Raw genomic sequence first — 72,089 nt, 5'->3', positions numbered from 1 at the left:
GTTGGGGTTCAGTCCAAAAATTTCCAAACCTAGCCAAAAATAATTGGTTACTTTGGTGGGGGTTCAGAAACAAGTTGCCTTGGTCTACTTTTGCCAAATAATTTGTTGCTCAAATTATAAATGTCCAAAAAGAGGTGGAACTACGAGATATAGAAATTACCAGCTGCATCCTTGTTGTAAAGGACATGTACTACATTAGAGAGGTCGTTGGTTCAGCTCATGCTTGCATAAAAATAATAAAAAATTCTGTTTGAATTACAATTTGTTGGTTTATCAGTTCTTCTAAAGTCGGGACCTAATTTCTTGAAGTACCTACATTTATATCCAAAAAAACAAAACAAAAATCGGGTCTACAATCACTATAGTTCAGTCTATCGTGTTGGACTAAAAAACATAAACGATTTTTTTCTTCATCACACAGATAAATGAAGTACATGCACATACATACAAAACCATAACCCACATGCAAACTTTCATTCCTAAAATATGGTTTGGAGCACATCACTTCTAACATTATCCTCGAGCACTCTAGCCCCAACTTAAGTTGGGTATGCAAATACTGATTTTGCAAGGCTATCGATAGGATCCTGTAATTATAGTAGTTTATATCTTTAAAAAAATATCTATTGGGATTGGGATTCAGTCCAAAAGTTTCCAAACCTAGCAATAAATTGGTTACTTTGGTGGGGTCCGAAAACGGGTTGTTTTGGTCTACTTTGGCCAAATAATTAGGTTGCTCAAATTATAAATGTACAAAAAGAGGTGGAACTATGAAATTTAGGAATTACAAGTTACATCGTAGTTGTAAAGGATATCAAATGCAGGAAAAAAAAGTCAAATTTTGTTTGAATTCCTTTTTTTTGTCCGTTCTTCTGAAGTCGGAACAAGATTTCTTAGAGTACCGAAGTTTATTGATTTTACTGGGTCTAGAAAAACAAAAAAATGATTTGATAAAATAAGAAGAAAAAATCATCTTATAGATAAACTGAGAAGAACATATAGTAGCACTTAATACCCCAAAACCACAACCCACATGCACACTTCCATTCCTAAACATATGGTTTAGCGCATATTCGCTTATAAAATAATCCTCGACCATTCTAGCCCCAACTTGTTGTCAGACAGATGGAAACAAAACCATGCTTGAAAACTTCTATAGAACATGAAAACGTCCAAAAAGAAACATATACCTTTAATCTTTTATTGCAAAATATGACTTATTTCCACCTGTCCACAAATATGATTAAACATGTTACTTTTGATGCTACAATTTATATTTGTATGCAACACATATTCCAACATGTGTGATTTTTTCATATTTTCGAGAATTTTATGATTGAATTTACTTTTCTAGAGCTGGTGAAGAGGTAAAGTCTTCCGCATATAATTTAGGGGGTTGACAAAGCCGATTGTTTTCCAGCAGTTAAGTGAACCGAGACAATAGTTTTAAGAGAGTAAAGTAGACCTATTCCAAGAACTAACCACTCTTTATAGTACGATTTAAAACAAGGGCCAATATATTATCATTTCTCCAATGGAGAGAAAAATCCCGTTACAAAATTGATGTCATCAAGCTCGATTGAGAACTACCTCAATTGACTGCAATGGCAATGGATTTGCCACAAAAAATACTTTTACTTGTCTAATGCTATTTTTGTTTTCGTTTTGAAGAATTGGTCTAATGCTGTGTTGTCGCCTTGTTCCACCTGTCCATGAAGCGGCCCATCCTGGCCAGTGCAACATCCAGCGTGTCCAAGCTCATGTTGGCGAAGCACACCCTGAACCACCCGGGCTCCGAGCAATGGCACGACGACCCCGGCGAGATGTTGAGCTTCACCTCGTGAAGCATCAGGTCCCACAGCCTCAGCTCATCGGCGACGGTTGCCTCGCCGCCCCCGCCGAGAAGCAGCCGCCGCATGTCCATCCACACGAACAGCCCAGCATTTCCCTGCAGGCACGGCACGCCGGCGCGTGCCAGCCCGGCAACCATATGGTCGTGCCGCACCCTGAGGCGCTCTCGGTTGGTGCGGATGTACTCCTCGGCGAACGCGTCGTCGGAGAGCATGGCGGCGAGCGTCTTCTGCGTCTGCGACGACACTAGCGTGAAGCTGGACATGCGGCGCGCGGTGGTGACCACGGCGTCGTTGTACGAGTACACCACGCCGACGCGGAACCCGGGGAGCCCCAGGTCCTTGGAGAGGCTGTACACGATGTGCACGCGCTCGGCAACGTCAGGCCGCGACTCGACGAGCTCGGCCACGCTGACAAGGTCCGGCGCGGCGAAGACGGAGCCGGAGTAGATCTCGTCGGAGATGAGGTGGATGTTCTTGCGCACCACGAAGTCGAGCACGTCCTCCAGCACCGACCTCTCCATGGTCGTGCCGAGCGGGTTGGACGGGTTCGTGAGCAGGACGCCGGCGGCGCGCATCCCCGCCGCCGCGGCCTCCTCGTACGCCGCCTCGAGCGCGGCGACCGTGACCTGGAACCCGTTGGCGCTGTGGCAGTGCACCGGCACGATGTTCACGCCAGTCCTCCAACGCAAGTCCCGATCAAACCTGCACGGCGCCATGCATGTCAGGACAAGCGCACGGCCAATGGAACAGTAGAGAGTAGGTGTGTGCTTGATGGATGCGTGGTTGCTTACCCTGGGTAGTACGGAGTGGGGATCAGCAGCGCGTCTCCGGGGTTGGCGAGGATAAACGTGAGAAGCTCGTTGGCGGCCGTCGCGCCGGCGGTGAGCACGATGCGGTCAGGGTCAAACCTCGCCTTGCCGCCCCTTATCTTCTCCATGAAGCTCGCCATCGCCTGCAAGCAAGACGGTCAGTCCACGGCGTTCGACACAAGCAAGGAAAACAACCGAAAGCAGAGCACACTCTCTTGCGTAAGCGCGTGTATTCTGCAGCGTACCTTTCTGAAGGTTTTGAGGCCGTGGTAGTCCTGGAACAGGGCGTTGTCCCTGAAGCTGGCCACGCCGGAGCCGGCAGCGGCGCCGCCCCACCCGGCCGCCTCAGGGTGCTCCTTCAGGAACCCCTCCAGGAGGTCGAAGGAGACCTGGTTCTCCGCAAGGCCCATCTGGATGACGCCGCTCGGGTTGGAGACGGCGTCGTAGGGGTCGTCGTCGTAGGCTCTCCACCCGGCGAAGTAGGGGGAGTCCTCGCCGTGGGAGCCGGAGGTCGCTACGTGCGACAGGGCAGGCGAAGCAGCGGGCAACAACTTGCCAACCATGATGGCCTCGACCCTTCCGCAAGAAATGGAACAGGACTCTTTCGAGGTTGAAAGACTGCAATGCAGTGCAATGGCAAGGAGAGAGAGCTAAAGGATGTGAAGGTGTTTGCAAGGCAGAGCAGGTATGGTGATCTGATCCTGCTTCCTCTGTCCTTGGGGTATATATAGGCAAATATCAGGAATTCAGGATATATATACCTGTGTGAAACCGCTGAAAATGTCAAAGTTGTGATGGATGGTAGGCTACCCTTAGCTTCAAAACAAAACAAAACAAAAAATCTAAAATAAGAAAGGGAAAAATTCCAATTGTCTTAAGACACTTAGCTAAACGGGGCTATGTATGAGCAGCAATTTTCCATGAGTGGCCTGGAGAATTGCTACAGTAAGTACAAGCAATCTTCCTTCTCATTCTCTCCCGTTCACACACCTGCCTGCCCTATGTGTTATTGCTAATTAAAAATAACTAGTTGTCTAAAATACACTTCAAAACCCAAATGTACCAAAAAATATGTTTCATTCAGGCTTCATTTCTAAATCTAAAATTGCACAAGAACAAAAAAAAAACTGCAATTTTGGCCTTACAAATGTGAAACCACCAAACTGCACATTTTTTACCCGAAATTACACCAAAACAATTAGGTGCCGTTTGCAAGGCAGAGCAGGTATGGTGATCTGATCCTGCTTCCTCTGCCCTTGGGGTATATATAGGAAAATATCAGGATATATATACCTGTGTGAAATCGCTGAAAATGTCAAAGTCTTTTTTTTAGAGCAACCACATATTTCATTAATCGAAAACTAAGTTACATGAAGCAACAAATGTGGAAACTAAAAGAAAAACCGGGATAAAATGATTACCCTTAATTTGCAGATAAAATCCTAAAAGATCGAAAAATACAAAACGATCCCTAGGGTTTCCTGCAACCACCGTAGCCAGCGGCCGCCGTCCAATTCCAACGCCGCCAAGACGAATCAAGAAGAGACGCCGAGCCTCCAACGTTGCAAGATCCAAAAAAAAAAGCACCATCGCCAACAAGGCTTTGTGAGTCGATGGACAGGTCTGCTGCAAGCAGCGAGCCACATGTCACTGTGGCACGTCGACCGGGAGACGTCCCCGTGCTGTCTTGGACCAAGATACGTCACCTGCCATCGACGTAGTCGGAGAAGAACGGCATATCCACCACCTCTGGACCAACATCTTCGCTCCAGAAGAACCACCTCGCCCCGGCCCCAGCGCCGTCCTGGACAACGACAAACGCGAGTGAAAATGTCAAAGTTGTGGTGGATGGTGGAGTGGTTAGCCTTACATTCTTTTTGTTCTTCTCTAAAATAAGAAAGGGGAGGTTACTGTTGTGTTAAGACACTTTGCATCCGGCCGACTTATGCATGAGAAGTACTACGTATTTGACATAAGTGTACAACAGTGGCCTCAAAAATTTGCTACAGCACAATCAGTTGCTCTTTTACCTTCCTACCGCTCTAGAGGTGTAAATAGGTCGGATAGGTTTTTTTTTTTTTGCTTTTACCATGTATATCATATTTTCTCAACGGATCATAAGCAGATCTGATAATAACCGGTCGCGGATTCAAATACGGATATATGAAACCATGTATTTGGAACGAAAATGAAGCGGATTTGGAACGGAAACAAAATTAATCGGATGTGTGTAGGTCGGCAAGCCATACAATAAAAAATAATTGATAATACGAGTTTACCAAAACTCACATACAAAATAATTTAATACGATAGAATGAATAAACATAACATAACCAGGTTCATATGGATGCTATAACACAAACACAAGTGTTAGGATAACACCAACACATGCTTCAATAGTCATGTATCCTAATAAGCCTAGAGTGTATATTTCTTTTACACCCCTATATTGTTCACACGTACCACCTCAATGTCTAGCATCAACTAAGAATAATTAATAAAATCAAAATGCCTTTTACATACTTATGAAGCCAAATAGAACTAAAAAGTATTCTTACTTTGGTATTGATTTCTAGATACAAAAATTGCACAAGAACAAATCTGTGCAATCTTAGAGTGACAGATGTGGAAAGTGAGGCACTCTCTATTTCTAAAACCCAATTGTAAACATAACAATTGTAGAGTGTATATTTCTTTTACAAAACATGCAAAACGCCAAATTGCACATTTTATATCGAAAATGACACAAAAGGTGAAAATAAGTTTAAAAAGTTCAAATACACATTTGCATAATCTACGTATTTAAAAAAAATATGCAACTACCCAATTATGATTCAGTTTTCATGAACAATTGAAATTTATTCACTTTTTTTGTGTTTTTGTTTGAAGTTCATCAAGATCGATCATGCGAAATCAGTAGCATATGTTCAATCTTTCCAAATTCCATTGTGTCATACCTTCGTCTCGCCATCCCGCACAACTCCCGTGTTGCAAGTTTTCTCTATCAGTGCTTGTAGGCTAAGTGGTTTTGAGTTATTTGCAAACATGGTGTTGTCCACAAAAATATGAAGCAAGGTCAACATGCTAGGAATAGGTGAGCCAAACCTTTCCAAGCAAGTACCAAATACTTTCCAAGCAAGTACCAAACATGGAGCTTTCACTTCTTCTCATGCAATGCGGACAACCAAACACGGTATCATGCAATACATAGGCTTAATGCACCTATTAAAAATGCATTTTAAATTTATGCTAAAATGTCAAAATGTTATGAAAAAATCCTGGTGTACATCAGGACATTCTATATTCAATCACAAAAGTTTGTGGAAAAAAGATGAAAACATATCTCGTGAAAAGATTTTTTGGATCACCAAAAAATCTATTTCTTAGACAGCTCATAAAAGATGGCATTTCTTTGCGAAACTTACTGTGTGAACATATTATGTTATGATGTACATCCTGATTTTTTTTCAAAATTTCTGGACATTTTAAAATATAAATTTTTAGATAACAGCCTAGGAGCCAAAGTGGATTTACCAGCATCCTTGCACTGTCTCATCAACGGCTCTGACATCTCTCTCTCTCTCTCTTGTCTGTTTGTAACAAGCTTGAGATTTGCTGGAGACTCGAGGTAGCTAGCCAGGCCGCTGTGTGGACGCTGCGGCGTACAACTGTTCGCCATGGGGACCCCATGACCGTGGGGGATTGAAGTTGCCGGTGGTTTCGCCCCCAACTAAATATTCAGGGGAATATTTGCCGGCTCCAAACTGAGCTGCCTGGCCACCAAGACTTTCTGCATCTGACCTTAGCAATTAAATTAGGCAGAGAGCTCAGTGACAAGTTTGACCCCTAATTTGCTGCGATTAGTTAAACAAACATGGCTGATCAACAACTACTCGACCCCGTGACGACGTACGCGGCGACTTTGTCTCAGCTGGCCCGTACACAGCTGTTCGCGGAGGTTCAAGGCTGCTCGGCCTGATATCTCAGCGCATCCATAAACAACGGCCCCGGCTGCCGCTGATCACTGGTTAGTGGTTACAGAGGCGCCATTTGATTATACAACTCATGATCCACGAAAGGACTATGAAATGTGATACTAGAAAGGGTTGCTCGATGAATCATATCGATGGATCGGGAGTTGCGGCACCATCCGCCGCCGTCGTGATATATTATCTCTCCGTCCCACCAAAGTTATTTGAGATTTGTCAAAACTTAAATGTATCTCTATGCTATTTAACTTTTATGGAATGAAAGGAGTACAATTTTGTGTTGCCTTTTGGATTTGTGAGCACATAGCTTGCTAGCTTTCACTAAGAATAGTATTAGTATCTGAAACTTCAGTTCTGATCTTACTTTAAGGCGTTTGCTTCGGTACAACCCCCTCCTTCCTAAATTCAAATAAACTAAAACACAAAGGCGGCTGAGATCACTCAATACCCCTTCACAGTGGCGGAGCCATGTACAATCTGTGTAGTCGGCTGACTACACAGTTTTTGAGACATACAAGCAAAAATAGTGCAGAAAATAATAAAAATTACATAAAAATACATGTATTTAACTATATAACTTTAAACTGACTACACAAGTTTGAAGTTCTGGCTCCGCCACTGCCCCTTCGTAATAAAGGTTATGATGATTTTTTAAAATACTAAACGGGTATACTTAGCCCTGTACAAAACCCGTATAATTAAGGGGTGCCGGCTGTGATTGACCTCTCCTTCGCCTCCACCACCTAGACGCGTGGAGCTTAATCTCCCTGTTATAAAAGCGACAAGCAAATAACGAAGAACGATAAAAGTAAACGCAGCGGAGACACAAGATTTAACGTGGAAAACCCCTTCTAACACAGAAGGGGAAAAAACCATGGGCGCCAGCCAGCAAAACTTCACTATATCGGAAAGTGATTACAAACGCCATGGGTTATCTTATAATCTGATAAAACCTAGCCGGCGGCTTACAAGATGTATATATAGGCGGTGTCAACGATCCGTACCGTACCACAGAAGCCTACCCGGCGACGGGCCTCGCTCCGCTCGTCAGAAGTTAGCCTCTCTTTAGTATATGAATTTGGATCACAAAATAACACGCCCTGCCACCAATCTCACCGTTCGCCTCTCTCTCTCTCTCTCGCTGCTGCTGCTGCACTCATCTTCCGCGTACTCGTCTCACCTTTGTTGCCGCTCGCGCTGCGACCCTCAACAGTGGCGTCCTCCGCCTCTCTCGCCTCCACCTAATCCGTGAGCTTAGTCACGACCACCTAGCGGGGATATTCTTCTGCCGCATCAAGTCCTCGCCCCGGCCTCCAGGCTCGCGCTGAAGGTCGTCGGCTCCGCGACAATGACCCTTCCCTGTCTTCCATGTCCTCGCTGAGTCCCACGTCCATCTCCTCGCTCGCCCACCGCTTCATACCTACCCTCTGCACATGCCTCGGCGCCGGACGTTACGTGTGCTTTCTCATGGACTACTGCTCCGGGGCGACCTGCACTGGGTGCTCGGAAGCGCCCTAGAGACCGCCTGCCCGTCGCCGCCTTAAAAGCATCTCCAGCCGCGTCCCCCAAAGCGTCCCCCAAAGCGTCCCCCAAACCGCGCCGGATTGAGCGTTTGGGGGACGTGTTTCGTTCGTGCCGCCTTTGGGGGACGTCGCTCCCCAGTCGCGTCCCCCAAACAAAAATTCGGAAATTTTAAACTTAACGAGATTCGACTAACATTCGTCCAAACTTACATAGATTCGAACGAAATTTGACTAAATTTAAACTAAACCTAATCTAGAACCACTTGCGGCGGCCGGAGGCGTCGTAGTACTGCTCGGAAGTTGTACATGTCGTCGGTGACGACCTCCCGCTTGACGCGCTCGCCGACGGGCTCGTCCTTCACCGCGCCGCTTGGTCCCGCCTCGCCGTCGTCGGTGAGGTCCACCGGCCGGCTTGCCGGAGTCGCGGATGGACAAGGCGATCGCCGCGTCGAGTTCGCCCCTCCGGGCGTCCTTGTCGTTCATGGACGCCAAGAACGCCGCCCGCAGACCTGGGCAGTTCTCGGGGTCGTCGGCTGCGGCGATGAGCCGCTGCCGCCGCTCATACTCCGCCAGCAGCGCCGCCTGCGACGCTTCCTCCGGCTCCTCCTTCACCTCCGGCTTCGGGATGAGGAGGGCGCCGCCGCGCCTCCCTTGCTGCCGCCACGCCTCGTGTTGACGGGTGTCGCCGGCTCCTCCTTCACCTCCAGTTTGGGAACGGTGTACGGCGCCGACCGGTAAGACGAGGACGGCGTCGATCGCGCCGGTCCTGAGGAAGAAGAGTGCGAGGAGGACGAGTACGTCGTCCTCCTCGGCTGCCATTGAGGAGACGGCGGCGGCGGCGACGACGACATCTCCAGCCTTGGAGCGCCGTTGCGGATGCCGCGGATGACGTTCTCGAGGGTGCGCCCCGGAACGCCCCAGAACAGGGCGCGGCCATCCTTGTTCCAGCTATTGGGGCCGCCGACGAGCCCCTCCATGCTGTGCATCTCGATGTCGTACTTCGCCTTGAAGTACGTCGTCCACCAGGCGTCGTTGTTGTCGACCGCCCACGTCGGATCCAACCGCTCCTGGGCGGTGAGTTGAGCCCGACGGGCCTTGACGGCGTCCCACCATTGGTCCGTGCGCGGCTTCGGCTTCGGCGGCGGCGGAACGCCAATGCCGTTCACGGCCATCTTCCAGCCGCCGCTGCTTGGCAGCCGCATGTCCGGCGGGGCTGGATACCGGGCGTGGTACAGCGCCCACGCCTCCGCCACGGTGAGGCTACCGCGGCCGAAGCCGTTCGCCGCGGCGATCTTGCGGGAGGACCAGCTCGACATTTTTGGAGAGACGAGGAGAAGATCTGGGAGGGGGGAGGCGGCGGCGACGAGAAACTGCAGGGCGTCTTTAAACAGCGACGGCAGCGGGTGGTTGCACGCAATAACGCCGGCGCGGACGGCCACGCGGCCATGCACGACGAGACGCGTCCCTGCGTCGCCTGGGAAAACAGGGACGCCATTAACGTCGCTTGACCAAAGGTAGGTGACGGGGTTTTAGGCGCCCGAGCCGCTGACGCGTCGGGCCCGCTTCGGTTCGCCTCGCTTTTCGTTGTGTCCGGCGTGCCCGGTGCGTCCCCTGTGGAACGGGGACGGGCTCGGAGCGCCAAACACCGTATGGGGGCGCGTCGGACAAAAATGGGCTTTAGGGGACGCGGCTGGAACGAATTTTTTATCCAGCGTGCCCCAAATCCATTTAAGGGAGGCGGCTGAAGATGCTCTAAGATTCTAAGCTGCTGAGGTGTTTCCCGCTCTCAAGCCGGAGAAAGTCTTGCTCCGGGGCAACGGGCACATCGTGCTCTCTGTTTTTGTTGCGCAGCGTTAGGTGGAATAGTACTAGTTAGCTCAATCATAAAGATCGATCAAGGCGCTATTTAGCTGCTTGGTGTATATGTTGGCTGGTACGTACGTGCCTCTCTCGCCGGCAAGCGAAGCTTCGACATTGTTCATCGTCGGAAAGTACTCAACGGTGTCTTAGGGCCGGGCCAGCAGCCTGCCGTCCGCCGCCAACAGGTGCGGCAACGGAGCCGACTGCGCGCTCATATGCTGTGTGACACTGCGGCTGGTATATGTATACACATACGTGGGTACACCGGTACTAGGTTTGGATTTGGGCTTAAAAGCCAGTCCAGTTTTTGTGGGAAACAAGAGACCATTCAGCACCTTTTCATTGAATGTCCTTTAACTAAACTCTTATGGCGAACGGTTAATTTTACTTTTGATCTTCCACCTCCGACCAATATTACTAATATGTTTGGTAATTGGTTAAATGGAGTAGATAGACAATCTAAGGCTTTTATCTGGATTGAAATTTCTGCTTTATGTTGGTCTATTTGGAGGGTCAGAAATGATATAATTTTTAATAAAAAAACCTCCTTTCATTTCTTGCAGGTTATCCATATGGTCTCCCATTGGATCCAGCTTTGGGTCCTACTCTCGCCGGAGGGGCCGCGGGATGCTATGGCTACTGGATGCACACGGCTCCTGATGGTCGCTCAGGATATCTTGTGACAGATTGGTTGACGACATACTAGAAGACTATGTTAATGTGTAGTCATAGTATGTGTATTTTTCGATGGTTGATTTTTCTATCAATTCTCGGTGATGCATGAGTTGTAAACAATACTTTTTTGGATTTTTTTTAATAAAAGATCGTGTGCATCGTCATGATGCGGAAGTCGGGGTATATCCCCATTTCGAAAAAAAAAGTTTAAGTTTAGGAGGAGGGGGTTGTACTGAAGCAAACCTCTACTTTTAATAGCACTTGTAGTCCCCACAAAATACTAATCGAGTTTGACAACCCATGAGCAACAAACAAGCCGTGCAAACACCGCTGCAAATGACACCAGGATGGAGAAACGGGCTGGCTTTCCGTTTTCCCAATCAGCTATGCGGAAGAAACGGAAAACCACGGAACTTCTGTCAACGGTTTTGGTGAAATGACATAATTTTAGTTTTCGCGCGTTGATCGTTGAAAAGAACGTTCGCGAACAAGTGATAAGATTTGTGGCTAATCTATCGTCAGGTCGTCAGCAACAACCGCATCACGCCTTGGTAGCAACAGAAAATGGGGCAGACTTTCCCAAAGTCTGCACACTCCCTTACAAAAAGCCAAAACCGGACAATAGCCACAAATGGGCACTTTTGAGAGCGATGATAAACAATTGTAACTAGTTCGCAACGAATTAATTATTGGTGCAAATGTGAAAGTTCCAATGAGATATGGAATTTCTCGTTATGCATTATTGTCTTGTTGGTTTAATTCATGGTGTTTAAAATATTATAGTCTTGTGTATTAGAGCAATTCCAATAGTATAGCCAACTGCTGACTATAATAAGATGTCATATTATTTGTAGTCATCATATAGCTAACATGTACTCCCTCCGTTCTTTTTTAATTGACTCAGTTTTAGTACAACTTTGTACTAAATTTGAGTCAATTAAAAAGGAACGGAGGGAGTATAATAGTTGGCTATAAGAATGATGCACTTTTACTAACATATGACCCACTTTTCACTCTCACAAAGTGCCTAGGAGCACGTGCAAGAGCTGGCTATTGCATAGTAGCCCACCTCCCTTCTCTCTCCTCTTCTCTCTCCTCCAACTCATCTAAAATATATTATTTAATATCTTATAGTCAGCTGACTGAACTCTATTGTACTTGCTCTTAGGCTAATCACAATGGGCGGTATCATACATATGATACCATGATAACAGCTCTATACTGCATTCTCTTGTTAGAATGCTGCTTATGATATCTCTATTATGGGTAGTATTAGCTAGACTTCATGAGTAATTCTGGTGCCCTCACACAAAAAAATAGTATAACTCTCATTTGCAATTATTAAATACCTTCGGTTCTATATTTATCACGAGAGGCTCATACAACATGGGGTTCAATTTCATTTTTTTACATTGGTCCCATGGAGGTGCGTAGCTAGACAACGGAAGGTTTTCTTTTGAATGGGATCCCATTTTCTCAAGTACGTTGTGTGGCGACAGTAAGAACGATATGTATCTACCGAAGGGAACCTTACCTGGGTTTCAATAGTGGATGTCCTTATTGTCATCGCCCGCCAACAAACTCATATGGACACAATTGGTCATGTGGCATTGTCAGGTCAGAACTGTGCATGTGAGCATTGGTTCCAAATCCCAACATTCGGGCTGAAGATATTAACAGATGTCATGTTCCACGACTTTCGTGCATGAGGTTTATGCATATACGTTGTCGAGTGGTTTAGGACACGACGTATAGAGGAGTATGAGCATATAATGAATTAAAGTGGTGTTGATGGTACATCGTGGTTGAGTTTTGGCGGTGCTACTTTAGTACATGGACTAGAGCTCCGAGGTATAAAAAAAAAACCTTGCTCTGACTTTCGTCGGTCATATACCTGACAATGGAGGGGTTTCGACATCGTTACATTGTTGAAGGTTTTGCATGGATTAACTGCAGCTCTTTTGGGTGAAAACTCATAAACTAGTCTTTGGCTGGATCCGGCCAGGCAACATTTGTGTGCCATTAGTAAAAAAAACTTTTTATGTTTTTTAATATATTCTCTTTATCGAGAAAAAAACTATTTGTGTTGCAATCTTGCACATTTTATATGCAGTACATATGTAATGTAGGAGATTGACATGGCCATATATATTACTCATTTAGCAAAGCTTTATCATAATTGGAGGAGCAAAAAAATAAAGTAAGGTGTGCCCATCCTCCAACTTTTCCCTGCGTCCGCCACTGCCCATTACCTTCATGAATGCTTTTTTTTAGAACCTCTTGCGCTCGTGTGTTGTCAGGCAGTGGTTGATGTCAATGATAATTATTGTATACACTAAATCTTGAATTTTTTATTTTTTATTAATAAAAAACAGGCATCATCTGAGATTGCACCCTGAAGGTCAGAGTTAGCATTGAACGAGCAGGAAGAAAAGCACCACATGTTTTCTACTGTATTATCACTTATTCCGAACTTAGCTTATTTTATGAAAAAAAAGAAATCTTGTTTCTTAATCCTTGCAGATCTCTCTTTCAGCGCCATTGTTTGTTTTTTTGTAACTCGAGACGTGGATTTCGCTAGTACCAGACAACATACATCATCTCTGGAGATCTCTACAGTTAGCCCCCGCGCGCAGGAACCGTTCCTGCCATAGAAGAAGAATCAAATCAAGCATGACATCCATTAGGTGAGGCTCTGATTGGCTCCTAGATCCCAACTTTTCGCAAGATCAAACCTAATCAAAGTCTCCCTGGATTACAATCTCATCAACTACCTATTTTATTTCTTTACAAGATATGGGAGATTGTTGGTTAGCCGCCGGCACCAAATTGGTTACCCTATAGGGTATAAACATAAGCTTAAGCAAACACATACAATCATCCCCATGTCACTCATAATCATAGTTTGAGCTGTAAAACATTAACACCGAGTAGTCACCGACTCGCTCACTGCGACATTTGGCGACACGTACTTATACCTTTTTTGTCAGCTAAACTCGAAGTAGTATCGTCTAGCTGTTATGATAGGCCAATCCGCAACAAACAATCTACAAATAGCTAGCTAGCCTGCCAAGCAGATCCTGATCTTAACCGATCGATATACAAGGATGCATGTGTGAAGCAGAATATACTAGCTGGCGAGTGGGTGTTGTTGTTCGTCCACATTCCTAGGTACACACTGCGTACAGACTGACAGAGAGTACGCCTCTCTTCCCAGTCCAACAAGAGCATATACCGCTGCTGCACGATAACAGGCAGCGACCAAACATCCGAATGATTCCACGCGATTTTGGGGTCCGTCCAGTTTTGGAGTCCGCTAGCTAGCAATCATCGCTTTTTATATCTTCAGCTGATAAGAAGAAGAAGATACGAGTATTAATTAAATCTATCAGTTGCAGCACTACATCAGTCCACTTCTTCGTATGAGCTTCCAAGCCTTCCATGGCCACAAACTCGTCAACACCTGTGCATGTGCACGGTGAAGTACTGATTGAGAGAGGGCATCTAGGAGAAACAAGACAAACTATGCCTTTTCAGCAAGGGAGCTTCCAAGCTGAAAGGAATTAGGCCATGGTTTTTTTTTTTCCAGAGCAAAGACGCGATGTACTATATTTTTACAGAAGGCAGAGGTTTGAATATAAGAAAACTACCGCTCGAAACGAGCAAGGAGTGTAGCAAAACTTATCAGCAAGTCCAAATACAACTACCACCTACACACAACTACACGCAAAAGATCTTATTGTAAACTGAGTGTCTCGAGCGACGGCGGCAGCCTCCGAGACCAACGACCTCCCACTGAACTACGGTGCGTATGGCTGCCAAGTTGAAGTTCTCGCCTGGCTCAAGCGCACGCTCCATGGCGTTGACGTTAATCTCTTGTGGTGCCATGGAGGCATGCATGTGCTGCCGCTCATTGATGCTGATTGAGCACCACACGAGCTAGCGATGGATATATAGAAAGCCCATCGTGTAGCTCTTGAACTATATGCTTGTGTTCAGCCCGTCTGCTATCAAATTGTCGGCCTCTTTCTGGCCCAAAGCCAAGTTTTGATTTGCAGGCCGCTCGCGTGGACTGTGGGGCAAAGAAAGCCAGAAAGGGCACCGCCAAACCTGTGGCCTTTTCAAACTGGGATCGAAACACCACCTGCCAAATGGTAATCGCACAGGTCCCTAAAATGTTCAGAGCGCGTTTGATTTAAAGAACGTTCATATGAAACTCATAGAATCAAACTGTATAAGAAATTTCCGTACAATAATTGTTTGATTTGTATGATTGATTTCCATAAAAACTTTTCCTAAACAACCATTTACATTCGATTTAATAGGAAGTCTAGCATCCACTCTTTTCTTGTTTTGAGTTGCTCATCAAGCATATCGCTCGATAGTCTAGCATCCACTCAAACCTCCTTTTGAAAATACTTTGGTTTCTTGTGGTGAAATCAAATAAATTTGCTTTAGATGGCCATCGCCTAGAGCGTATTTGATTAGGTTTCCTTATGTTATGTGAAGTTCTCTACTAGCTCACATTAATTACCTAGGGTTAAACCTAGCCAAACATGGCATATTTTTTTTGAAATGTGTGTTCTTTAATTTTTGTGCCAGAAACTATATGGCCTATATCTAGTAACGGAGGGAGTATTACTTATATCAGGCCGTTAGAGATGGCCTAACCAACCAAGTGTGACGTTGCCGCCTGCAAATGTAACGTGCGGCGCCGCTGCCGAACAGAGTTTTATGGCCCTTTCATTTAGAGGACTTGTGTAGGGTTTAGATCCTATACGAAAATTTTCTGCACTAACTGTTTGATTCATGTGAACACATCATATAGGATCTAATCTTATTAGATTCGTGTAGTGTAAATTTTGTAGGAACAAATATTAGGTCATACCTCATGAAAATTACTATTCTGCAATCAAGTACACTTCGTCTTTTCATAAGATTTAAATATGTAGTATGATATAATAGTTCTATGTTTTTGCTACGGTGAAGATAACTCTGACCGGCCACTCCCGGTGGAGATGTTCAATGTTTTCAAACCGAGGGTTCTCACGGTGAACGGAGAGTACGTTCGTGCTGACGAGAGGTAGCCAACCAACTGCGCCGCCGCAGGACGACTGGACGAGAGACGAGAGGCCGTTCGTCCTGGCTGCTTCTGGTCCCGGCTTGGCCTCCTGCGGCGGTGGCAGGCAGCCACAGGGAGATAGTACAACCACACTGCAGTTGCACGCAAGGAGACAAGCGATGGCATGCAGCGCCCGGCCCGCTGCAATTGCCATTGCCATTCCAAACAAACTCTTGCTCTCCCGGCTGACACACGCTGCCGCCCGTCCTGCACCGATCAAACGCAGAGGAGGCCTACTACGGGCTACGGCCGCCTAGGGCCCCTACGCTGTCAGGCATCTGGTGGGTTGCCCCTGCATTGCCGGCCTGCTGATGCGACACGCCTCTCTTTTCATTCGGGGTCCCGGATATATGGCATGCAGTGCCATCCTGGTCTCGGTGGCTATTTGCACCAGTAGTACTATACTCTGCGCTCTACTGTACCGATTAAACTGCCAATCCATGTGGCTACCACAAACATGAAACATCTGGTTACTGTTCCATGTAGCAAGGGTTGTGTTAAGGGCATCTCCAACCGCGCCACCCAAACCGCGCCCGCGCGTCCGTTTGGGTCGAGCCGGACAAAAACGCGGCCCAGCGCGGGGACGCACCGCAAAAGCGGACGGCCGCGGCGTTCGGAACGACGCAAACCCGGCCCAAATCTGGGCTAGGTTTGCGTGGCCGCGGATGGCACGCGCCGTCCGCTCGCGTCCGCCCGCTGGTCGCCTCGTCTCCCTTGGGCCCGCCTGTCGGTGACCAGGGAGACTATTAAATGGGGACTGGAGGGGATCTGGCCCTCCACTCCAGTCCCCACTCCGCTCCCCGAGCAAAAACCGCCGCCATGGCCCCGAAGCGACGGTTCGCTCCCGGAGCGAACGACGACGAGGCGAGCAGCAGCCGCCGTCGTCCGTCGGCGCTGCGGGCCGGAGGGAACCGCGGCGGCCTCCACATCGGAGAGGCCGCCCGCGGCGGTGCGGCATTGCCGCAACCGCCACCTCTCCTCATCGAGCCCAAGCCGGAGTCCTCGGAGGAGGACCCGGACCTCCGCGCCGCCCACGATCGTCTCGGCGGCGGAGGAGGAGGCGAAATGGCCGCAGCTCCATGCGGCCATTCGCACCTCCGAAATGGAGGAGGCGGCGCGGCGGGAGGTGGAGGAGGCGGAGGACCGGGAGCTCTACGCCCGGGCCCTCCGGGCGCGACGGGGAGGAGGAGGAGGAGGCGGCGCGGCGGGAGGAGGCCGGGCGCCGCGCCGGCGACGCCCGCCGCCGGGAGCGGCGGCGGCGGAGGACGGGCGGCGGGCCGGGCGCCGCGCCCGGCGGGAGAGACGGCGGCGCCTCGGGGAGGAGGCGGCGCTCCGTGCGCCGGCACGGCGCCGGGTGGCTCGGACCCCCACTCGCCGTGGGAGGAGGCCCCGTGGTCTCCGTGGCCGGAGTCCCCGGCGCGCTCCAGCCACGACAGCGCGTCGCCGCCCGGGGTGGACGATGACGACGTCGCCGACGACGCCCACGAGGGGCTAGGCGGCGCACCGCGGCCACCGCGCCGCCGACCAAACCCTAATAGAGGGTTTTTAGTATAGGTTTAAATTTAAAAGCCCATATAGGGGCTTCTTTTGTTAGTTATTTGCCCAAAATAGGGCTGTGTACTAAATTTGCCCAAAATAGGGCATATGTTTTAATCAAATTTCGTTTAAATTTGCCTATTTTTTTGTTTTCGTTTTTCTCCGGTTTATGCGATGCGTCCGCGCGTTGGGCGCATCGCGCGACCCAAACGGACACGCGGACGCGGGCCGCTGTCCGCGTGTCCGGGCGGCGACCCAAACGGCCCAAAACGGACGGCCCAGCGCGTCCGTTTGGGTCGCGCGGTTGGAGATGCCCTAATATCTTTAAGCGAAATATTTCGTTTCAGTAGTGCACGATACGTTGAAGAAGAGTACACGAATTTATTTTACCGGAAATCAGGGTCGATCACATTTAGATATTTATCGCACACTTAAGAATAGGTAACTGAAGCTAGTCGAGGACCGCTTCGATAGAAAGCTGAATGTCTAAGCAAGTTACTATCTTATGGGGATCGGTAAATACCGTGGTGAAGCCAGGAAAATGCCTCGTTGGTGTCAGTGCTCTATATTTAAATCGGTGTCATTGCATGTAGTTAAGAACATTTTTTTTATTTCCAAAGTGGATTAGTTAAATTTCGTTGGTGTTTGTCGATTAGACGCTAGCTCTGCCCTGGTCAATACTGCCTCATTTCCCAAATTAACTTATGCTCTGGTCAGATTTGATCTAGATATGTATGTAGACATGTTTTAATGTATAAGTTCGCTTGCTTTAAATTTTTTTAAAAAAATGCTCACTTTATTTGGAACGGAGGAAGTGCTAATTAACCCTGTTCTCACTAGCCTCCAAATGTTTATGCTTACTTTCTTTGAAGTACCCAAATAGGTAAGAAAAAGATGTCTTATGTAGGTCAAGATTCTTTTGGCAAAGTGATGTACATAAAAAATATGTAGGCTTAAGACATGGAATAATATTTATAGGCCAAAAGACCAGGAAGGGCTTGGGTTAGTGGTTTTAGATCATAAAAATAAATATTTACTATGCAAGTGGATATATAAGATTCTAAGAGAAGGAGCCCTGTTGCATGAGCTAATACACTCAAAAATAACTTGCATAAAAAAATCTAGTGAAATTGAACTCAACTGATTCATCCTTTCGAAGGGGCTTATGAAAGTAAAAGAAGACGGTTTTAGTAGAGGTTCTTTCAAAATTGGGAATGGTGAGGAGCATGTTGTTTTGGGAGGATACTTGGATGGGGGATACTCTTTTATCGCAACAATATCCATCGTTATATAACACTACTCAAAGAAAACAAGCTTCAACAGCAAATGTTATGTGACGGACTCTTAACAGAAACAAGTGTGCAGCATGGCTACATTAGGTTCACCGACTTATGAATATTCAACTTAAGGTGTGACCTTATTTGTTTGTGTGGAAGCTCACAACATCAAGATCCTTCTCATGTAAATTAATGTATCTAGATTATATAAAAGATCGTACTATTTTCCTCTGTAGATATATTTGTAAAATAAAGCTACATATTAGAATTAAGATTTTATGTGGTTCCTATATCTAAAAATGCTCCTCACATAGGTAAAATGGATAATTTGGGTAAACGAAACCGGCATAACGCTAAAAAAAATATTGGTTTTGTGATCAAGACGAAACAATACATCACCTATTTATTACATGTCCTTTCGCGAAGTTTGTGTGGCACATAGTTTAAATGGCTTTAAATATTTCAACCAGAAGAATACCACTAATCTTTTTTGGATTGACTTATGGGCGTGAATAAGAAAGATCATGTCCAAATTCGAGCAAGGCTTTGTTGATTACTTTGTGCCATGTGAAAGGTGTACAATGATTTTATTCTTAACAATGTAAAATCTCTCTTTTATGCATATCATACTAGTTACTTACCATGTGTGGTCTTACGACTGCAGCCAATAAAAAAGCGCAGGCTTTGGATAGTTATTTGCATGGCATATACGACCTTTACCTTCTAATCTAAGAACAGCATGTTGACGCAGAGCTTTTCAAAAGAAGTATACTATACAAGAATTGCACAAAGATCGGTGTGCAAGTGTTTTCTTTTCAACTTGGAAGCGATGTACCGATGTCTATTCAGAACAGTTGGACCGAAGAGGCCAGCTCTAGCTGTCTAGCAGCGCTAGCTAGTACAGCCTTTTCATCAAATCGGTCATGTCAGTCGCACACCACGAAATTGAGCGATTCCTTGGTCAGCAAACCATATCATGTTTGTCCACTCCTCTCGGTCATGTCGGTGTCATCAACGGGAACCGGATACATCACTCGGTCGATAGTCGTTGTGAAGACCGATGAAACACTGCGACGTTCCCCGGTTATCCGGCTGTTTCCTCGAGATGCAAAATTCTCATACGCTGCTAGGTTTTTGTCGCTGGCGAACCCGTTTCCTGCGAGCCGAAAAACCAACGTTTGGTTGGTCGCTGCCTGCTGCATTATAGGCTCGCGTGCGGTTTGGCGCAAAAATAGCCTCATCGCTCACTTATTCCATCACCGGGCGTGGCTCCTCTGCAGTTCTTGTATTTGTGTACCATACATTAGTTGGGGATGTCTGTCCTTGATTCTAATCTAACGGGCCTCCTTCCTTTGCAGAGGAGCCATGTCCAGTGAGGACGCGGATCCTCTGCAGTTCTTGTATTACTGTACCATACACTAGTTGGAGATATCTGCTCTTGATTCTAATCTAATGGGCCTCCTTCCAGTCAAAAGCAGTAACATTTTGTGGCACAAAAGAAAAAGGAAAATTAGATAGAGGATCTCATCGGAACTCAGAGCTTCAGCGAGATACAATGGTGGAGGACAAATTGTTGTGATTCCTTCCGCCGCTCCCCCCGATTCTCTCAGCCATATTTCTCACCCACGTGCAGATCTCCAATAATTTCCTATTGACCGTCTTTTCTTTTTATACGACGCGAGTTGGTGAACTGCTCGAGCTTTTACCGGCTCGAGCTAGGCAGCGCGTACCTGAGAGCATCCCCAGCCGTTGGGGCTCCCCAGGCCGAAATCCGGCGTTATTTAGCGCCAGATGGATGTATTTTGTGGCCTGGGGAGGCCCATTTTTCCAGCCGCGAGCCCATGGTCGCCGACTGACGCGCACCCACCGCGTGCATAGCGACGGCGCAGTCACCGGGAAGGGCAATCGTCGGAGTTCCCTCGACGCATTGAACCGTCGCGAAGTGGTCTGGAGAGGCCGAAACGACTCGTCGGGAACGGTCGAAGTGGCCTCGATGCGAGAACCGCCGTAATGGAGCACGAACTCCGCGGAAGAGCAACCACCGCTCTCTTCGTCGAGAGACCTACATATACGGTTTCCGACGGCCGACGCCATTCATCCGTTCTCTCCTCACCATCCTCCGTCAACCATGAGCGATCTCTCTTGGCCATCGGACACCGACAGCGAGGGGAAGCCGCCTGGATGGCGCCATTGGTGGGATAAAGCTGCATCGTCCAGCAGCGACGATTCCCCCCCGCCGGCCAGCGAGGACGAATGGGATGACGACGAGGAGGACGAGGAGGAGGACGAAGAGGCCAAGGAGCAGGCCGAGGAAGAGGCCGAGGAAAAGGAGGAGGAGCAGCAGGAGGAGGACGACGAAGATGCTGAGGACACTGACGAGGAGGAGGACTCAACTTCCTCCGACGAGGAGGTGACGAGCCGGAAGCGTCGCCGCCACGACGATGAGGCGGGGCCATGTAGGAAGAAGAAGTAGTTTAAGTTTGTTTTAAAGTTTTTATATGTAATTTTTATGTTTATTCGAATTATATTCGAAATATATATAATCTATCTATGTTGCACCACTTGAGAGTTCAAAGCTTTCGTTCGACGAGGGTATTGCCGTAGATCGGGAAGACGAGGGTATTGCCGTAGATCGGGAAGACGAGGGTATTGCCGTACAAACCCAGGCCATTGTCGCCGACAAGTTGGGGCCACGCGCGCTTTCGTTTCGTCCGGACTCCCCGAGCGCTCCCCGGGGGGGCGGGGATGGAGTGGGCTCGCCGGATGGATGAAGGGCCAAATCCGGACGAAAACGAGGAACCGGGGGCGCGACTGGGCCGAATTACGCCGTCCGGATGGAAAAAACGCTCGCCGGGGACCTGTTCGGGGGGACAAGTAGAGATGCTCTGACTACCTGGAGGCGGCAAATCCCCTTGTGTCAATGCCGGCGGCGAGGCGTCACTTGGTCCGATTGATCCTCAATCTGCTGGAGCACTTTTTTTTGCGCCAGTTGATAGCAAGGTTTAAAATAGCACACTATTTCTCCGCTGATAGCGCGCTATAACATATCTAGAGGATCCACGCTAAATTTTAATAATTTTGCTCGTTGTGGCGCTATTTGCGAAATAGCATGCTATATCACGCTAAAACTTCATACCGTTAGCGCGCTATTTTTTTAAGGCAAGTTGCTTTCATTTTTTCGTGGTGCTGAACTGCGATCTGTTGGTTCCACTTCTAAATCAGAAGGTAATGTCGCTAATGCTAATAATTGTTAACAAATAATTTATACTATATTGTTGCCTTGTGAAATGCTGATGTTAGCCTTCTAAAATATTTGAATCTATTTTTATATGTGGTTATGTATGTATAATTCAGTCACTTTTTTGACTACATATCCATTCTTCTAGTAAAAATATTTATTTTTAGGCTATATTTAGTATTATTTTGAAAACACCATTTGAAATATATCACGCTATTAGCACGATATAACGTCCATAGCATTTGAGGAGGCTGCCGCTATTTCATTTAGCACGCTTTTTTAAACCTTGGTTGATAGTGCTCAGTTGCTCACTTAATTAATTTGGCGCCAAGATGAAGATATCATGTGATATTCCCTCCACGCCTACTTATACACAGGGAATTTGTTTCTAATTTGTTGTCTTGTTTTTTTTTTTTTGCCACAAAATGCTGCCGGTTGTGATTAGAAGAAGGCCCATTGGATTAGAATGAAAGGCAGATATCCTAACTATTGTACCGGTACAATAATACAAGAACTGCAGAGGAGCCACATCCGGTGATCGAATAAGTGACTGGAAGGAGGCCCGTTAGATGACGGCAGAGAACAAATGCAGCCTCACTTTTCCTTTCGGCCAGGGAAGGTGACGGCGACGATTTAGATCTGCAGCACCGGTGGCTCGTTAATCGTAAAACTTCAGCACCGACTTCATCACCCTCTCTTCCCGGCACACAGCGGGATTGAAGATCTGCAGCAACAACTTGCTCTATTCATCTCCATTAACCTCTTTTCCTCGTTGTCTACAACTCTGGTGCAGGTCTGCACCACCTTCAAACATGGTATTAGGCACCTAGAACCCCTTCCCATTGTTAGCTCATTAGCTAAGTTAGATGCAGCTTAAGGCAGGTTACACCAGTTACAACATCGATTAGATTAGGACAAACCTACAAAGTTTTTCAGTCATCCATCTGCCCTTGGAGCTATCATTCAGACATGGGTAATTTTGATCCACAAGAGAGTGGTTCGTCACAACTACATGCTCTCGATCACGTATGCACCCATGTTCGAATGCGATAGAGAAAGGATGGAAAATCTAAAGTACATTTATAACAATGATGATGTAGAGGCTATCAATATACTTATGTTGAAAAGATCTCATTTTAACCACCTAGTGGACACATTAAGCGTTAGGGGTTGCTTCAAGACACTTTCCACGTTTGTGTCGAAGAGCAAGTAACAATGTTCCTTCATATTATTTTGACCTAACCACAGATTTCAAGTGATTCACAACACTTGGTGGAGATCAAATGAGACTGTTTTCCAATACTTTAGACAAGTATGCATGCTATTGGAGAGCCCATAGACTACGGGAAAAATGGCCGCTGCCGTGCAACAGTCCGTTGCCGTGTGCTCGCGCACGGCAAAGAATTGTTTGCCGTGCGATGACACAAAAAATGCACGGCAATGCCAAATACACGACAAAGAGGCAGCACAACGCACGGCAAAGAAAATTTGCATGGCAAAGCCGAAGGAAAGCGCACGGCAATGATAACGCGCATGGCAAAGAGAAAATGACATTGCCATGAGAATGTCTTTGCCGTGTGCAAAGCTACGTCGCACGGCAAAGCAGCCTTTGTCGTGTGCAAAGCTAGGTCGCACGGCAAAGCTGCCTTTGCCGTGCAGTTTTGCCTTTGTCGTGCGCCTTGTGCCATTTTCTCCTTTTTCCTTCTATTGTACTTACTTTAATACTTATATTTATTCTTGAAATATGACAAGTACTACATCTTAATTAATACAATATGTGTATATCATACTTTTGCAATACGAAAAGTATACTCTAAGTCCTCACTCCCCCCTCCAACATATCAGGGTTTCAGAGCAAATAAACCGCGTTCGGGAATCTTGCAAGTGTTACCGCCTGAAAGAGAGGAAGGTCACACATGGGAGCTATGCATTGCACCATTTGGTGAATCACACATTCCAACACACTTTCACACATATCCTAGGTCCACATGCAAGTTTTGGTGGCATTTCGGTGCTCCGGCGGTCATTCCCCCCCGATAACGGCGGTATGCGTGCCTCGGGGGGTCTACCCCCTAGATTTCACCGCGCGAGGTTCCACCAACATACTTTTTGATAGGTTTAGTTTTGTTTAGGCCATATACACATAGAAAGCTAGGTTTGGCACACTTTGACATATTATAGCCACTGGTATACCCGCAGCGGGACACGTCAGCCTACAAGTCGAGGAATCTTCCAAGTGTTACCGCCTGAAAGAGAGGAAGGTCACACATGGGAGCTATGCATTGCACAATTTGGTGAATCACACCTTCCAACACACTTTCACACATATCCTAGGTCCACATGCAAGTTTTGGTGGCATTCCGGTGCTCCGGCGGTCATTCCCACCGATAACGGCTCTGCGTGCCTCGGGGGGTCTACCCCCCTAGATTTCACCGCGCGAGGTTCCACCAACAAACTTTTTGATAGGTTTAGTTTTTTAGGCCATATTCACATAGAAAGCTAGGTTTGGCACACTTTGGCACATTATAGCCACCGGTATACCCGCAGCGGGACACTTCAGCCTATAAGTCGAGGAATCTTCCAAGTGTTACCGCCTGAAAGAGAGGAAGGTCACACATGGGAGCTATGCATTGCACCATTTGGTGAATCACACCTTCCAACACACTTTCACACATATCCTAGGTCCACATGCAAGTTTTGGTGGCATTCCGGTGCTCCGGCGGTCATTCCCCCCGATAACGGCGGTCTGCGTGCCTCGGGGGGTCTACCCCCCTAGATTTCACCGCGCGAGGTTCCACCAACATACTTTTTGATAGGTTTAGTTTTTTTTAGGCCATATACACATAGAAATCTAGGTTTGTCACACTTTGGCACATTATAGCCACCGGTATACCCGCAGCGGGACACTTCAGCCTACAAGTCGAGGAATCTTCCAAGTGTTACCGCCTGAAAGAGAGGAAGGTCACACATGGGAGCTATGCATTGCACCATTTGGTGAATCACACCTTCCAACACACTTTCACACATTTCCTAGGTCCACATGCAAGTTTTGGTGCCATTCCGGTGCTCCGGCGGTCATTCCCCCCGATAACGGCGGTCTGCGTGCCTCGGGGGGTCTACCCCCCTAGATTTCACCGCGCGAGGTTCCACCAACATACTTTTTGATAGGTTTAGTTTTGTTTAGGCCATATCCAAATAGAAAGCTAGGTTTGGCACATTTTGGCACATTATAGCCACCGGTATACCCGCAGCGGGACACTTCAGCCTACAAGTCGAGGAATCTTCCAAGTGTTATCGCCTGAAAGAGAGGAATGTCACACATGGGAGCTATTCCTTGCACCATTTGGTGAATCAAACCTTCCAACACACTTTCACACATATCCTAGGTCCACATGCAAGTTTTGGTGGCATTCCGGTGCTACGGCGGTCATCGCCCCCCCCCCCCCCGAAAACGGCGGTCTGCGTGCCTCGGGGGGTCTACCCCCTATATTTCACCGCGCGAGGTTCCACCAACATACTTTTTGATAGGTTTAGTTTTGTTTAGGCCATATACACATGGAAATCTAGGTTTGACACACTTTGGCACATTATAGCCACCGGTATACCCGCAGCGGGACACTTCAGCATACAAGTCGAGGAATCTTCCAAGTGTTATCGCCCGAAAGAGAGGAAGGTCATGGGAGATATGCCTTGCACCATTTTGTGAATCACACCTTCCACCACACTTTCACACATATACTAGGTCCACATGCAAGTTTTGGTGGCATTCCGGTACTCCGGCTGTCATTTCCTATATAGGAGATATGCTGAAGCTTACATCTGCTTATATTCCATCGAAAATGAGAGAATGCTACCGATATTTTCCATATTTTAAGGTAAAAAATTCTAGCTTGTAGTTCATGTTCATGAAATGATTGTATTGCACTGAAACCTAACAATTTGTTCATTTTCATTTAGATTGTATTGGGGAAATTGATGATATTCATATGACTGGTAGAGTTTCTAGTAGACAGTCTCATGCATAAAAGGGGAAAGCACTATACTAGCCAAAATGTGCTTGCGGATGTTGATTTTTCCACCCTTCGGATCAACAAGTTACCACCTCGATGGATTCTCTACAAAGCAGACCTCCAGTGACGAGAATGACCTTTTAAATCTCATACACTCTAGGCTTAGAGTCGTGATTCATAGGACATTCACTACTCTGAAAAATGTATTTAAGATCGTTGATCGGAAGTAATTTCATCCTTTCTCCACCTAAGTAAAGCTTGTTTTTGCAAGTTGCATCGTGCAGAATTAGATTGTGTGGTGGGATCTTATTGAGTTGAGTTATTTTCTAGTAGTAGTAGTAGTTAGTAAACATTCTTACGAACTGTTCTTTGCTAGTAGTTTTGGCTAAACGACATTAATTTGCGGTCGCATGCCAGTTTAATATGTTGCCTACTTGTTTTCCTAGGCTGCATGTTAGTTCAAAGTTGTGTTGTAAGGTCAGCATTTGTGAGAAATGGTTACCAAAACAAGGCTTGCTAATCAAAGTGCAGAAAAACGATATCTAAAATAGATGGTGACCACCAAACTGAATGCATGATACGTCTCCAACGTATCTATAATTTCTGATGTTTCATGCTTGTTTTATGACAATACCTACATGTTTTGCTCACACATTATAATGTTTTTATGCGTTTTCCGGAACTAACCTATTAACAAGATGCCACACTGCCAGTTCCTGTTTTCTGTTGTTTTTGGTTCCAGAAAGGTTGTTCGGGCAATATTCTCGGAATTCGACGAAACGAAGACCCATTATCTTATTTTTCCCGGAAGCTTCCAGAGAGTCAGAGAGGGACCAGAGGGAAGCCCTGGGGGCCCCACACATGGTGGCGGCGCGGCCCAAGGGGGGGCGCGCCAGCCTAGTGTGAGGAGGCCTCGTGGCCCCTCCGACTCCGTCTCTTCGCATATATAAGCTCTTTCGACCTAAAAACGCGATACAAATTGACAAAACTCCAGAAAGACTCCAGGGGCGCCGCCGCCATCGCAAAACTCCAATTCGGGGGACATAATCTCTGTTCCGGCACCCTTCCGGGACGGGGAAGTGCGCCCGGAAGCCATCTCCATCGACGCCACCGCCTCCATCATGCTCCGTGAGTAGTTCCCCCATGGACTACGGGTTCTAGCAGTAGCTAGTTGGTACTCTCTATCTCATGTACTTCAATACAATGATCTCATGAGCTGCCTTACATGATTGAGATCCATCTGATGTAATCGGTGTTGTGTTTGTTGGGATCCGATGGATGATACATTATGATTAGTCTATCTATAAAGTTTGTGAAGTTATTGTTGCTTCAATCTTGTTATGCTTAATGCTTGTCACTAGGGCCCGAGTGGCATGATCTTAGATTTAAGCTCTATAATTATTGCTTAGATTGTATCTACAAGTTGTTTGCACATATTGTTGTCCGGAACCCGAGGCCCCAAAGTGATAGAAATTGGGACAACCGGAGGGGAAGGCTGTGATATGAGGATCACATGTTTTCACCAAGTGTTAATGCTTTGCTCCGGTGCTCTATTAAAAGGAGTACCTTAATAGCCAGTAGATTCCCTTGAGACCCGGCTGCCAGCGGCTGGTAGGACAAAATATGTTGTGCAAGTTTCTCATTGCGAGCGCGTATGACTATATATGGAAAACATGCCTACATGATTAATAATCTTGATGTTCTCTCTTAATGCTTTCAATCCTATCAATTGCCCAACTGTAATTTGTTCACCCAACACTTGTCACTTGTTATTGGAGAGTTACCACTAGTGTAGATCGTCAGGAACCCCGGTCCATCTCTCATCATCATATACTCGTTCTATATGTCATTGGAAGTAGTATCAACTATTTTCCGGTGCCATTGCCTCCGTGTTACTCCTACTACTTGCTCGTATTCTCGTTACTATTGCTCTCATATTACTCGCTGCTTTCACATCACCCCTGTTACTAGTGCTTTTCCGGTGCAACTGAATTGACAACTCAGTTGTTAAGGCTTATAAGTATTCTTTACCTCCCCTTGTGTCGAATCAATAAATTTGGGTTTTACTTCCCTCGAAGACTGTTGCGATCCCCTATACTTGTGGGTTATCAATGCACAACATAACTATAGACTTGACCTAATATATGATGGCTCCATGAATCAGATCTCCACATACCCAAACAAAAAAATTAGAGCAACCAAACACAATCTCTATCTTAGAGCATCTCCACTGTCACGTCCCATAGCGGCCCCGATAGCGTCTTGGGGACCGGCAGCAAAAATGGGCTCACACCGGCGCACCCCAATTAGAGCCGGCGTTTTTTCGAGCCCAATAGAAGCGTCAGCAACCCTGTAGCGGCCCGTTCGCGAAGGGCGCGAATCAGGCGTGCCGGTGTCTCGCGGCACGAATTTTTTTGGGCGTGGGAGCCGTCCGTCAGCCACACATCCCAAAATTCAGCGCCGGCGGGGAGTGGTGGGACTGACGCGTCAGAGGCACATTCAAGTTTAACCTAACCATCGCCTACCTCGCGACGGAAGTTATTGGCGCCCAGCGGCGGTGCAGTTTCCACAGAGGCGCAGCGAACCGTCTCGTCGCGCCTAGCTCTCTAATTTTTTATGCTTCATGCTTGTTTTACACCAATTTATATTTTTTTTACATTTCGTTGCACTTCTATACATTTTCCGGCACTACCCTATTGACAAGATGCCACAATACCGGTTCATGTTTTCTGCTGTTCTATATTTCAGAAAGTTGTAAAGGAAATATTCTCAGAATTAGACGAAACAAAAGCCGAAGTTCCTATTTTACCATAACGAAGATGGAGTCCAGAGGAGAGACGAAGAGTCGCCATAGGGCGGCCACACCAGGCCATGGTGCGGCCCAGGGCATGGCCGCGCCATGGGGTGGTGTGGGCCCCCAAGCACCCACCGACCTCACCCTTCTGTCTATTTATACACGATATCGAGAAAAACCTAAAGACCCAAGCCTCCATCCACGAAAATTTCCGTCGCGGACATCATCGCCGAACTTAGTTCGGGAGGGTTCTGAAGCTCTTCCCGGCACCCTGCCGGAGAGGGAGATCATCACCGGAGGCCTCTACATCGTCATGCCCGCCTCCGAAGTGACGTGTGAGTAGTTCATCTCTGGACTACGGGTCCAGAGCAATATCTAGATGGTTGTCTTCTCCAATTTATGCTTTATGTTTAGATCTTGTGAGCTACCTATCATGATCAAGATCATCTTTATATAATGCTACATGTTGTGTTTGCTGGGATCCGATGAATATTGAATACTATATCGAGATCGATTATATACTTTTCATATGTTATTTATGATCTTGCATGCTCTCCTATGCTAGTAGATGCTTTGGCCAAGTATATGCTTGTAACTCCAAGAGGGAGTATTTATGCTCGATAGTGGGTTCATGCCTCTAGTAATCAAGAAGAGTGACAATAACTTCTAAGATTGTAGATGTGTTGTTGCTACTAGGGAGAAAATAACATTGCTTTATGTAAGGGTAATTCTACTGTTAACTCTACACACATTGCTTAATGCGATAATCTGTTCCTTGCAACTTAATACTGGAAGGGGTTCCGATGATAACCGAAATGTCACTAGTAGGAAAAGCCTTAGATGGGATTCTATTTCTATGGCGCACCAGCTACTCGTGCGCCACAGAAACAATTTCTGTAGAGCACCAGACTAGGTACACCACAAAAATAGCTTATTTTTGTGGCGCACCCGAAGCTCATGCGCAACAGAAATAAGGTGGGGCCCACATCCTGCCAGCTCCAATCATTGGTTTCGCTACTTCTGTGGTGCACGGTACCATGTGCGCCATAGAAATAAGTTATTCTGTGGCGCACCAGGATTATTGCGCAACAGAATTAAGGCATTCTATGGCGCACTGGTACTGGTGCGCCACAGAATTAAGGCTTTCTGTGGCGCACGTGGGATGGTGCGTCACAGAAACTACACATTTCTGTGTCTCACATGAGCTCCATGCGCCACAGAAGATTTTTTTGCTTCCCACGCAACTCCACCCCTACCCCCGTGGATCGCATTTTTGACCTCTGTAAAATATAAAAGAAATAGATAGAAATTACAAACAATAAAATCTTTCGAGCTGCCCATGTATTATGTCATCTAGTACCACTGAAAATTGACAAATATGAATTTCAACTTTTTTTGCAAAATTGCGATGGAAAGTCATCAAACTGGATTCCTGGTTGCATACGAACTCGAAAAAAACGCACAATATATCAAAATGACCGGGAGAAAATTCTACAACCGAATTCACCAGGACTTGCTCGGTTGGATAACTTTTAGAATCCCCAAATTAGAAAAGAGTAAAAATTTACGGCAAAATAAAGATTTTTTGCTGCAAAATAGAAATTTTAAAAATGTGGCGCACCAAGTGCCCATACGCCACATAATTAAGCTCCGAAATTTGAATTTTCTTCCGCCCTCCTCCTCTCCTACACTTCTTCTTCTCCCTTATCCTCCTCCACTTCTTCTTTTCCTCATCCTACTCCTCCACTTCTCCTTCTTCGCCCTTATCCTCCTCCACTTCTTCTTTCCCTCCTCCTACTCCTCCACTTCTCCTTCTTTCCCTCCTCCGACTCCTCCACTTCTCCCTTTGTCTCCCTTCTCCTCCCTTCTTCCCCCTCCTACTACTCCGGTGACCACCCCCTTTTCCTACTCCGGCGACCACCTCCTCCTCCGGCGACCTCCTCCTCCTCCGGCGACCTCCTTCGACGACCACGACCGCCGCCACCTCCTCCACCACCACCACCTTCTCCTACTCCTCCTCCGGCGACCATCACCACCACCACCACCACCACCTCCACCAACACCACCTCCTCCTCCTCCTCCGGCCGGCCTCCTACTCCACCCACCCACTCACCCACCCACCAACCCAACCACCCACCCACCCCCGGCGACATTCCGACGAAATTTCAAAAAAAAAATTGGAGGCCCAAAATCTAGATCTAGATCTGGCCGCCATTTTTTAAAATTAAAATAAAAAATATGTGGCGTATCATCGTCGGTGTGCCACATAAATAAGACTTTCTCTTTCCATGGTGCGCCATGCCTGGTGCGCCACAGAAATAAGACTTTTTGTGGCGCATGGGTAGGTGCGCCACAGAATTCTTATTTTTATGGCGAGAATTCTGTGGCGCACCATCCATGCGCCACAGAATGTGGTTTTTGGTGCGCCACAGAAGAGATTTTTCCTACTAGTGTGTGGATTATTAGTCATAGACGCAGTTGGATTACGGTCTATTTATTATATTATAATGCCCAAACAAATCTCATAGTAATCATCTTGACATGTATGGTCTTTATTCTGTCAATTGCCCAGCTTTAATTTGTTCACCCAACATATTATTTATCTTTATGGGGAGACACCTCTAGTGAACTATGGACCCCGGTCCTTTATTTTACACTGATAAAATCATCATGTTCTGTTTACTTACTGCAAATAATATTCTCTTTAATTTCACTCCAAACAAACATCCCTTTCCATACTATACGGTTAATTCTTTATTTTCAGCAAAACCGGTGAGATTGACAACGTCACTGTAAGTTGGGGCAAAATATTTTAGTTGCGTTGTGTGCAGGTTCCACGTTGTTGCTGACGCCGGTAGTGTGCCGTACCACAAGTTAGCTGGCAACACCTTCAGAAGTCACACATTTCTCCTACTGGTCGATTAAATCTTGGTTTCTTACTAAGGGAAAACTTACTATTGTGCTCATCATACCTTCCTCTTGGGGTTCCCCAACGGTGTGCAATTTGCGCTCATCACACTCCGTGCCGGCGTTAATGAGCGCCACCGCTCCCTGCCTCCCTCCGGCCTATTAAAAGGGAGCTCTCGCATCGTCCCTCACACACAAACCCTGGCGCCTCTCTCCCCAACCCTAGTCGCCACCATCTGAAGAGACGACGCCATGGCTGGTAGAAGTAGAGGCCGAGGTCGCGGCTGAGCTGCAGGGTCGGCATCGCCTGTGACATCGTCGTCTTCATCGCTGGACCTCCAGGAAGAGCAGGAAGTGTTGTTTGAGTTTGTCGTCGTCCTCAAGGGCGACCCACTCGACATCCAGAGGCTGCCGGACAAGTTTGCAGACTTCGTCGCCGGCAACGAGCCGGCCGTGCTGCATCTGCGGGAGGCTGGATGCGACTACTGCCGGTGGCCGGTGGACGTGCTCTTCGACGGGCGTGGCAAGATGTACCTCCACACTGGCTGGGAGAAGTTCGCGCGCTACCACGACCTCGAAGCCGGCTGCCTGCTCACATTCTCCTACCTTGGCGACGCGGATATGAGCGTCAAGGTGTTCGATGACACGCGCTGCCGCTGGCACTACCACGACGACATCGATGAGGAGGACGATTGAACACACCGAGTGATGTTTCTTCGCAGCGAAAACAAGCACGGAGGTTTCTAGATGTTCTTCCTCAAAAGAACCAACAGGGATATCATCACCAGCTAGATTTTCCAGTTTGGGTGACTGGGAGTGCCTGAGAGTGTTCTTTTTTGGCAGCGAACACACGAAATCTGCGATGCCAACACTAGTTAGGTTTCATAATTTTGCAATGTTTTAACTATGTATTAGTTTATGGAAACCATGTTCAAAACTATGTCTTTGTTTATGTAAAACCATGTTCCCAATTATGTATTAGTTTGTGCAATGGTCATCCTCTTTATTCGAATTTACATACATTTATTTGAGATTTTAATTCGAATCATCTATCGGGGCTATCGTATCAGGGGCACCGGTGAGGGAGCAGCTCCCCCAAATGGAGGATGATGTGTCGGCGCCCCCCCCCCCCCATACGATAGTGTCGGCGTCCCTGTCGGCCGACTATTTAGGGCGCGCCGGTGGAAATGCTCTTAGTGCTGCATGCAAGTAGTATGATGAGAGACAACTAGCCTAGCCATTTGGTAGCCTTTATTTCGTGGCCTAGGCACAATGCCATGTTGGTAGTTGTTCGTGTGAAAATCGATAAATAATAACTCGTTTTGAAACTCTAGCATAAAATGCACTATGTTTAAAAAGTGCTATATTTTTGGACTGGAATTTGGTGCATATGGATGCCAGTGCTCTCTCCACTTTCAGTTTTTTGAAATTTAAAATCTCAAACTTTAAGGTTTTCAAAAATTATGGTGTTAAATATGTAGATAGATATGTTCATGAGAAGTGTAAGCAAAAAAGTCCCGGTAAAAAATACTTTAAATTTTGGAAAATATAAAAAAACTGACAAAAACATACACTATTGTAATACTATTTTACTACCATTAACTGTTAGAAATTTGTTATTTTCATATTGTTCAAAATACAAAGTATTTTTAACGGGACTTTTTTGCATACAGTGCACCCGTATATATCTATCTATATATTTAATGTTATAGTTTTTTAAAACTTCGAAACGTGAGATTTTAAAATTTTCAAAAATTTAAAACTGAGGAGAGCACTGGTGCCATGTGTCAAAGACACTTTCCGTATATTTTGTCCATTTTCATGTTGTTGGCTGCTTGAGCCTTGATCACCACTAGTAGTCTCCCATGGCCGCTGCCATATACTCCGCCGTTGCTCTCTCATTACCAAATACAAGTGTTGCCGATGAAGTGGTCGGATCCTCCACCGTGGCCAATCCCTACTGCTGAAAATAAGAGAGTAAGAAGCAACAAACAAAAAGAAAGAACCGTGTTGCCGATGAAGTGGTCGGATCCTCCACCGTGGCCAATCCCTACTGCTGAAAATAAGAGAGTAAGAAGCAACAAACAAAAAGAAAGAACCGGGAAGAAGGATGGGGTACACAGGGGAAACCACCTCACGTAGGTGACAGATTCGATCGAGTGGTTCCTTTTGCTGTGCGGACTCCATGCCGTGACCAGCAACCTCACGCCGCATCTTAATCAAGTAGCTCCTAGGTGCGCCCGACATGCCACGTCCATTAAGATAGAAGGTTGTTGCACATGAGGGAAGTTAAATTAAGGAGATCGAGAGATAGGAAGATGTGGGTGAGATCATGTGTACCCTAGGAGACAGGAGATGAGGAGCTTCAGGTCGATCTCGCCGTCTTCGTACCATCAGTCTCGAGCAAGGAATCTTGGGGATAGGCGTCGGGGTCTCACTTCTGAAGGAGAAAGTGGTCGGCCTGTGGAGAGACCTGCTCCGAAGAGAACCGGAGGAGTATGGCGGGCGGCGCCGGTTTCTCAGCCGGTTGCGGAGGTCGCTTGGAGAACCTTGGGGATGAGCATCGGCGTCTCACTTCTGGAGGAGAAAGCCGGCCCGTGGAGCTGTCCTGCTCCAGAGAGGACTGGAGGAGCATGGCGTTCTCAGCCCGGCGGCGGAGGTTGCCGGGGATAGGATGTGGGAGATGAGTAGTGGGGTGTGTACGTGGAGAAGGTAGAGATGTGGATGACTTGACCATGAACGCCCAGAAATATCTCTCTAAGCGGTTGCCTATCTAGAAACTGCCACGTTTCAGCCACGTTAGGCAAACAACAGCTAATTCCACCTAAAGACCGGGAGACTTCCGTATGGATACGAACGGAAGAGCGTTTCCAGTAGCCGGTAACCTGCTCAGTCCCCCAAATAGCAATAAAAAAAAAAAGATATAGTAAAAGAGCAAAGTCAGGGACACGTGTGAGGCAACCGCTGGATCAATGGGAAGATAAATAGCACTTCTACAGTGCTCAAAACTCTATGGAGGCGCTGATCTGATCAGCTTTTGTATAGTGTATACGAACAGATCGAAAAGAAGGCCATTGACAATACCAGCAAAAAGAGATGATACTAGTAAGATCACATGTAACCCGCGGAAAGGGTTATTTTTACAGAGAGAAAGGAGGGAATCAAACAGCGCAGGGAAGATGTCGTCAGCGCTGCAACGTCGAGCAGGATGCTCCCAGCTGCATGCAGCGCAGCAACCCAGCCCCAGCTTTGACTGGAGGTTTCGAGGGCTAGCCAGCCAATGCGAACACACCGAGTCACTGTAGCACCACCACTGTCCACTGAGCAGTGGCCGGTCGGCAGAACGGTCCGGCCATGGACAAGCACATCCTTCTGCCGCTGTAGCAGTAGTTGTCCGCTTCCCGGGAATAGAAGTCTCAAAGCCCTATTCAAACTGCAACTGGAGATGCTGCTGCGGCCTGTCCTGCCAATCCGCTAGCTCAGACCTGCGAGATGCTGCGTCCTGTGCATGTCCTAGTACTGTACTCTGCACGCCAAGACCGCCACCCCCTCCTCGTTCTCCTTTGTCTTCTTCCTTCCCGCCCACACCCAGCCTCCGCTACATATTGCCACCCCGCCCGGCGGCGCATTCTTGCAAACCAGCAAGTGTCCGGTAGCTCAACCTCTACCTAAACACTAGCGCGCGGGTGGTGTGGTGTGGAGAGGTAGCTAGCCATGGTTCACATCACCGTCATGGATCAGGTGGCGGAGGAGGACGTGAGGCTCATGTCCCCACCGGCGCCGGCGCCGTCCCCGGCCCCAGCGTCCGTTGGCAGCGGCGTCGCAGGGAGGAGGGTCGGGGAGGCGGAGCGGGCGGCGCAGTACCCGTGCCCGCGGTGCGACTCCACCGACACCAAGTTCTGCTACTACAACAACTACAACCTCGCCCAGCCGCGCCACTTCTGCAAGGGCTGCCGCCGCTACTGGACCCGCGGCGGCGCGCTCCGCAACGTCCCCGTCGGCGGCGGCACGCGCAAGGCCGCCCCCTCCGGCGCCGCCGTCTCCCGCCGCAAGAACCGCCCCTCCAACTCCCACGCCGCCGCCGCCGCCGCCGCCCAGGTCGCGTCCGTCGTCTCCCAGCTCTCCTCCGTCTCCGCGCCGATGCCGCTCCCGCTCTCGGTCACCGCGCCGCCGCCGCCGTCGTCGCAGCTGCCGTACGAACTGTCCTTCGTGTCCACCCTCGCCGCCATGGACCCCGACCGCCGCCTCCTCGACCTCGGCGGCAGCTTCAGCTCCCTCATGGCGCCGCCCGCCCCCATGCTCACCCACGCCCACTTCGCCACCGGCTTCCTGTTCGGCGGCAGCGGTGGTGGCAGCGCGGGCCCCGTTCATGCTCACGCTCCTGGTCTGCCGCAGCAGCCGCCGGTGGTGTCGCAGGCCGTGCCGGAGGGCTTCTGGGGCATGGGGTGGCCGGACCTGTCCATCTAGGACCCGTCCAGCTCCCCGGCGGCATGCGCGCGCGTCGCCAAGATCGAGCGCCGGTGGCAACGAGTCTGGCTCTAATCAGTCTACTACCATTTTCTCTGTTTTAGGTACATGTTCAGTTGACGGTAGCTTGTTAGCCTAGCTTACTGCATCAGTCCATCCAATATGCCTATCTTTTTGAGAGCTTTCGAAGCCATTTCATCAATCAATCAGGAGTTAGCCAGTATTTTGTTAGTTAGGTTCAGGAAGGGGACTATGAGAGTGATCTGAGGATGGTGGTGACGATACTCACGTTAATCTGCGTGTTCTTGTGGTTGTGGCTGCATTTAATTTCATACGTACGTGATCTGCAGATGATGCCAAGCGTAGAACTGGTGGATCGATGCTAGCTTACTATGTCGAATGGAAACATTGTTTCAGTACTAGTTGAATGTCTGTATTCTCCTTTTTTATCTGTCGATGACTTTCCCTTTGGTTCGCACTGGATTGACTCACGTTGTTTGCGGTTCATCATCTAACGGCACCTTGTACAGTATCTGTTGCCTGGTTGTATTGCTTATTTTGTCCCTTCTCCCCTCTTCTGTGCTAGAAATGTTTTCAGGCATCAGATACATACAAGTCTATATTTCCAGAAGATACCATGAATGGAACACTAACTAGCACTGGTGTTAGGCATGTCTAGCAGCCCCAACCATTTCGGACGCAAAACATATCTGACCCATTTTAGGCACAAAAGATATCGGTTTTGGTTTGTTTCGATTGGTCCATGGACACCAAAATAACCGTTCAGACAATTTTGTTTGTTTGGACCGGGCTAGTCCGATGGTCGGATGCATGTTGCTCTTCCCTAACCTTGCCCTAGCAAGAGGAAAGATTTTTTGCAATAAAAACTTGAATAAGGATTGCATCCTTCATGGCGAAGAACATTGTAAAGTTCATGGCGTGAAGGGAAGGATTGCATCATTCATTACAGATATAAATAAGTAGTAGGATCTGAATGCTCGTCATCGGGGGCTTCATCGGATCATCGGATGCTAGAGCGGACGAAAGCTCCTATGCATCACGTCCGAGTCGAGGTTGACGATGCCAGCCACCGTGATCCCCCGAATGAATGCGGGGAGGAGAATCGGACTTCTAGTGCTTCGTGCAACAAGCAGGCTGGGAAACGGCGGTGTCGTTGGATGTGTGAGCACTGGTGCGTGCGAGTGCAACCTCTTGGCTATAGAACGGCCACATATGCGCTATTAATGTCGGCACAGAGGCTGGCATGGTCAAGTGCAAGTTCGCCTCTACACCACTGGACTTGTTTCCCATTGATTTTGCAGACGCCGTCTCCCCGGTGGTTGTTCCTTCTGAGTACTGCAACCTCACCGGCGCGCTGCAATGCTTAACCATGACACGACTTGAATTGACGTATGTCGATGCAACAAGTTTGCTTGCACATGCATGATCCTTGTGATTTCCACCTTGCCATCATCAAGCGTCTACTATGGTATGTCCGTGGCACCACTTTCTTCGACTTGCTCCTTCTGGTTCCCCCTCCCTCGACATTGGCACGTACTTGGACACCGATTGGGTGGGCTGCCTAGACACACGATGTTCCACCTCGTGGTATTGTGCCTATCTTGGCAACGCACATGTTGTCCTCCAAACGGCAGGCCACAGTCTCACGCTCGAGTGTAGAGGCAGAGTATTACATAGTTTCCAGCGTCATTGTCAACTATATATGGCCCAAGAAAGTACTGCTTTATAAGCTTGGTAAGCTTGGTTGTTCTCTTCCCAAGGCAACCATTGTCTTCTGTGATAACATGTTGGCAGTGTACATGTCCTCCAACCCTACGTGGATTGAAGCGTCATCCTCAAGACACTACTAAGGTTGGTGTATGTTGGGTTAGCGGTCCCGAGTAGTTGATGTTTGCGAGTCAAGGCGTGGGCCTCGGAAACCATGGTGTGCAACATCTTCATGGGGCAGGTATGTCGTCGGCATGGCTTATGTGTCAATCTTTTGTAGCTAGTTTGGCGAGGTTGATGGCTCGGTCGACCCGTCTCACCAGAGGCGGGTTAACTTTACACTAAGCGGTGGCCCTTGATGCCAGCATGGCGGACATAGTTTGTGTGTGCTTTTCCATGTGCATCTTGGGCTGCTTGAGGCCGAGATAGGAGGTATTGCGGCTCGAGCAAAGCCGGGCGGTAGTCTAGAAAGTTTGGCAATATTTGGCGTTGTTGAGGTTCCATGTCCTCTACACCATTGTCATCTCATGAGAACACTGGTTCGGCTTGTTGGGGCCTTGGAATCATGATCTCCTTGGATGCACTGCGTCAGGAGCTTGTGTTTGCTATTAGCTGGTTGTAGTGTGATTGATTTGTGGGTGTCGTGTTGGGGTGCTCTTTCTGGTCTCGGCTTGCGATGGTGGACGTGCCCGTTGTCGCTTCTTCCTTGATGGTCTTTTTTAGAATAATAGGGATCCCTCATGTCTCCATTTCATTGAAACGAAACCAAATTGTCACAAAGGTTCAAGCCTCAAGGGCTAGCAAACTAAAGTTTAAGGAAAAGAAACAAAGCCCATGACCAGTTGCAACACAAAACCAACTGACATTGGCCAAGATAAAAATAACATAAACACCTCAGACCGACCAAACACGAGTTTGTTGAGGACACAAACGACATCTGAGTTTCAGAGAAACAAGCATCAGTGTAACTATATCAAATGGGAGCCCATTGATGGCAGGCACTTGGACCTTTGTTTTCTTCACACGTCACCGACATCTACTCCAATGGGTGATTGAGTTTTCTGATCAGATGTGCTGCTCCTGGTATTTCAAGGGATCCTTCCAATTCGTCAGATAAGACAGGATAAGATGCCAAACATATTTCATATTCATATTAAGCACAATATTGTTCCCGTTGTTCCAAATGTTAAAAACCTCAGAATACATTAGCCCAAAACAAGTTAGAGACAATACACTCAAATAACATATGTTTAACGGTTTCTATTTTCTTACAATGGCTGCACTCTAGAGGTTTGGGGATTTCCCTTTCCCTCACATTATCCCTATTATCCCTAGTCATTACTTTATTGTGGAAAGAGAGGCAAAGAAATATATGAACCCCAGGTGGTATTTAAGTTCCACACAGCAGGTAGATAGACATGCCACACGCCCTATTATTAACTAGCACATACATTGATTTAGAAGAATAAACCCCACTAGCTTCATACGTACATCCAAATAAATTGATCTTCATGCCTAGTAAATGAAATATTTATAGCAATCTCTAAAAGCTCCTGCCAGAGAAAGTTCTCCTAAAGGTACATCTAAGTTGGGATCCACAAAATGAATATTCCAGAATTGTGTGGAGAGTGGGATGCTTCCAAAGCAAATATTCTCCAAGAACTTAACTGATTTTGCATTTCCTAAATTATATCTATAACCAAATTTAGCAGCCTCAATAGCCCACATCACACCCTTCCCGAAGACAGAGGGGCCAGGGGTGTGTGTCATGAAAGCACAAAGATGTTGGGTTTTCTTGTTTCATATTTAGCATCAATAATCTTTTTCCAAAGACTATGTTCACCTTGAGTATACCTTTCCATCTTTTTCGATAAAGGGAATATATTAATATCGAGAGATACCAATTACACCCAGCCTCTGCAACAACGCACCACCCTAATGGCACTACGGATGCACACAGCCAAAAAAAGGGAAAATAAAACTAAGAAACAAAAGTCCCGCTATAGTATCACGGACCTAACAACAGCAATACATCCACCACCAAGACAACACCTGAATTGCAGACTCTCCAAAAAACGACGCCTCCAAGAAGGGAACAGTGCTCCAACACCGTCGTCGCCCGATCAAAGATCTTAGGTTTTCACCCCGAAGATAGTCCCCACTCTCAAAACAATGCCTCCACCAAGGTCACCGCCGGGCACAACCAGCTAAGGCCGGACCTTGGGTTTTCACCCCGAAAGGTAGGACTCGCGCTTCACATGTGTTGTCGCCCCCACTTTCATACCGCTGCTGTGAAGCCCCGACACCAAGCAAGCCCCTCAACAGCGCGGAGACTTGAACCTCCCTTAGCTAGTCCTCCCTCCGGCCTTCATGAAATTCTCTTCTTCCGACTTTCATCATGGATCCATAGTCACTTGATGTCAACACGGAAAAAGAGCTTCGCGCCGCTCCCTCCAGAACCAAACGGTCGGAATAAACGCATGGGTGCGCACGACCGAATACCTCCGATCCAGCAAACTCTAGGCAAAGCACTGTTACATTCGCCGGCGGAGCCTTCCGGAACTCAACCCTCCGGCCAGATCACGAGTCCAGGCCTCCGGTAGGTCCTCCTCTTCACGCAAGAGAGGCCCTAGGACCGCCACCTTTATTCAGGCCGGACCCCCACGTCGGCGACCATCCCGGGCTGGCCAACCCAACCCTCCACCGGCGACACCATCGCCGGCTTCCATGCACCTCCATCTCACCGCCGGATGGTGATGATAGATCAAAAATCCACCACCACCAACCGCAGGCCGACCCTCTCCCGGCGAAGAAGAGGCCACCTCCTCCGTCAAACCCAAGGCTGCTGCCCCGGGCGCCCTCGTGTCGCGGAAGATGCCCGAGATCGCCTCCACGCACCAACGAGAGGCGGGGTGGATGGCATGGCGCGGACCGAGGGTCCGGCCGCCGCCCACCACCAACCCCCTGCCGGAGTGCTGCGGGAAGCCGACGAGAAGAGGGAGACCGCAGCGCCGCCCATCCCACCCGCGCCGACCGGTCCGTGGACAGCCGACGGGAGGAGGGCCGCCGCCGCCGTCGCCCATCCCACGCGCGTCTGCTCCGCCAAGCATCGAGGAGGTGGGGATCCGGCCGCCGATCTCCACGCGGCGACGAGGAAGGGCCCCCGCCGCCGCCACGCCCCGAGGGACTTTGCCCCGGCGGCGCTACCGGCGGCGGCGGCGGCGGAGGGTTGGGGGCGGAGGGTTAGGGTTGGGGGCAGAGGGTTGGGGGCGGGGGAGAAAGCTACCGTATACCTTTCCATCTAGGATCCTGACAAACAGATGTTAAGATCTTTGAGATTAGAAATACCAAGACCACCTAATTCTTTCCTCATACAAATAGAAGGGGAGTTACCTAGGTGGACTTTCCTATTCCCCTCCTCATCACTCCATAATCAATTAGCCAATTGAGTGTTAATGAGATTCAGATCCTACCTTGAAAATTTAAAGAAAAACAACATGCAAATAAGAATAGTACATAGAACAAGGTATTTTAGGTGATTTAGATTTAGATGTTTGTATTGTATAAGACGACTCAACTATGAATAACTATATGTAGTATTTAGGAGAACCAACCTGTGGTTGGATGGTTAGGAGGGCAGTGGCACCCCCAGCCCACCAGAGTTTAAATCCCAGATTTGACACTTTGGTGTCTCATAAAGGCGGAATATTCTTCAGTGGGAGGCGACGTTCCCGTCGACAGCGAGGCGCCTGTGGTGACTTTGTCAATCTCAAGACCCGCCGGATCAATTCTTCAACGCAGTCTCTTGGAGGTGCTCATAGGGGTAGGGTGTGCGTGTGTGCGTTCATAGGGGTGAGTGTGCACGCGTATGTATGAGCGTCTTTGATTGTACTGTGTTTCGCAAAAAAAAAAAAAAAAAAAAAAACGTAGTATTTAGCATCGGGGGTTTGTACTATTTAGAAAACGAGGCCTTCATTCGAAGAGAAAACAAAAGTGGGACTCAAGGTACCTATTGGCCCGTTTGAATTTTTTTCAGCCTGGTTAACCACAAGATGCCTGATTCGACCTGCGGAGCAGCAGCTCCTGTTTAATGTTTATCTGGTCTTTTTGGCGAGAGTTCATGAAGAAAAGTTCTTTGACTGGAAATTTGTAGTCTCATGAAGTCAACATAGCGAGAAATTTGTAGACGAGCCCTGAATCGCTAGTATGCTACTCTTGCTATTGGGCATGCACGCACGCGCCAAACACAATTTTATGCCTTGATTTGGTGTGGTTTTGTGCTCCCAATTGTGTGGCTTCCCGGGCTCCTAGCGCTTCCTCTTGCAGTGTCACGAGTGAAACCAAAAATAGCTTAGGCAGACTCTCGAATTGGAGCAGGACGGCAGTGCCCTCTTTAGCCGAAACTGCTAAATCCGACTAGGTGCATCACGAATTGGGGCTCCCCTTCTCCTCCAGGTATCCAATTTTTGTTGTACATTTGGTTTGTTTTGATCTTAGGCCGATCGAGAACTTAACTAACAAATTCGTCATGGCACGGTAGGACGTGCTCATGGAGCCCCAGTCGTCCGGCTCGCCGGCGTCGCCACCCTCTCCGGGCAAGGTGATGTCACCAGAGCTGCCTGAGCCTTCTCGAGAAATGTCATCGCCGGAGGAGGAGGCCCCTGTCAATCCCGACAGGAAGTCATCATCGTCCTCTTCTTCGTCATCCTCTTCGTCGCGCGTCCCCTTGGCCGGGTGCGTTTTCCATGTCGAAGCGGCCGAGATGAGCACCCCGTTGGTGGTGGAAGCGCAAAACGACGACGGCGATCATGCCGATGCAGGCGCCGGCACTGACGCAAAACTACCCGGCGACTGGGCGTCGTGGCCACAGCCGTCACCACCCAAGACCGTTGATGACGACCCGTCGTCGTCCGACGGCGGCACGGTGTCGGTGGCGCCGGAATCCCAGACGATGGCGGACATGGAGGGTTTCAACCCGGACAGGATCCCGGCGTCCATCTTCCAGCCCAAGACGTCGGCGTCGCAGCAGGAGTGGAGCATCGCGTCCAACGAGTCGCTGTTCAGCATCCACGGCGCCAGCCAGAGCCTGTCGGACGACTTCTACGCCCCCAGCAGGTCCCACTTCGACTACTTCTACGACGAGGCCATGGCCGCCGGCGCCGAGCCGAACGGGAAGCTACCGCCGCTCGCCGAGGTGTCGGAGCATGGAGGCGGCACCGTGCCGGGCAGCGCGGTGTCGGACGCCAGCGACGGGAGCGCAGCGGCCAGCAAGGCGGCCATGGCGTTCCGGCGCCACGAGAGCGGCTCATTAGGCAGCTCCAGCAATTTCTCCTTCGCCTTCCCAATGTACGTACGCCCCGTTGCAGGCACGATTCTTTACCACGCTCGGTCGTGCTTGATACTGTCCATTACTGACCTGCAAAACCTTGTGTTTTCTTATCCGCAGACTCGCTGAGCCGTCGGCGGGGAAGAAGGAGAGCATGGGCGGCTACCAGCAGCTGCAGAAGGAACACGAGCGGTCGCCGCCGACACCCTCTGAACGCAAGTCGCAGTTCGAGGAGATGACGACGGAGGAGGAACGGCGGAGGAGGAAGACGAGTTGGTGCTGGTACGAGGAGTGCTGTGGCCGCTGCTGGCTCCTCTGCTCATGGTCCACCTGCTGCTGCTGCTTTCAATGGCGGTGGAACTGCTGCTCCTGCTCTTGCTCCTGCCCGAGCTTATGCCGGTGCAGCTGGTGCCTCTGATCCAGAGCTAGATTTTGGAGGGAAAAAGATACCGAAACAGAGCTGGTCTTTCAAACCGTAGGCGTTGCGAAGGGAACAGTAGGCCATCAACAATGTGCCAAATAGAAAACCAATCAGCTTCACACATAGTTGAAGACGCTGCTACATTGACAAAAGTGTCGCAGGTACTGCTGACTCTGATTCTGGACAGTCTTCAAATGAAGTGTAAATGCAGGATTACTGCCAGGTACCCCATTGCCATGTCATCTCCGGAAACCTTAGTGGCCAAACTGATGCTGCAGCTTGGCGAGCAGCGTTGCTGGTATCAGCATGGAGAAGAACAGTCACCTTGCAGAACAGTGCGCAGTTCCTAAGCAATGGTACAAATGGGCAATTAGCAGTGTCTGATGCTGATAGATGAACCAGAAGTTTCTCCAAACAGCTTGGAAACAAGCTATCCGAACACGCCACTAAGAGTGTCATCAGTTCACATGAAAATCTCGGGGACAACTTGACTTCATTGATCCTGGCAAACAGTTGAACAAGATAGTCTGGCTCCACAGCATCATAAAGGTCTCTGCAGTCTGCAGAATATGGTAGCTCAAGATCTAGACTCCTGATATCTCGACCATTTGTAAACAGCTGCAAGAGGGAATCTAGATCCAGGGACTCAATCCAAAGATTTTTCAAACTCACTAGGCCATCAGCCTGGGTGGTTGGACTAAGTTTATCAATAGTCAGCTTCAGAGTAGACAGGGAAGGAGCATCTAAAATGAGGATTTCTGGTCGAAAACATTTTAGCTCGAGATAAACCAAGTTAGGAGCATGGATAGCTAAAGAATGTCGACCATTTGTTGATACCTCCCAGCGGAGAGTCTTTAGTTGAGAAAGACATATCTTGGGGTCTTTGAGCTTTCCGACTCTAACAAGATTGAGAATCTGGAGGCATGGGAAGCATTCATTCAACTTGCTGAGATTCTCGTCCTCGATTCTAATGCACTCAAGCGTCAGATGGGTCAGATTAGGCATTATCTTGAGCCCATCAACCGACAGCCATGCATTTTTCAGCCCCAATTTGAGAAGATTATGACCTGCATAGGTTTTTTTAATATGAGATCATCATAAGGTTAAGTTAACCTGTTAAATATCTGGAATCAAATAGACCATAGACTCAGAATGGCAGATACAGGTGTATATCTGAATAGAGATAAAACTTGATAAATAGCACCATTTATTATACTATGTTGAAACAAGAGCATTTACTTAGTGAGGTTCCGCATTTACGTAAGCTCAAGTTTTCATCTGATATATAGCACTATGACCCAAACATGTTCTACTGCTGTCTTCTCATTAATGGAGTTAATGAAATGGTCAGAAAAGCTCTTTTAAAGAAACCGACAGTTTAACCATGTGGCTAGCTGGAGCAAGGTGATATGCGCACACGCTCCGGCACCTGCTTTTGAGGCTCCCACCTCCACAGGGCAGTTGCTTATGTTTCATCTACTTAAAAAAAATGCACCGGGGCTAAATACATGGTTAGTCGAGTTTTATTTATTTAGTTCAGAGAGCTCTTTTCAATTAAAAGTCTGCTGCCGCCGCCTGCCAGGACGAGAATAAGCCAAATCTTAAGCAAGTGTAATCTACCTAAATATCAACCTTCAATTCAGGCAAAGCAAAATCTACAAGACCTTCTACAAAAGGCAAAATGTAAAACTGATATCCAAGAGGCCTCAAACCTCAAATCAATGGGCAACAAACATAAATCGAGCACCCGAATTGCATTATTGTTGCTACCAAGTACCCAATAAAGGTACCTGTCAGAATTCAGCACAAAATTGAGTTTATTCAAAACAGATAGATAAGTTATAAAAATAAATTCTCGACATTGTTCTCTGTTTCTTAATCACTTCGTCTGTCTTTTTAATTCCTGATTAAGGAAACACAAATTTAGCTAAATGATCAGTTTCTAGAGCAACATAGGTTAAGGCATAGTTTTTCAGAGCATTATGGATTATAATTCAATCATGAAAGAGTAAGATTATGAACAAGTAACATAACTTCAGCCAAACAACAGAGGCCCAGATCATTGGAGAAAACCAGACTTTAGTTAGCAAAATGTCAGCTAAGTAAAATTAAAGCTTCCCATTAAGGAGATGCCAGTTAAATTTTGCATATACCAATGGTATGTCAACTTTTATTTGTTGCAGACTAACATACAAGACACGTGTTCCGACAATCCTAAATTACAAGCTAACTCTAGCAGGATAATACATGAAATGAAATGAAACAACTTTTTCAACATGGAGAACATAAATACTGACAGGAATACAAAACAGAGAGAGAGAGAGAGAGAGAGAGAGAGAGAGAGAGAGAGAGAGAGAGAGAGAGACTGACAGAGATGGGAGATGACAGGGAGTGCCTCCACCTTCCGCCAGCACGACTGTCTCCAGAAGTCAGCAATCTCCACCTCCTGGAGAGTAGGTCCCGCGGGAGTTGAAGCCCACGCGAGCACGGACTTTAAACTAGTGACATGCAGATCATCGGCCTCGTCGAAATTCCCCTCCTCTACCCACATCGCATCATCTACGCTACCCTGCTCGTTGGACGCGTTAACCGCAAGGGAGCGGAGGTGCGACCCGAGGTGCAATGCGATGTTTCCCGCGAGTGTCCAGAAAGCGGTGCCCTTGTCCCCACCCCTGTCTTCCTGAAGGCATTGTGTGCGGGTGGAAGCGTCGAGACGGATGCGGGGGCACTGGTGGGCAGCTGCGAGGAGTGCTCGTGAGGCAAGGCGGCACGCTGCGATGTCTCTGATGTCGGCGACACGGCCGAGGATATTGGCGAGGATATGTGGTGGGAGGTAGTTGAGCGGGGCCCCAGATTCTGAAATGTGGACCATGGATATATCTTCGATGGAGGACCGTCGACGTTTCAAGATGGGGTTGGATGAAAGCCTGCAAAGCGGGGTCATCGAACTGTTTCTTTTGTGTAATCCACCAATGAGATTAGCATCAGCAGGTGTTGGAATAGCAGTATTCTCTCTAGGAGAAGGATCATCACCGACAATAGAACATATGCCTCTTGAGAAGTTGGGAGATTGGTCTTCAGTAGGGTCAGGAGAGACATGAACAATACCATCTTGGGGGTGTCGCTGTTCGTTCGTGGTCCGGGTTTCCAGTGTTAAGTGGTTTGTTCCTGCTGTGATTTCTTGTTGCCATTGGTGCTTCCGCTGGGTATGCTGCTGTCCGACCCGGCTGACTAAACACTCAGTGCTAACATTCTCATTGACTTGACTTTCTTGAGCATCCTCTGAATTTATACCAGCCTCTGGAACTTGACCTTCAGATGCAATAGGAGGATTCTGCTGATCTAGGACTAGATCTACGGGGGCTTGATCAGGCTGTGAAGCTTTCTTTTCTTTGAGAACTCCAGGATGTGGAACTTGATATGCAGAGGTAACACCACCAGGATGTAGCAGATCTTGAAATTGACTCGATGAAGCATCCACACTGGTCTGGTGGTTGCCCATGAGGGACGAAATAGTGTCAGATATGTCGTTTGCCATTAAGGAGACGCGTTTCTGGTGAATTAAATTCACTGAAGAAACAAATGAGCTAAATTCTTCAGCCCAGATAGTGCTATGCTTTTCCACGACAGAATTGATAATAGAATGCACCTGTTTAAAAGAAGAAGAAGAAGAAAAGGACTATAAGAAGTATAACAGAGAAACATGTAAGAATAACTAAAAAGATTACACTCATGAACCCTATAAAACTGATTGACAAAAAACTTAAGACTACAAGTATTAAAGGATGCTCAATGAAAACATTCTGAACATAAAAGAGGGGAGGGGGTAAATGTGCACTAACATTAGAGGAAGAACTGAAAGTTTCAGCTTGGGGGGCGGACGAATTTGGCCTCATAGACTTTGCAGCAGAGGTAAAAGTTCGAACTGCATGTTCAACATAATTCTGCGAAGCGGTATCAGCTCCAGTGGCCTCTGATGACATCTTCACTATATGCAGTACATTATATATTTAGGAACTAAACCATGCAGAAAAATATTATAAAAAGGGAAATCAGACGAAAAAACAAGTGGAGCTGGAAGCTGTAAAATAAGGTAAAATGAAGATTATAAAATAAGATTAGTAGAGCAAGTACAGATAACTTTACAATTAAAGCTCCACATGCATGTTTTGGGGTTTCTGTCCGTGCCAGCTTAGAGTTACAAACATAAAATAAGTTCATGATAGGATGTGTAAATACTTGCAATCCACACAATATTTTAACATGAAAAATTCAAATTTAATAGCGGTAGCAAAACGATTACATACAAGATACAACTAAAATCACATTTATCAGTTGAACCAAGGATATGCAACTAAGGAATAACACACAAATAACTACATAAATCAATGCATAAAGATCTAAAAATGTGCTTCAAAGGAACAAAATACCCTATGTAACCTGTAGCAATTACACTTGCTTAAATTTCTTAGAATGATACCCTGGTAATAAGAGATAATACATAAGTTACTTAACCAACGAAAATTTCTGCATAATCTCAAAACGATGCTACGGATGTAAGAGTTAACTAGAAACCATAGAAGGAAATACCATGTTAACAGGCTTGCTAAGGATCGAAGGTCTAGTTAGCAACAATTTTACAAAACCGCAAATATCATTTACTCAGCATGCATCTATGTGCAGGTCGTTGTGCCTTATAACAAGACCAAAAGTACAAACCACCAGCAGTGGTGACGACCAAATAGTTAACACAAAAACAAACTAATAGATACATTCTTCATCAATAAGTTGAAACGAAATATAAAGTAGTAATCTACAAGGTTCTAAGTTAGGAGGGGCAACTTGTTCTAACGGTAGCAGCGACTACAAGGATACTGAATACTTAGCCGAACCCTCAAGGCGTTCTACATATCAGCTTATTAGGTCAGCTTAGCAGGAGAGGTTCCATGCCATGGACATGTGTAGAGTCTCATATATGTATCCCTGACCTAATTCTGCTGTAAACTTACAGCATGCCAAAAGGTGCTGCCTCGAGATGGTAAATATGTGCATCGGGTGTTGGACTCGCAGTCAAAATCGAAAGAATGAAAAAAAAAAGATCGCGGCTGCGAATGCGAATCGGTGAATGCGCAACTCACCGTCGGGAGAAGGGGACAGTTCATGGAGGTGCTTCTCCTCCCTGCTTTTCTAAGAAAAGTTGAAGGAGATTCCAGAAACAGAACCACAGTGCGGATCTAGATGGTGTGGCGGGTGCGCGCCAGCACACCCAGAAATTGTGAAGATCCCCTTCCCTAGTGGGATTGATTTAACTAAGAGAATAGCTCGCTGGATGAAAATAACCTAGCAGGAACCGCGCGCGATGTCAAGAGGACGGCACGGCGACAGCTGTAGGTAGATCCGGCGTCGGAAGTTCAGGAGCGGTGAGTCGGAATGGGGAGAAGGAGAGAGTTCCGATGGAAGGGGTTGGAGATGGGAGACACTTTACCATGTACTCCGGTTCATATTAATTGACTCTAATATGGATGTATATAGACACATTTTAGTTTTAGATACATTCATATTGAAGTCAATTAATATGGATCGGAGGGACTTTCTTTTGAGCGGTAATGTTCGACACTTGACAAGTCAACGAAAAGCGTAATGGTTTTTTGTTACTTATGCTAATATATGGACTTTCTCGTGGTTTTAGGATTCATATTACTTATGCTAATATATGTATCTACACATTTTAGTTGTAGATACACTCAATTTAGCATCGAGTAATATAGATTGGAGAGAGTAAGTTATTGCCTAGAAATACATACTAACACATACATAGATACACCTATATTTTGGCAACTATTTTGGATCAGATGTAGTATTGCAAATTTGTCTAGATATGATTATACAAATATATCACAATGTATTTAAATGTGTATAGATACCTTTGTATTTAAATAAATTTGTGACACTTAAATTTAAACGGAGGGAATATAAAGCAACTCGGACGATCGATTTTATGATTGCATTGTTCGATGTTATTCAGAGTTGTGCCGGAGCAACAATGATGAGTTCCACCATGGAATTGGCGAGAATTTTGATGTTTATAGTGTGGTGACCCGGCATACCACTGCATGGTGTAGTATGTATGGTGACCCGGCATACCACTGCATGGTGTAGTATGCAAGTCTGATATAACACCAATGAAACACCGTTCCACCAGTATTATATCGCTCAGAGTGGTACAACAGAAACATATGCGGGTCCAAGGCATGTCTATAGAATTACAACAATGACTCTGTTACATAAGATCATCATAGCCTCCTACTTTACAATGAGGTAAAACCGCAAATAAACTCCAGAAGAACGACTCGTAGTCTAGTCTTATCACGAACTCTATTTGTAGAGTATTTAACTAGCTATAGAGGTGTAATGTCCCAGGTTTAGAGACGATCGAGGGGTAGATTTTAGAAAGGGATGTGCATTGCATTGCAAATTCTGGGGAAATTTCGCGCTTTTAAACAAAAACTGCATCGAAGGGGGACAAGTTTCTCTCTCGACACCTTACGAGGGTTAGGGTTTCGAGAGTGCGATAAACTCGTTCCTTATTCAACTAAACTAGGGTTTTGAGAAGAGAGGGAGAGTTTGCATCACAACCTTAAGTTGCATGATTGAATTCTAAATTAAGTTGCATGATTGAATTCTAAATTAAGTTGCATGATTGAATTCTAAATTAAGTTGTATGATTGAATTCAAACCAAATTTGAATTTGAATTTCAAATTCAAACCCCAAATAAATATCACATAATTCAAACTTGAGATAATTTAATAAACAATTATCATTAATCAAGGTTATAAATAATACAACAACTAAGTAAAGCTCATTAAGGAAAACTTGAGCTTTATTAATAATCACACAAGATACATTGTCAATTACAATATTCAGAATTTGAAACAAATGAATATTACAACATATTACAAGAATTGGACAAAAATAGAAAAAGAAAAGAAAAGGAAATTACAATTCCGGAACCTATCCTAACACTACAAACTAAACTTCACCTAGTCTTGTACTTGATGATCTTCATGATCATTGGATCATCACTTTGCTCCCCGCACATAATCACAACAAATACAAGTTATGCCAAGTGGCATAGCCACTTGGCGAGGTTAGAAACAAAGGAAATTGAGCGAGATATGATCAACCCTGCCGAAGCTGATCTCTCCACGAGCACAAGTCCCAAGCTGGACTCACATGCACACAACCGAGGCAGAGCACACAATGCTCGGTATGCATGCCCAACGACACACCGGTGTTGCCGCATGCTCTCCACACACATAGTGACCAGGGGAGGAGTACGAGCATGGTCGTCGACCGGATAAGAAAGAGAGAGGGCAAGTATAAAGGGATTTCGAAGCAAACCCTAACCATTGCATCGACAAGCAACCTCACGGGGTAAGTCACAAGAACACAAGAACGAGAAGAACACAAGAACAGACTTGAACGACCCACTGCTGTTCAACACATCTTCACCACCACGGCAAATAACCAAGTAGCGAGCAAGCTCACAAGGAGGAGCAGGGCAAGCCAAACAAACCACCGTAAGCAAAACCTCTACACCAACACCCAATTTCTAGGAGCTGGAGTGAGGTATACACATCATCATGAACAAACCGGATGGTTTTGTTCATAAATTACACGAGCATGATCTCAAGCACACCAAAAGGGTAGGAAGCCCTGTTTGTGTCATCATATGGCTATCTAGCCATTTGGTACAAGCAAACATAGAAAAAGCCAGCAGCAGATTATCCAGGGAACACCGATTGTGTCCACACGGGGACACAATCGGAGAAATCCAACATGGATTTAATCCCTAGCTAGCTACACAAGTTCACTTGACAACCTATAGCCAGCTAAACCATCGGACGGATAGACCATTAAGTGTCTATATATGTTTGTCAACATTAAAAGCATCTGGCAAACCAAATATGGTTTACCCAGAAAGCAATTGTCCATACACATCAAACCAACTAAGGTGGGAGCTTCCTGAGCAGCCAAGAATGGCTGCTGAGGCCACCTCAACCACCCAAAACAGTCAAACCACCAAGCCAGTACTTGCATCATCACCCGAGTGGGTTCGGAGTAGGCTAGGGTCCCCAACAAGTGTTGGCATCCCTCTAGCCAAGCAAATTAAATCCATATGATCATCACTCGTTAATTAGTTCACATCATTTATCCATCTAGTAAAACAAGGAATTACGGATAAATGAAACAAGTCCGAGTAACAAAAGCACCAACATCTTGTCGGTAAACCAAAGGCTCACTCGCAAGCATCGGATGATGCTTGAGCCGAGCAACAACACCCACGAGGCTAAGCCTCGTATGTAGTACAAACAACACTTGGATGAGCACCGAGTGAACCACGGTGAGGCACGGACAACATAGAGCAATTTCTACAAGCAAGCGGTGATCATATTACCACCGGATGCATGCAAGAGCATGCTACGGTATGTTAAACATCAATTATAGCACCAACACATGTCAGACAAGTGAATCAGCCACGAAACGAGGAACAATAGCAAAGCAGATAATCATAAATATAACCTATAATTATATGCAGAAGCACACCATCAAGGGATGGTGTTGTTTAGCCCACAGGCATGCTCAAGGGAGCAGGTCTATGAATTGTAACACACTGAATTGCACCAAAAGGCACTGGCTCTTGCAAACTTGCAAGGATTGCATACTGCAATCAAGTCGGGGCAATTCATATGAATACACTTGAGAAATTGACAAGAATAGCATCAAGAACGAGAGGCACGGAGAAGCACAAGCACAAGCACAAGTGTGAATACGATAGGCTGTGGCCATGGTAACGACACAACGACAGCAGATGCTTAGCGAGTAGAGCGACGGTAGCTAGCATCCGGGATAGCGGCGAGAAGCCTAGCGAGCATGCGCACGAGCAACGAGCAAGCATCGCAATAGCAAGCACGGCAACGGCGAGATAGTAGAGCAATAGCAGACGGCACGAGATGGTCTCTCCATGAAGGGGAGTAGCCGCATCTCAAGCTAGGAGGAGAAGAAATAGAACACAAAGGAGAAGAAAGAGTGGCGCACTTACCGTGGTCGAGCAGATAGGCACGGCCATGGCGGCACACGCCAGAGCGCGGCGGCGCCAAGCCAAGCCAGGCCATGGCGGCACCACGGCACCACCCGCACCACGGCGGCGAAGCCAGGGCGGAGTCCAAGCACCAGGAGCGCCAGGAACGGCGGGATCGAGCGGATCCCGTAACCCTAGCACCGAGACGGGGACGAGACCGAGAGCGAGCGGGTCGCCCGCGTCGGATCGACGCGGATAGGATTGACCGCCGTCGTGTGGCGCGTTGATTGCGCACCATGGCGGGGGCCAAGTCCGGCGAATCTCGCCGGAATCGAGCGGCGACGGCGGAGGCGACGCGAGTCGCCGAGCGAGGTTAGGGTTAGGGTTCGATCGCGCGTGAGGAGAAGAGAGAGGAGTGGGGCTGGTCGAGCCGGACCGGGCCGGTCGGTTCGACCTAACCCACTGGGTTGCACCGACGAGTGGGCCCGGGGGTGTTTTTGTCTTTTCACAAACAAATAAAAATGCTGAAACTTTGAATAATCGTAGAAAATTATTAATAGCTCTAAAAAAATAATTAAAAATATAAAAACTGATCAGCATAAAATTCTCTACCTAAATAAAATATTAAAGAGAATTATTAAAGACAAATATGAATAAGTCATGATTTGATGATTTAAATAAACATTTAAATCACACATATTATTTTCTATAATAAAAATAAGTCCATTAATGTTTTGGACTAGAAAAACACCTTGACAACATTTCAAGGTTGTATTTACTCTAAATATAATATCTCCAAATTATTCTTAGTATTAACCTCTCACATGAAATAATAACGACATCGGAAGGGGGAACAAACCCTAAAGCTGGAATCATGCATAATTGCCTCTTTAACCATTGCCCTTATCGGACAATGATGCTATTTTTCGGAGACGAGAGGACAAGGGTCAGTCCACACCTTCCAACCGCAAAACTTTGCGGTGTTCGAGCAAGTTCATCACTTGCTCATGTCATTTGAGTATTTCTATCAAATTACTTGCAAAGTATTATGGTTATCACTATTGCATAAAAACCAAAACCACTACTTTCATAACTATGAATATGATTATGTGGTGGGCAATGGAACCATGGATTGTGTTGATATGGTGGAGGTTCCATTGCACGGGTTTATATCCATCTAGGATTAAACAACAAATGTCGCCTGTGATTCTTGTGCCGTAATACCCGTGTTAACCATAAGATCCGGAGTGGGACGGAGTAGTCAAAAGTGTTTCCACCTCTCTTTCATCAACGGATGCGCTTTACCGTAGTACACTTGTAATCCAAGGGGGCAAGCTGGTGAGGCTGGGGAGTCCTAAGTCCCCACGGCATAGTCCGTAGTACACTTGTCGCCCGAAGGAGCAAGATGGTGAGGCTGGGGAGTCCTAAGTCCCCACGGTATTGCGGTCTAGGATGGGTTGCGGCTACCGGCGTAGGAGTGTATGGTAGAGCCCAAGCATCGTTGTCGTGGTCGGGGTCCACCTTGAAATCTACGGGAATAATGGGACCGACGTGGACCCAGGGTCGGGGCATGCAACAAAGGGTGGGTGTTCGAGGTAGCGGAGGAACATGATTGGCTAGACCTTATACCGGGCCTCACACCAAAGGAAGTGTGGACGGGAAAGCTGCCCGGTTGGCACCAAGGTTAAGATCTCTTATGGGTAAAGCAACACACCTCTGCGAGTGTAAAGAAGCGTGACTGTCACTCCCTGTTCCGGGATTGAGGAAGCTGCGAACGCGGCCGGAAAGGAGCTCCATGAAGTTCTAGTAAACCGGTGAAGGCTGACGGACATAGCTCTTTGAAATAAAAGCAATCTCTTGAAGAAATGTTTACCAAAACTTGCATTGGTATTAGACTTTCCGGTCTAATATCGTAGCTAGTGCATTAAACACCTCTTATCTATAATGAACTTGTTGAGTACGCTCGTACTCATACCACTCTTAAATCCCATGCTTAGATTGTCCGAATCGTCCGGAGGAGGACTACGACAACAATGAAGGAGCCGAGATCATCGGCTATGAAGAACCTGACCTCTCGAGGAGGTGTTGAAGGCGTAGACTATCTCATAGTCTACGGATCCGGGAGGCTTCCGGAGGAGATCAAGCCTAGAGACATCCCAGTAGTAGTAGTAACCGAGCAGCCCGAACTCTTAGTATTTAGCTGCTCGAGGCAATAAATGTATAGTTTAATGAGACTCCTATATTGTAAGTTGAGTTGGGTTCACCTCGAACCCAGGAGTATTCCTCTTAGGACCCAAGAGGAGCTCCAAGACAATATATGTTTGATGCTTGTAATAATAAGTGAATGAGTTATGGACCCTGCTATGTTCGTTGTACTACTCGAGGGATGTAATATTTGCGGAATGGTACTTCGTGAATGTTATATCAACGATCGGCATACTACAACATGCGGTGGTATGCGGGGTCACCACGGTTGGTATCGAGCAAAAGCTTTGACCTTAGGTTGGAACCTAGTAAATGGGACTAAAACGTTAGGAGTCAAATAGATTTAGTAAAGAATTCTCTAAAAATATGGTGTATATTCAATTGAGAATACAACAACCATATCTTTTAGTGCGATAATTCTTTATTATCTCTATTATGATGCATTATTACTAATCTCATAATCTTTCTATTTCTACAGCCAACATGGCAAGTTCACGACCGGGAAGAAACGTGAAAGTTATGGATTCCACACTGAACGAGTACCAAGGAGGACTTGCAGATATCTTACGAGCCATGTTACTGGAATTTGGGTGCGATCCCCAGATTCCAGTAAAGAAGTACATGTTCTATGATGGTCCGGTGTTGGCCAAGTGCAGGGTAGGATTGCGACTTCCCGAATCTTTGGGAATGAGCGTAGTCATGCCAGTCTGGGAAGCGAGGACAACCAATACAACTTACCATATAGCTGTTATGAGAGCCATAACCGATATTCGGGAGCATAAGACGAAAGCGCTTATGGGTTCCGAATTCACACACATTCCTCATATGGAGGAGGACAATGATCCCATGCTGAACCATTTCAAATATGCCAAAAGCAAACCAGCCGAAGCAGCCAAATACATGGACAATAGCCGTAACTTCCTATCATTACTCTTTCAGTTGAATCATCATCTGATAGGAGCAATTGATACGATGCTTGAGGAGTTCACTGAACCCAAGGAGGAGAGTAGGGGGAAAGAACCTATGGAGAATGTGGTACACACACCGGTTTATTCAGCTGGTGACTACATCGATATTGATCCACTTGCACGTGAACCTACACTGTTACACCCGGGAACTATCTGGGTAGTTCCTATGGGGGATACGAAGGCGGAGAGGAATCCGGAAACAACCAGCGTTCCGAGACTCCTATCGAGAATTCTAGGGGTTGGCGTTGGGGATCGGATACGGGAACTCATAGTACCACCGCGTATTATGATGGAGAGATGAATGATGACGCAACAACCCAGAACCGAGCTATCCTAGTAATGAAGGAGTGGATGGAGGATATCCGACACAAGTTGAGTCGGGTATGAGTTTTGGTAACCCTTATGGTGGGGCTACAGGAGAGTACACCCGATGGGTGGATTACGATGCACTGAATGATCAGTTTGTGAACACTGATTTCGCCCTAGGATCATCGTCGGATTCCGATTATCGACCAACGGGGAGACCTTATGTTCCGAGGTTTTGTCAGGAGAACGACACGTTCGACCGGATGGAAGCCTGGAATGTATCGGGAGTGAAGATCGACTAGAAGTCTACCAAGAGAAGCCAAGCTACAATACACAAGTACCACGTGTATTGTAGAGTGTAATATTTTGTAGAAATTTGTATATATACTTTAATAAGTGAGTTTGCATACTCACATCGACTTGAGTATTGTAATAAGACTACTTATGTATGTAAATATATGGTATATGTTTTGTATGATTTGGATTTGCTTCTTGATTTCCATTGCGTGACTAGTTCTGTGCACAAGGTTGAGCTCAGAAAACTTGCGCATGGAGTAATTATGAGAATCATCTTGTGTTGCAGAACTAGGGGGTTATGTCGGGAGCGTTAGGAGAGGAGACCGAAGCGCAGCGCATGGAGCGCGAAGCCAAGCAAAAGGAGGAGGCTGAGGGAGCAGCCAGAGATCAGTTACCACCACCACCACCCATGACGCAACAGAATTTCATTCAGTACATGCAGATGGTGGAAGAGAGACAACGTGTCACGTTGGAGCAGCAGAACAAATTCTTTCAGGATTTGTTGCAGCAAAATAGGGTGGAGAGACCTGAGAACCCGGGAGTCTCCTTAGCAGACTTCCAGAACACCAAGCCCATATCTTTTGCATACTGATACGTCCAAATTGCATCACTATTTTATATCATAATTTGCTGTTATTCATTGATATATTTCATATTGGGACACAATACTTATGTTATTTCATCTATTTTGCATGTTTCATGATTATTTGGAGATCAAGCACCGGAGCCAGGATTCTGCTGGAAAAAGCACCGTCAGAATGCAATATTTCGGAAGATCAACTGTGGAAGGGAGTTTTACCAAAAATCCTATTTTTCCAGATGACGAGGGGAGCCAAAAGGAGGGGCCAGGAGGACCCAGGGTGGGCCCACACCCTAGGGCGGCGCGGCCCATGCCCTGGCCGCGCCGCCATGTGGTCTGGGGGGCCCACGACCCCTTTCGCCTCCTTTTCTTCGCGAAACCCTTCGTCCCGAGGACCTAAGCCACAGAGGAATCCTCACGAAGGGTTACAGCCGCCTCTGCGGGGCGGAGAACACCAGAGAGAAAAGAGCTCTCCGGCGGGCAGGAATCCGCCGGGGAAATTCCCTCCGGGAGGGGGAAATCGACGCCATCGTCACCGCCATCGAGCTGGACATCATCTCCATCACCATCATCATCATCTTCACCATCATCACCGCCATCTCCTCCGCAGCACCTCGTCACCGCCGTAGCAATTTGGGTTTGATCTTGATTGTTTGATAGGGGAAACTCTCCCGGTATCTATTCACACTTGTTGTTGATGCTATTGAGTGAAACCATTGAACCAAGTTTATGTTCAGATTGTTATTCATCCTCATATCACCTCCGATCATGTTCCATATGATGTCTCGTGAGTAGTTCGTTTAGTTCTTGAGGACATGGGTGAAGTCTAATTGTTAGTAGTGAACTATGGTTGAGTAATATTCAATGTTATGATATTTAAGTTGTGGTGTTATTCTTCTAGTGGTGTCGTGTGAACGTCGACTACACGACACTTCACCATTTATGGGCCTAGGGGAATGCATCTTGTACTCGTTTGCCAATTGCGGGGTTGCCGGAGTGACAGAAACCTAAACCCCCGTTGGTATATCGATGCGGGGAGGGATCGCGGGATCTCGAGTTTAAGGTCTGTGGTTAGATTTATCTTAATTACTTTCTTGTAGTTGCGGATGCTTGCAAGGGGTATAATCACAAGTATGTATTAGTCCTAGGAAGGGCGGTACATTAGCACGGGTTCACCCACACAACACTTATCAAAACAATGAAGATTAATCAGCTGTATGTAGCGAAAGCACTAGACTAAAATCCCGTGTGTCCTCGAGAACGTTTGGTCATTATAAGTAAACAAACCGGCTTGTCCTTTGAGCTAAAAAGGATTGGGCCACTCGCTGCAATTATTTCTCTCGCATTTTACTTACTCGTACTTATTTCATCCGTCACATCAAAACCCCCGAATACTTGTCCGTGAGCATTTACGGTGAAACCTTCATCGAAGCCGCTTGTCAACACCTTCGCTCCTCGTTGGGATCGACATTCTTACTTATCGAAGATACTACGATACACCCCCTATACTTGTGGGTCATCAAGACTATTTTTACGGCGCCGTTGCCGGGAGTGAAGCGCTATTGGTAAGTGGAATTGGTAAGGAAAACCTTTACTTGTTTGTGCTGATTTTATTTCTGCTCGTTGCTATAAGTCATTATGGAGAGATCTTCTCTTCAATTTCTATTTGGGAAATCTACTACTACCGCAACGGTAGTGGATGAGGCGCCAGGTGAGGAAGTAATACCATATAAAATACCTACGAAAATTATTGAACATGTTATGGATAACCGCTATGAAGGGGATGGAACTGTCCATCCTGGTGATCATTCTATTGTTTTTGCATGAATTATGCGGGTTATTCAAATGTGCAGGTATTGCTATGAATGAAGTTAGGAAGAAACTATTCTCTATATCGCTGTGCGGTAAGCGGCGCATTGGTATAAATTGCTGAAGAATGGTGATTCTCTTGATTGGGAGGACATTGTGCCTTTATTCTATTCCAAATTTTATCCTCCAAGTGAAATTCACAAAGATCGGAACCGCATATATAATTTCTGGCCTCATGATGGAGAGAGTATTGCCCAAGCTTTGGGGAGATTGAAGTCTTTAATGCTCAAATGCCCCATTCATGAGCTTCCTGGTAATATTATTATTGATAATTTCTATGCAAGACTTTCTTTTCAAGACAAGACCTTGCTGGATACTTCTTGTTACTGGATCATTTACACGCAACAAAGAAGAGTTTAAAAGGGACCTTCTTGATCGGATCCAAGAAAATGCTTGAAGGATGGGAGAACGACAAAGATAGAGAATCAGGTATAATTTATGATTATAAATGCATTGAAGCTTTTATGGATACTGATACATTTCGTAATATTAGTGCTACATATGGCCTTGATTCTCAAGTTGCTGCAAACCTTTATAAAGCTTTTGCCTCTCATTATGAATTGCCTAAGAAGAATTTTGATAAGTATCATGAACCGTATAAAGATAAAATTGATTCATCTATTAATAAGTGTGTTGTAGTTGAAACTGTTGATCGCGTTATTCCTGAAGCTTATATTGAAAAAACTCCTTTTCCTGCTAAAATGAAAGAGTGCTCTGTTATAAATAGTGCGGTTCATAAAAGTGAAAAGAAACCTAGAGAACCCGAAGAACAAATAAAAGTTGAACCTGCTATTGCCATAGTTAAAGATCTTGTGATTTGAAAATGTTGAGGATGGTCATATTATTTTACGTGAAGATGCTTCTAATATTGTTTCACATCCTAATAAACCCAAACAAGCTAGTGTTCTTATGCTATCTGTTAAAATTGGTGATCATTGCTATTATGGTTTATGTGATATTGGTGCAAGTGTTAGTGCTATACCTTATGAGCTATATACGGAGATTATGCACGAAATTGATTCTTGTGAACTTGAAGAAATTGATGTGGTTATTCAGCTGGCTAATAGAGAAACTATTTCACCAATTGGTATTGTTCGAGATGTGGAAGTTCTATGTGGTAAGATTAAATATCATGCTGACTTTTTGGTACTTGGTTCTAGCTGCTAGTGATTATTGTCCTATCATTTTTGGTAGACCTTTTCTAAATACTTGTGGAGCTATTATAGATTGCAAGAAAGAGAAAATTTTGACCAAATTTGCTGGTGAATCTTATGAGTTTAACTTCTCTAAATTTACTAAAACTCCTTATAAAGCTGATTTGCCTAGTAATGATTTTAAAATGGAGCAGTGTGCATCTATTGTTCTTGTTCCTAACAATCCTTTGCAGCAACATTTGGAGGATAGCGAGAGTGAAGTTTTTAGGAAAGAAAGAGAGGAGATTGAGGAGATTTTTCTTCGCCAACCTATTCTCAAGCATGATTTACCGGTGGAAGATTTGGGTACAACACCGCCACCAAAGGAAGATCCTGTTTTTGATTTAAAGCCTTTACTCGATAATCTTAAATATGCTCATATTGATGATAAGAAAATATATCCTGTTATTATTAGTTCTAAGCTTACGAGTTTGAAGAAGAAAGATTATTGCAAATATTGAAGAAACACCGAAGTGCTATTGGCTATACTCTTGATGACTTGAAGGGGATTTCTCCCTCTATTTGCCAACACGCCATTAATATGGAAGATGATGCAAAGCCTGTTGTTGAACCTCAGCGTCGTCTAATTCCTAAGATGAAGGATGTGGTAAGAAATGAGGTATTACGACTTCTTGAAGCTGGTATTATATATCATATTGCTGATAGTAGATGGGTTAGTCCTGTGCATTGCGTTCCTAAGAAAGGAGGAATGACTGTTGTGCCTAATGATAATGATGAGCTCATTCCTCAAAGAGTAGTTGTAGGGTATAGAATGTGCATTGATTTTCGAAAAGTTAATAAAGTTACTAAGAAAGATCATTACCCTTTACCATTTATTGATCAAATGCTAGAAAGATTGTCTAAAAATACTCATTTTTGCTTTCTTGATGGTTATTACTGGATTTTCACAAATTCTTTGTTAAAGCTAAAGATCAAGAGAAAACCACCTTTACTTGTCCCTATGGAACTTATGCTTATAGACGTATGCCTTTTGGTTTATGTAATGCTCCTGCTACTTTTCAAAGATGCATGTCTGCTATTTTTCATGGTTTTTGTGAGAGTATTGTGGAAGTATTCATGGATGATTTTTCTGTCTATGGGAATTCATTTGATAGTTGCTTGCGAAACCTTGATAAAGTTTTGCGGAGATGTGAAGAAACTAACCTTGTTCTTAATTGGGAGAAATGCCACTTTATGGTTAATGAAGGAATTGTATTGGGACATAAAATTTCTGAGAGAGGTATTGAAGTTGATAGAGCTAAAGTTGAAGCTATTGAGAAGATGCCCTATCCAAGGGATGTTAAAGGTATTCGTAGTGTTCTTGGTCATGCTTGGGTTTTATAGGAGATTTATTAAAGATTTCTCCAAGATTTCAAAGCCTCTTACTAATCTTCTTCAAAAAGATGTACCTTTTGTTTTTGATGATGATTGTAAGGAAGCTTTTGAAACTCTAAAGAAAGCCTTAACAGCTGCTCCTATAGTTGAACCTCCTGATTGGAATTTACCATTTGAAATTATGTGTGATGCTAGTGATTTTGCTGTAGGCGCTGTTCTTGGACAGCGAGTAGATAAAAAATTAAATGTTATTCATTATGCTAGCAAGACTCTTGATGCTTGCTCAAAGAAATTATGCTACTACTGAAAAAGAATTGTTAGTCTGTAGTCTTTGCTTGTGATAAATTTAGATCTTATATTGTTGATTCAAAAGTTACAATTCATACTGATCATGCTGCAATTAGATACCTTATGACAAAGAAAGATGCTAAGCCGAGGCTTATTAGATGGGTACTTCTTTTGCAAGAATTTGATTTACATATTGTAGATAGGAAAGGTGCTGATAATCCTGTTGCTGATAATTTGTCTAGATTGGAAAATATTGCTTATGATCATGTTCCTGTTAATGATATTTTTCCAAATGAACAATTGGCTGTAATAAAGGTGAGCTCGCGAGACAGTCCTTTGTATGCTGACTATGCTAACTTTATTTTTTCCAAGTACTTGCCTCCAACCTTTTCAGCTCAGCAGAGGAGGAAATTCTTTTATGACTTGAGGCATTATTTCTGGGATGACCCACACTTATATAAAGAAGGAGTGGATGGTATTATGCGAAGGTGTGTTCCCGAATATGAACAACAAGAGATATTGAGTAAATGTCATGGCGAGTGCTTATGGAGGACATCACGCCGGAGATAGAACCGCACAAAAGGTTCTACAATCGAGGTTTTTATTGGCCAACTCTCTTCAAAGATGCAAGGAAGTTTATTTTATCTTGTGATGAATGTCAAAGGGTTGGTAATATCTCCGGACGCAATGAAATGCCTATGAATTATACTCTTGTTATTGAACCATTTGATTGTTGGGGATTTGACTTCATGGGACCTTTTCCCTCTTCAAAAGGTAACACTCATATACTTGTTGCTGTTGATTATGTTACTAAATGGGTGGAAGCCATACCTACAAAAAGTGCTGATGGTGAGACCTCTTTAAAAATTCTTTTAGATATTATTTTTCCTAGATTTGGAGTACCTAGATATATTATGACTGATGGAGGTTCTCATTTTATTCATGGAGGTTTTAGAAAAACTCTTGCTAAGTATGGTATTAATCATAGAATTGCTTCTGCTTATCACCCTCAAAGTAGCGGTCAAGTAGAACTATCAAATAGAGAAATTAAATCTATTTTGGGAAAGACTATTAATAAATCTAGAAAGAATTGGGCTAGTAAATTGAAAGACGCACTATGGGCTTATAGAACTGCTTATAAAAACCCCATGGGAATGTCACCTTATAAAATGGTTTACGGAAAAGCTTGTCATTTACCTTTAGAACTAGAACACAAAGCTTATCGAGTCTGTTAGAGAATTAAATAAAGATCCTAAACTTGCCGGTGATAAGAGGTTGCTACAATTAAGTTCTCTAGATGAATGGAGAAGTGAAGCTTATGAAAATGCTAAACTCTTTAAAGAAAAAGTTAAAAAATGGCATGATAGAAGGATCATCAAAAGAGAGTTTAATATTGGGGATAAAGTCCTATTGTATCGGTCCCGTCTCAGATTCTTTGCGGGAAATTACTCTCAAAATGGGAAGGACCATATGTTGTTGAGGAGGTGTATCGTTCGGGAGCAATTAAAATTAGCTCTCTCCAAGGCAATGCCACGCAAGTGGTGAATGGACAAAGACTCAAGCATTATATCTCGGGTGATTCTTATAATGTTGATGTTGATATTATTCGAGTGGAAACACCGGAGGCTTTCATCAAGGGACAAATTGACGGTCCGCCGAACTCAACTTTGAATAGGTAACGATGCTTGGTAATGAAAAGTTCGCGATTTACTTTCCGAACCTTATTTTTGCTGTTTTTGGAAAATAAGAAAAATTACGAGTTCGAAACGGAGTGGAAAAGACGCACGAGGGGCGAAACCACGGGCCGGCGCGGCCTGGCTCGGGCCCGCGCCGCCACGTGGTCCGGCCGCCTCGTCGCTCCTTTCCGACTCTGGTTCGACCTGGTACTTTCCGTTTGTTCTGAAAATTTTTACTATAAAATCCACCGGACCCCTGGAGGTCCGTATATCGTTTTCTCGACGTGTTTTGTTTCGAGCTGTTTCTGTCAGGACTTGTTTTAGATCCAGAGCCATCATGTCTTCATCGGGAACTCCGAAGGACAACTCCTGCAAGGATGTTGGCAACTTGTACAAGGAGGAGCTGAGGATGCATCCAAAGGAGTAATTCATCATCGGTATTGGCATCCCCTTGGTTTGTTCCAAGCTTGGGGGAGTGCCGCGGTATCACATTATCATTACCTTTTACTTTTTACTATCAAGTAGTGTCATATCATGAGTAGGGAAGTTATCGTATGAGATGGGTTGCGGTGTGGAGTATCTCTCCTTTAGTTTGTCTATGTATCCCTTGGTGTGAGTTATCGTTATGGAATATTAATGAGAAGTCTTATCATTTACATATTGCACACCTTATTTTAGTTTGCAATTTCTACTATATGATTGATCTTGATTTTAGTATTGGTACCACTTTGGGAGCATTGAGTTAATCTATTTGGTTTTGGCAAACTTAGCAATGGTCAATAGTAACAACACTTTGAGTTTAAGAAGAATAGAGGAAATACATGTAGAAGATGTTATTATCTTTCTTATCAAGTTCTTAGCTTAGTATTCTAAAGTTAAAACTGTTTGTGCTTACAAGTAAGATGCATGATTGTTTCTATCACATGTATATTTGTTTGTTTCCCTCAACTCTTATGCTTGCTAATTAACCTTGCTAGCCAAAGACACTGTACTGAGAGGGAATACTTCTCGTGCATCCAAACCTCGAACCCAAACCTATGCCATTTGTGTCCACCATACCTACCTACTACATGGTATTGTACTGCCATTCCAAGTAAATACTTCATGTGCTACCTTTAAACAATTCAAAATTTATTACTTCTTATTTGTGTCAATGTTTTATAGCTCATGAGGAAGTATGTGGTGTTTTATCTTTCGGTCTTGTTAGGCAGCCTCCACTAAAGGACTAGTGGCTTCATCCACTTATCCTATAATTTTGCAATAAGAGCGGCAACGGGGTTCCCAGCCCCAATTAATTAACTTTCATTAATAATTCTCTTCACATGTTTTGCCCTGATTCATCAGTAAGCAACTTAATTTTGCAATAGACACTCCTCCATGGTATGAGATTGTTGGAAGGCACCCGAGGATTCGGTTAGCCATGGCTTGTGTAAGCAAAGGTTGGGGGAGTGTCATCCTTAAAATAAACTAAAATACATGTGTAAACAAAAGAGAAGAGGGATGATCTACCTTGCTTGGTAGAGATAACGTCCTTCATGGGAGCCGCTCTTTGGGGGTTTGTTTGGCAAGGGGGTTAGAGTACCCGCTACCGGTCGTTGACAACAACAAACACCTCTCAAAACTTTACTTTTATTCTCTTTATATGATTTCAAAAATTGAAAAAGCTCTAGCACATGATTTAATCTCTGCTTCCTCTGCGAAGGGCTCGTCTTTTACTTTATGTTGAGTCGGTAAACCTATTTCCCTCCATCTCAAGCAAGCATTTGAGTTGTTGTGATTAAACTATTATATTGTGATTTGCTTCATCATGTCTTTACTCTTTCTTGTTTAGTACAAGTTTTACCTTGAATGAATATAGCTTTGAAAGTCATCAATGATTAATATGATTGAGTATGCAAGTTTACCATAAGCTTTTAATATGAGAGCACTTGCTCAATAGATGAATATAATTTGTTAAATGTTCTACGACCAAGAACAAAGTTTGCCATCACCAATTATGATTCCTTATGCACCTTTATTTGTGACTACCTTATACTTGTTTCAAGATTGAATTATATGAGGAAGTTGTTTACTATAATGTCTTGTGTGAATGAATATGATGCTTCTTGTCCGTATTTTATTTATCGACTCTTCACTCCATAAACATGTGGACCTGTTTCCGGAGTTCAGTTTCGCTTGGGGACAAGCGAAGTCTAAGCTTGGGGGGAGTTGATACGTCCAATTTGCATCACTATTTTATATCATAATTTGCTTGTTATTCATTGATATATTTCATATTGGGACACAATACTTATGTTATTTCATCTATTTTGCATGTTTCATGATTATTTGGAGATCAAGCACCGGAGCCGAGGATTCTGCTGGAAAAAGCACCGTCGGAATGCAATATTTCGGAAGATCAAGCTGTGGAAGGGAGTTTTACCAAAAATCCTATTTTTCCGGATGACGAGGGGAGCCGGAAGGAGGGGCCGGGAGGACCCGGGGTGGGCCCACACCCTAGGGCGGCGCGGCCCATGCCCTGGCCGCGCCGCCATGTGGTGCAGGGGCCCACGACCCCTTTCGCCTCCTTTTCTTCGCGAAACCCTTCGTCCCGAGGACCTAAGCCACGAGAGGAATCCTCACGAAGGGTTACGGCCGCCTCGCGGGGCGGAGAACACCGAGAGAGAAAAGAGCTCTCCGGCGGGCGAGGAATCCGCCGGGGAAATTCCCTCCGGGAGGGGAAATCGACGCCATCGTCACCGCCATCGAGCTGGACATCATCTCCATCACCATCATCATCATCTTCACCATCATCACCGCCATCTCCTCCGCAGCACCTCATCACCGCCGTAGCAATTTGGGTTTGATCTTGATTGTTTGATAGGGGAAACTCTCCCGGTATCTATTCACACTTGTTGTTGATGCTATTGAGTGAAACCATTGAACCAAGTTTATGTTCAGATTGTTATTCATCCTCATATCACCTCTGATCATGTTCCATATGATGTCTCGTGAGTAGTTCGTTTAGTTCTTGAGGACATGGGTGAAGTCTAATTGTTAGTAGTGAACTATGGTTGAGTAATATTCAATGTTATGATATTTAAGTTGTGGTGTTATTCTTCTAGTGGTGTCGTGTGAACGTCGACTACACGACACTTCACCATTTATGGGCCTAGGGTAATGCATCTTGTACTCGTTTGCCAATTGCGGGGTTGCCGGAGTGACGGAAACCTAAACCCCCGTTGGTATATCGATGCGGGAGGGATCGCGAGGATCTCGAGTTTAAGGCTGTGGTTAGATTTATCTTAATTACTTTCTTGTAGTTGCGGATGCTTGCAAGGGGTATAATCACAAGTATGTATTAGTCCTAGGAAGGGCGGTACATTAGCACAGGTTCACCCACACAACACTTATCAAAACAATGAAGATTAATCAGTTTGTATGTAGCGAAAGCACTAGACTAAAATCCCGTGTGTCCTCGAGAACGTTTGGTCATTATAAGTAAACAAACCGGCTTGTCCTTTGAGCTAAAAAGGATTGGGCCACTCGCTGCAATTATTTCTCTCGCATTTTACTTACTCGTACTTATTTCATCTGTCACATCAAAACCCCCTGAATACTTGTCGCGTGAGCATTTACAGTGAAACCTTCATCGAAACTGCTTGTCAACACCTTCTGCTCCTCGTTGGGATCGACATTCTTACTTATCGAAGATACTACGATACACCCCCTATACTTGTGGGTCATCACATACGCGCCCGAGCCAATGGACGCGGAAGACTGGCTCATGGACACAGAGCGAAAGCTCAACACTGTTGGATGTAATGACCAGGAGAAGGTCCGTTATGCCACACATCTGTTATGTGGACCCGCCGCATCATGGTGGGACAATATTGTAGCCGTTTATCCGGCGGGAAAGGTATTCACCTGGGAGGAGTTCGCAAGGAAGTTCAGGGAATCCAATGTCCCTGAAAGTATAGTGGAGCTGAAGCGCCGGGAATTTGAAAGTCTCGAGCAGAAGGACAAGGCAATCCTGACCTATGTCAGGGAGTTCTCAAAGCTGTCCCGGTACGCTGTTGAAGAAGTCAACACCGAGGACAAGAAGAAGAAGAGGTTTCTGAGGGGTTAAGTCCCCAGTTCAAAGTACAGCTCCGAATGATGAGAGCAACTGAGTTCCAGGAGTTGGTGGATGCAGCCATCACTCTTGAGGATGACTTCAAACAACTGCAAGAAGAGAAGAGGAAGAAGGCCAAGTTTGAGCCTAAAAGGTTTGTTAGTAACAAGCCCAATACCAGTTTGAGTTTCAAGCCAAGATACAACAACAACAACAACAACAACAACAGCAACTACTACGGTAGTAGGAGGAATCAGGCATTTCAGACTGCAAATCAAAGCGTTTGCATGAGTTGTGGACTCACAGGGCATTTCGCCAAGGATTGCAAGAAACCAAGGATTATATGCTTTGGTTGTCGCCAGGAGGGGCACATGCTGAAGGACTGCCCCAAGAGGAACACGGGAGGAGGTCAATCTGGAGGAGGAGGAAGTCGAGGAAACACCGGAGGAGAGCTGGAAGAATAAGAAGCCCTTCGGCAAGCTGAAGCTGTACCGGTCCGGAGGAGGTGGTCAACTCCGACCGAGGCGGTGATAGGTACGCTCCAGATACTCACTCATCCTGGCAAAGTACTTTTTGATACGGGGGCAACTACATCATTCATTTCTCAACAATTCATCATCAAACATGGGATTAGTTGCACTAAGTTAGATACACCCATAACCATACTTTCGCGGGGGAACGATAGTAGTAACCCATGCCAAACAAAAACAAGTCATTATGATCAATAAGTGCGCGTTTGACGCGGACTGTTCATTTTACCGATGAAGGACATTGATGTCATTCTTGGTATGAACTGGTTGGAAGCTAATGGAGCATTGATCGACTGTGTGAGCAAGACGGTGTCTTTGAAAAGCCCCGATGGAAGTAGAATGATCTACCAAGGAGACAAACATACCCAGATCGAAGTTGAGCTACAGCTGAACAGCATGAAAGAGGTGAAGTTAGAGGATATACACTGTAGTAAATGAATTCCAGGATGTGTTTCCTGCGGAATTACCTGGTATGCCACCAGATAGGGAAATAGAATTCACTATCGACCTAATCCCAGGAACAGCTCCGATTGCCAAAGCACCATATAAGATGGGGCCTAAGGAGTTGAAAGAACTTAAGGAGCAACTGGATGACTTAGAACAAAAGGGATTCATTCAAGAGAGTGTTTCACCATGGGGATCACCTGTGATCTTCGTAGATAAAAGAGATGGAAGAAGAAGGATGTGCGGAGACTACAGGAATCTAAACAACGTCACAATCAAGAATAAGTATCCACTTCCAAGAATACAAGATCTATTTGATCAAGTTAGAGGAGCGGGAGTCTTTTCCAAGATTGATCTAAGATCCGGTTATCACCAGATAAAGATCAAGAAGGAAGACGTTTCGAAAACAGCCTTTGTTTCGAGGTACGGACATCATGAGTATCTCGTAGTACCTTTTGGATTAACCAATGCCCCAGCAATATTCATGAATCTCATGAATAAGATCTTCATGCCATATCTAGACAAGTTTGTCATCGTATTTATCGATGATATTTTGATATATTCCAAGAACAAGGCAGAACATGCCGAACATTTGAGGTTAGTGTTGCAAACACTAAGGGAACATCAACTTTATGCCAAACTTAGTAAGTGTGAATTTTGGCTAGATCAAGTGGAATTTATTGGTCATGTCATTAGTAAAGATGGGATAGCTGTTAACCCAAGTAAGGTAGCAGCAGTTCTAGAATGGGAAGCACCTAAGACTGTCAAGGAAATCCGAGGATTTCTCGGAATGGCAGGATATTACCGGAGGTTCATTGAAGGATTCTCCAAAATAGCAGGACCAATGACGAAGTTGTTAAGGAAGAACACACCATTCGTGTGGTCGGAGGAGTGTGAGAAGAGTTTTCAAACTCTGAAAGAGAAACTCACCACAGCACCGGTGTTAGCAGTTCCAGAAGTTGGCAAGGATTACACCGTGTACTGTGACGCATCCAAACATGGATTGGGTTGTGTACTCATGCAAGATCGAAAAGTGATATCTTATGGATCGAGACAACTCAGACCTCATGAAGTAAACTATCCAACACATGACTTGGAATTAGCGACGGTCGTATTTGCACTCAAAACTTGGAGACATTTTCTCTATGGAGCTAAGTGTGAGCTCTATACAGACCATAAAAGCCTCAAATATTTCTTCACTCAGAAGGAACTCAACATGAGACAGAAAAGATGGCTAGAATTGATCAAAGATTATGACCTGACAATCAATTATACACCAGGGAAGGCTAATGTTGTAGCAGATGCCCTGAGTAGGAAGAGTACCGGAGGAGTGGAACAAGAAATATCACCGGAGTTGAGGAAGGAAATAAGTCAAGCCCAAATACAACTTTGGGAGAAGGAAGCCCATGAAGGATTATCGGCGTTGCAAGTAGCCGATGAGTTGAATGTCAACCTCGAAGAATGAGATAATGATGGGTCGAGCTGGACGATCCATTCATCGTGGAGGAGATGAGAAGAATAGATGAGGGAAGACCATCAGAATTTCACCGCGGAGAATCTGGATCATTATGGTTCCAGAAAAGAATTTGCGTTCCGGATATTGCTGAAATTAAGAAAGTAATACTCCGGGAAGCTCATCAAACACCATATTCCATACATCCGGGAAGTACAAAGATGTACATGGACTTAAAGGAACTATTATGGTGGAATAACATGAAGAGGGAGATAGCACAATATGTGGCAGAATGCCATACCTGCCAAAGAGTGAAAGCAGAACACCAGAGTCCGGCAGGGAAGTTACAACCTTTACCTATTCCAGAGTGGAAATGGGAGGAGATAGGGATGGATTTCATCACCGGACTACCCATGACTAATAAAAAGAAGGACATGATATGGGTAATCGTGGACCGGTTGACGAAAAGTGCACACTTTTTAGCGGTAAACCAGCAGGATAAAGGAGAGAAACTTATCGATCTTTACATCAAAGAGATCGTGAGTAAGCATGGAGTGCCTAAGAAGATAGTATCGGATCGAGGATCCGTGTTCACATCAGCATTCTGGAAGCAACTTCACGAAGCTTTAGGATCCAAGTTGGACTATAGTACCGCTTACCATCCCCAGACAGGTGGACAAACCGAGAGAACCAACCAGATCTTAGAGGATATGCTTAGGGCTTGTGCCCTAGACTTCGGAGGATCATGGGAGGAGCACTTGCCACTAGCAGAGTTTTCATACAATAATAGCTATCAAAGCGAGCATCAAGATGGCACCATTTGAAGCTCTCTATGGAAGAAAGTGTAGATCACCGATATGTTGGTATGAAGCCGGAGCAAGCAAGGAGTTCAATCCTGATTATGTCAAGGAAAAACAACACATCATTGATATTATAAGAGACAGGCTCAAGATAGCCCAAAGTCGGCAAAAGAGTTATGCCGATCAGAAGAGGAGAACATGGGAGCCACGAGTTGGAGACATGGTATATCTTAAGGTAAGCCCGATCAAAGGACTCCAGAGGTTTGGTGTAAAAGGAAAACTCAGCCCTAGATACATAGGACCTTTCAAGATACTGAGTCAGAATCGAGGTTTAGCCTTTGAATTGGATCTACCGGGAAGATTAGCACAAGTTCATAATATATTCCATGTGTCGCAACTCAGAAAGTGTTTGAAGACCCCTGATGAACCAATATCACATGATGAGCTCGAGTTACAACCAGACTTGACATACATCGAGAAGCCAGCCAAGATTCTCGAGGAAAGCTGGAAACAACTCAGAAATAAGGCGATCAAGTATTGCAAGATACAATGGAAGCATCACCCCGAGAGGGAAGCCACCAGGAAAAAGAGGAAGACCCGAGGAAAACATACCCCGAACTGTTCAGAGTATTACAACCACAACTTCGGGACGAAGTTTTCTTTAAGGGGGAAAGGCTGTAATGTCCCAGGTTTAGAGACGATCGAAGGGTAGATTTTAGAAAGGGATGTGCATTGCATTGCAAATTCTGGGGAAATTTCGCGCTTTTAAACAAAAACTGCATCGAAGGCGGACAAGTTTCTCTCTCGACACCTTACAGGGTTAGGGTTTCGAGAGTGCGATAAACCTGTTCCTTATTCAACTAAACTAGGGTTTTGAGAAGAGAGGGGAGAGTTTGCATCACAACCTTAAGTTGCATGATTGAATTCTAAATTAAGTTGCATGATTGAATTCTAAATTAAGTTGCATGATTGAATTCTAAATTAAGTTGTATGATTGAATTCAAACCAAATTTGAATTTGAATTTCAAATTCAAACCCCAAATAAATATCACATAATTCAAACTTGAGATAATTTAATAAACAATTATCATTAATCAAGGTTATAAATAATACAACAACTAAGTAAAGCTCATTAAGGAAAACTTGAGCTTTATTAATAATCACACAAGATACATTGTCAATTACAATATTCAGAATTTGAAACAAATGAATATTACAACATATTACAAGAATTGGACAAAAATAGAAAAAGAAAAGAAAAGGAAATTACAATTCCAGAACCTATCCTAACACTACAAACTAAACTTCATCTAGTCTTGTACTTGATGATCTTCATGATCATTGGATCATCACTTTGCTCCCTGCACATAATCACAACAAATACAAGTTATGCCAAGTGGCATAGCCACTTGGCAGAGTTAGAAACAAAGGAAA

General features: G+C 45.8%; 4 protein-coding genes across 4 annotated transcripts; 2 read left to right on the top strand and 2 right to left on the bottom strand.

Annotated features, from left to right (window-relative positions):
• Window positions 1-1,678: 1,678 nt before the first annotated feature.
• Window positions 1,679-3,225, bottom strand: LOC124664887 (1-aminocyclopropane-1-carboxylate synthase 7-like). The gene is made up of 3 exons (XM_047202308.1): window positions 2,908-3,225; window positions 2,645-2,805; window positions 1,679-2,555 (listed from the first exon to the last, which is right to left on the bottom strand). Exons 1-3 carry the CDS (start codon window positions 3,223-3,225, stop codon window positions 1,679-1,681), a joined length of 1,356 nt encoding a protein of 451 aa, XP_047058264.1.
• Window positions 3,226-35,307: 32,082 nt separating this feature from the next.
• On the top strand, window positions 35,308-36,060 carry LOC124664886 (dof zinc finger protein DOF3.4-like). Its single transcript, XM_047202307.1, has one exon. The coding sequence runs from the start codon at window positions 35,308-35,310 to the stop codon at window positions 36,058-36,060; it is 753 nt and encodes a 250-aa protein (XP_047058263.1).
• Window positions 36,061-42,337: 6,277 nt separating this feature from the next.
• Window positions 42,338-43,532, top strand: LOC124664885 (uncharacterized protein DDB_G0271670-like). Its single transcript, XM_047202306.1, has 2 exons — window positions 42,338-43,134; window positions 43,235-43,532. Exons 1-2 carry the CDS (start codon window positions 42,338-42,340, stop codon window positions 43,530-43,532), a joined length of 1,095 nt encoding a protein of 364 aa, XP_047058262.1.
• Window positions 43,533-43,625: 93 nt separating this feature from the next.
• On the bottom strand, window positions 43,626-48,915 carry LOC124665279 (F-box/LRR-repeat protein At4g29420-like). Its single transcript, XM_047202699.1, has 4 exons — window positions 48,674-48,915; window positions 47,378-47,523; window positions 45,906-47,184; window positions 43,626-44,602 (listed from the first exon to the last, which is right to left on the bottom strand). The coding sequence occupies exons 2-4, from the start codon at window positions 47,516-47,518 to the stop codon at window positions 43,749-43,751; spliced, it is 2,274 nt and encodes a 757-aa protein (XP_047058655.1). The 5' UTR covers window positions 47,519-47,523; window positions 48,674-48,915; the 3' UTR covers window positions 43,626-43,748.
• Window positions 48,916-72,089: the final 23,174 nt, after the last annotated feature.

Source organism: Lolium rigidum, chromosome 6, assembly GCF_022539505.1.
Source record: "Lolium rigidum isolate FL_2022 chromosome 6, APGP_CSIRO_Lrig_0.1, whole genome shotgun sequence".
Taxonomy (NCBI): domain Eukaryota; kingdom Viridiplantae; phylum Streptophyta; class Magnoliopsida; order Poales; family Poaceae; genus Lolium; species Lolium rigidum.
Note: the sequence above shows the minus strand (reverse complement) of the source record. Positions and strands in the feature narration are given on the sequence as shown.

Bases quoted from the DNA above. Each gene is read 5' to 3' on its own strand.
- LOC124664886 (XM_047202307.1), top strand. From the start codon at position 35,308: ATGGTTCACATCACCGTCATGGATCAGGTGGCGGAGGAGGACGTGAGG.
- LOC124664885 (XM_047202306.1), top strand. From the start codon at position 42,338: ATGGAGCCCCAGTCGTCCGGCTCGCCGGCGTCGCCACCCTCTCCGGGC. The intron at 43,135-43,234 runs GTACGTACGCCC...TCTTATCCGCAG, and splicing joins TTCTCCTTCGCCTTCCCAAT to ACTCGCTGAGCCGTCGGCGG.
- LOC124665279 (XM_047202699.1), bottom strand. From the start codon at position 47,518: ATGTCATCAGAGGCCACTGGAGCTGATACCGCTTCGCAGAATTATGTT. The intron at 47,185-47,377 runs GTTAGTGCACAT...TCTTTTAAACAG, and splicing joins CTTTCAGTTCTTCCTCTAAT to GTGCATTCTATTATCAATTC. The intron at 44,603-45,905 runs GTCAGTCTCTCT...AAACCTATGCAG, and splicing joins CCCTGTCATCTCCCATCTCT to GTCATAATCTTCTCAAATTG.
- LOC124664887 (XM_047202308.1), bottom strand. From the start codon at position 3,225: ATGGTTGGCAAGTTGTTGCCCGCTGCTTCGCCTGCCCTGTCGCACGTA. The intron at 2,806-2,907 runs GTACGCTGCAGA...TCTTGCTTGCAG, and splicing joins GCCTCAAAACCTTCAGAAAG to GCGATGGCGAGCTTCATGGA. The intron at 2,556-2,644 runs GTAAGCAACCAC...GGCGCCGTGCAG, and splicing joins CCCACTCCGTACTACCCAGG to GTTTGATCGGGACTTGCGTT.